Raw genomic sequence first — 63,923 nt, forward strand, 5'->3', positions numbered from 1 at the left:
GTTTTTAGATTGCAATCCCTTTTGGTTTATTGTGCAGTACCTGCTAGTCGATTTGTAGCGATATGAAGGCCTGACTGTATCGAAAAGAAAGGGTTTGCCTTCAAAGTTATAATTGATATATTTAAATTTGGGGGTTATGCTTGGATAACTGGGGTTTGGATCGGATAACTGTGCCCTACTGTATAATATTAATAATCAATTACGATGAACAAGTGCAGTGCTATCACATTCTATATAGATATAGCCTACATATATATAAGCTAAATGCGGGCCTCATCTATGTTGGATTCTTTTTACTACAGAAAAATTGCATAGACCAAATAGTTTTCAGTAAATAATGGCTCCACTAAGCTTCTACCAGCATATTTCTGTCATTCTTAATCCTCAAACAGTTGAAGAACTTAATAAGTTTTCAGCAGAAACTGCGGTTTAAAAAATTGCACAGGCGCACAGCCAGGACTTTCAAAGGAGGGGGTTTCAAAATCGGAAATTTCCATTGCCATCTCTAACAGTCATCGCGATTATGCCCTCTTTAAGAGCCCCCTTTTCAGCGTATAATGATTTTTCTGTCGCATAAAATATAACGAGGTTCTAAAATGTCCTTATTTATTAATTTAGTTGTGTCCAATGTAACTCACGGTTGCGTCTCCTTATATATGAATAAAAACATTACTTTCCTAAAATATCACGGCGATCACTGATTTCTGGACTGATATAAAATCCTGTAGAGTACAATTTTATTTCATACAATGAAAAAACACGTAAAGTATATCAGTAAATCAAAAGTACATATTCATCGCCTCGAAACCCACACGGAAAAGTCGCCGCCATTACGCTAATGCAGCGTTTCCCAACCTTTTTTGGTTGCGGACTATTTTCTCACCGACAAAAACCTTTGGGGACTCAACGTGCGTTTATTGCAATCGTATCCTGTGTGAAGAAGCAATAAAACCAAACACAACAGAATTTTAACGAATTTCAAAATCGGAAATTCGCCGCAATTACGCGTTTGTCAAAAGAGCTGACTTTTTTAGTGTATAAATGGCCTTTTGTGTCGCACAATATTCAATCCATGATAATGATGAGAATTTAAAATGTCTTTCTATTTTAATTTAATTGTGTTCATGGCTCGCGGTTGCGTCGACTTATGACAAGATGAAAGCATTATTTCTTTGAAATGCCACGAAAAGTAGCGAACATATTAATGTGAGAATATATGGCCCGATTTTGTGATCTGCTTTAAATTTCCAGAAAGTACAACTTGATTTAGTACTGATTAAAAACGTAATTAAAGTATATTAGTAAATCAAAAAAAAGTATTCATCGCCTTGCTTTATATTAATTTAATTGTGATCATTATAATATACGGTTGTGTTGACGAAATAAAAGCAATACTACTCAGAAAATACCATGACAATCCGTGGACACAAAAATGCGTGGTAAAGTGCCCGATTATATTTTGTTTTGATTTGTATTTTTGTGAATTCGACAAATCTGAGCTGTTCGTACAACACTTACGGCGCTCCAGTACTGTATGTACCAATGTGGAGGCAGTAAAGCAAAGTATCCTAAGGGCAAATGCCCTGATACGTATACTACGGTAGCACCCGAAATTCTGAGATTTGCAATGTCTAAAAAGCGATTTTAATCGGTAGCGGACCATCATAAAACAAAACCTATGGTGTTTTACGTTTTATTTTTTGTATTTCTGCTTTTCCATTTGAAAAATTTAGGTTGCCACCATTGACACCAGCAAAAAAATTATTCCTCGCTGCTCGAGCTCGCGAGAAACACCAATTAGCTATCCACGCGTGTGCCGACTCGTGTTTTCGTCGGGAATCCGCAAGTGAGTTGTGAAATCCAATCGTTTGATTAAGCGATGCGCAAGTGACCTGTCGCTTCACCTGTTACTAAATTTTCGAATAGTAAATTGCTATTCTAATAAGTGAATTTTCGAATATATATATGCCCAGTCCTACTCAGTATCCAGTAATTATTGACTCAATTAATGTTATGTGAATAAACTTGCTTTTTATGTTTTATGTAAATTTTAACGTAAATCGTAACTTGGCTGATGGATAAGTTCCACAAAAACGTTTGCGGCCCGCAGTGAATTTCTGGCTCGTTGCGGACTCATTCAAACGCTCTGCGGACTCTTTTGAGACCACGGACTCGGGTTGGGAAACACTGCGCTAATGGTTAAAAAGGCCGACTTTTTCAACGAATAATGATTTTCCTGTTGTGCAAAGTACCGTAATCAATCCCTGACTGATACGGACATATTTTAAATGTATTGCTTTATTAATTTAATGGTCTTCAATTTAACCTGCGGTTGCGTCGACAAAATAAAAGCATCACCATTCTGATATGCCATGGCAATCTGCAGACATAAAAATGTGGCGTAACCTGCCGATTATATATTGTTTTGATCCGTATTATTGCTATTTTGCGAATTCGACAAAATTGAGATATACTTGTTACACTGACTCCGCTTAATCGCAATGCTGCCACTCTAATTATTTTCAAGATAAAACTGTTCGAAAAATCCGTGAATCTGATGTAAGATCTCACGAAGTAAAATTTATTTCTGTACAATAAAAATTGATTGAATATACTCTAGAATAATTATCTCTTATATCATCACAACTTGGGAAAAAGTCAGGTCCCCAACCATGTATAATGTTAACAATAAAATTTTTGACAATTTGAAGTAATGGATAAAAAGGTAAATCTTGCTCACAATTGCATCTCACACATGTACACACAGGTAATTTCCATGAGTAATTTAGCTGCACCCTCATTACAATTTATTTTGGTCGAAACCTTTCAGACTGAACCATTGGATACAGGAAATGTAAAGTCATCTATCAGTTTATTCAGATTATTCTTATATCGTCAATGACTTTGGAAAAACGACCTCATTTTCAACCATAACTCGATCATTTATTATCCAAACTGCTCAGCAAAACATTCATGCGACACTTTTTGGCATGTTTTGGTTCTATCAGAATTATTTTAATATTGTAATAGTCCATTTTTCTGGTAATCTGGCTATTATCCTTAACTGCCCTTCAGACAATCATTTTCCTCACTCTGTCACTGCATTAAGTTATTTCAGTCACATGGTGAGGCTAATCGCAAAGTTTACAGTTTAATCACCAATTTAATCTTGTTTATTAAAATTGAGAAGGGTCTCTGAAAATTTGTTAAAAATTGTATAAATTTTTTTAATTTACTTCACAATGATGGTATTTAGACAAGGATAACTCTAGAAGGAACGACGTTGAATAGCTGCCAGTAATTTTTTGGCAAAAATCCAAGATTATGTCCCATTGACAAAGTTGGGGATAGATTTAAACATAACAGCGTATAAATGCTAAAATAATTAGCCTCAGCAATAATCGGTGCCTTTTAGCCAAGATATGCCAGATTTAGCCCAAAGCTATTGATAATTAAACATTCATATAGGGAAATGGGGTCTCATGTAGTTTTGTACCAAAAGTAGGCCCACTTCTAGTGGGGTCTCGTGTAGTTTCGTACCCAATGTACTTCTAGTGGGTGTAGCATAACATTTTTTTGATATGTCAATCCTAACCACCATCTGACTACGCCATCCAAAATTACAACGCTACGACATCACAATTACGTCATAGAGCTTGCCAAATATACGTACGATCTCCCAAAATGGCATTGGCGTCGACGATAAAGAACTGACTAACGTCATTGATCTCTCTCGCTCATATTGAAAATTGTTGCGACGAGAAAACGAGAGAAATAGCTGTTCGATTTTGGATGCTCGTCTGAACGTCTTGGATGACAGTTCGTATAGACAGTTCTGTGACGTCGCAGTGACATAATGTTTGGATGGGGTAGTCAGGTGGGGGTTAGGATTGACACATGAAAAAATTGTTATGCTATGTCCACTAGAAGCATGTTAGGTACGAAACATGAGACCCCTTCTAGTGGGCTCATCATAACCATTTTTGCATATGTCATTCCTAACCCCCACCTGACTACTGGACTACGGCAACCAATAAATACATTATTATGATGTTACAAGTTACAACCATGCCATATACCGGTACTGATATAGCTTGCCAAAGTACCGGTTTAGATACGATCGCCCAAAATGACATCTGCCCTGACGATAACGCACTCACTAACGCCAGCATTTTTCTTGTTGTACAGTTGTATCGATATGAGAGAGATCACTATGACGAGAAACAAGAGAAAATACTGAAATAGCTTGTTCGACTTTGGGTAATCATCTGCACGTTTTGGATGACTATCAGTATATTTTGGGGGCCTTATTTTGTCACTGGGACATCCTAGTGACATGATTTTTGGATGAGATAATTAGGTTGGGCAAGGTTACGATTGGAATATGGAAAAATCTCTACGCCACGCTCCCTAGAAGTTACCGGTATTGTGGTACGAAACTACACGGGACCCAGGGACTGTCTGACTGTGACTGTAGAGCCAATTACTTCCATCTTTTTCCTAATTATTAAAATCATAAATTTATAAAAAGTCACATACAGCAGTACAGACATTTAAGTAAAACAGAAATAACAATTACGGTACCATAGTAAATATTTCACATTGTTATTGATATATTATACGACATTCAGACATTACTAATTGCTTGTATCTGACACAGTGAATAAAACAAATTTACGAATCTGCCAGCCATGGCAAACGGATGGACATATGACCACAGCTTATACAGTAATATTGCTGATTTTTCTAATCTCGATATTCCCCATTTTCCTCCCATGCTTCTATTTCAGTCACACACGAGTGATTTTATCAATCAGCTGATTCAATATCATTGTGATGCCACAATGCGGAAGCAGTGTGCTCTTGTAAAACCACTTCACGCTAAAGTTCACCGAAGTCAAATTGTGTTCGCTGAAAATTTAGAGTCAACGTAGCTTGAAAGAGAAGACAAGAGGATGGCTCCTGGCGATACAAGAAAGAAACAAAAAACTGCCGAATCCTCGTCTAGAGGAACTAAGTGGAGAAAGCGAGAACAGCGTCATTACAAACGTAAATCACGCAAGAATCCTCACAATGCTCTTGTAAGCACATCTGAAAACGTTGAAAATAACATCAGTTACGCGACACACCACGGGAACCAAGCACCAACCAAAGGGAAGAATGATATTAAACCTGTTGAATCGAACAGTAAGTTATTATAGAATTCACTAGTAATAATTATTGTGGTGCTATTTTGTAATGTTTTTATTCAATTGTACCCCTTCTCGGCACACTGTTCTATTTGTTAGTAGAACTGTTAAAAAAGCTGGAGGAGAAAACATTCGACATTACATATACGATAACTGTAATTGTAATAATTCGTCTCCCGTTTTACAAATCAAAGTTTTGTATATGCCACACGTGAAACTGTTTGTAAAAATACTCGTAAGATGTATGGATGTCGTTCAAGCTGTCTGCGATGCAGTGAACAATCCCATAACATTTCAAACTAGCAATAGAACTGAGAGCTAGAAATAAAACACTGTTTTTCATGAAATCCATATACCATGGCGACAATAATATCAATGGAATGCAGATTGTGCTAACGTACAATATTCATCAGTATAAACCTGAAATTGAATATATTCACAGAAGAATCCAAACAGCTGGTATGTGGTCAGCGGTTAACTGTAAAACCTTTCACCCGAAGCAAGCTCGGAAAAGGATCGTGGCCTGAGATACGAATACCGCCCGAGATTGAGCGTCAGTCTGCAAAATGTGTGCAAAAGATTGTTGCGGCCAAAAACGAAAGTAACACTATTTTCGATGTTTTTAATTGAGCTTCGTTTATATTTCGCTAGAATCGACTACTAAGCCGAAAAATTTGAAGCTCTCATTTACTTTTCATAGTATTGCATGCATACGGGTAAATATATTCGCAGTTGATTATGAAAGTTGTTGTCGATTTGCCGATTAGTGAAGTACACAAAAATAACTCAAGCGTCGTAGATTGATTGACTTCAAAGTGATGTATAATTGTTAATCTATATCGATATTCACGTGGAAGAAAGTGGTTTAACGTAACCATTTACTGTATCATGGAATTAACACCACTATACCCTGTGCATTTTCACTCTATGTTTTTATTTTTTCGATCCAAACAGTTTGTCGAAATTGGGACCCGCCATCGTCCAATGAGATTATTTCGCTGCCACAAAATATATCTCTACTCAAAAACAAAAGCATGCAACAACAACAACACGAACTGGGGGACCAAATGGCTTCTGACCCAAGTTTACGTGATTGGCTTCAAAGCGCAAAACGGAAGAATAAGCCAGGCGAGTCTCCGCAATTTTGGTCGTCGTATTTGAAAGTATAGAATGGATTTTACCTAGAATTGTTATATTTTTGTTAGTAGGTCATCCAAGACTAGAAAATACAAAAGAAATTGCTGATGATTTCAAATCAGAAATGAAACAGAAACGAGAATCTGTAACGAAGAATATAAGAACAAAGTTTGAGGGTGAATTTCAAATTTGTTTGAAATTTAAGATTGTGATATGCTTGGTCAATTGGATGATAAATTTTAAAGAAAACGATGGCGGCATGGGTAACTTTTATGGCCATTTTGTGTTTTATATCGTTTTGGGCACACCTGAACTCTATCAGAAAATGTATTAGATTTTTTTACCAATCCTGAAAAAAGGTTTTTGTTAAAAAAATCATATTAATATTAAATAAAAGTCTTCATGACTGGCATACCGCATAACTGAGCAATTTAGGTCTACCGGCTTTTGTAGTGTTGTTGTAGTTCACTATACAGATCTTGAAATGGAAATATATTTTTCGGACATCTCTATATCGGTATCAAAATTTTGATCTTGTTTTAGAAATGGTTCAAAGACCCGGTTTTCCTGCAATATACTTTAAGAACTGTGACCAAATAAACTCAATAATCATATAAGTTATTGTTAAATGTACAACCTGAATAGATTCAAATGCATTTACAGAAAGTACTTTAAAGTCTAAATCAATTGAAAATGAAGAACAGAAGATAGACAATGAAAATAATGCAAATGAATTTGATGTAATGTCAACATTGGGGGATTTTGGTGCATCGAAGGATATTATAGTCCAAGATATGATTCACACCACTCTGCCAGGAGTCAGGTTAAAGTCAACTATGTTAAATTTAAGATTCGACTCTTAATGAAAACCACGTATTTTTACAAGTGCTGCGCAAACTGGAGCTTTTTTTTCGAAAATTTCGAACATCATTTCGAGCGAGTCTTTAGAATTTTAGTAGGACTTGGTCTACTACGGCGATTATTATTTCATTGGAAAAAAAAATTTCACTGGCTCGTATTGATACCAATGTAAATGTCTATACATGATTAAATAAGAAGGCTTTTATGTCTTAGAAGAGACAATGTAGCTGTCTCGCATTCTGACTTGGAAGAGCAGTGACTACTTGAATTGTGATTCGGGGGAGCGGAGTTAGTTCAACTCGACTTGGAACCCGGAATTTGAAATTAGCTGCGAATCCGATTTGACCCAAGACTCGCCGACGAATGCATACCGTTTTCAACCTAATAGCAGGATATCTGTAAAAAGTTCTTCCTTATCAATGAAGGCACATATGTCATACGTGTCCACAGAAGAACTTAATTGATAGAAATCATACGCATTTGAAATATTTGAGTCTGGCTATATTACAATATAAAAAAATAATGTTTTAAGTTTATAAAGTTATTAAAGTTTCGCTGCAGTGGATGAAAAGTCTAAAATAATTGGGCATTGTTTTTTCTCTTTTGATCGATATGGTATCCGGTATTGTTGGAATGATTGTCGTTGTTGGGAAAATCGCTTTATTCCGCAACTGACAGACCATTCAATGTGCAGTGATTAAACTTGGTGCGCTAAAAATCTATTACCGGTACATACTTTTATTTTTTCCTGGGATCCGGCTTTCGTAACCATATACTTGATTAGTGCTCTCTTGCTTTATGAAATATTATTTTAGGACTATGGACAAAATAAGAGAGGAGTTGTTGTCGATGATGAAGGCCGTTCGCTTGGATGACGATTCTTGTGAAGTAATAGTTTCAAAAATATATTTCTTTAATATTATCTATCCAATGTGCATGATGTGACGAGGTATCTTGTATAATGTGAACTGACGGACGACTTTGATTTTTATCTTCCTTATCAAAGATACTATATGTTATTTCATACTATTCACCTTTTTATTCAGAAGCTTTTCAGACGCAAGGCCTTCTGAACAAGGCTCTGAAAATAACCCACAAGGAGTATGAAGCTACTATGCACTGAGTAAAATTTTTAGCTTTGTGTTCAAACTCGTGATCCCTAGATCTCCGACCACAATATAATTAGGTTCATGGCGCCAAGTGCTATGTGTTCGTCCAGAATGAACTCCCTTAGTAATTTCAAATATGATATGTCAGAAATTTAAGTCAACACCGACCCTTTTTTACTGTGAAATATGAACCTAATCGAAATTACCTCAATACTGCTGATTTTATTGGCATCTTAAATTCTTAACTCAACTATCGTCCATTACTTTAAAAAAAAATATAAGGAAATTTGCTCCAGGCGAGGCCACGCGCACTCAAAAATGGAAGTTTGATATCTGCTCAAAGTTACGGACGATCACTGAATAACAACGATTGCTATTAATTCAGTTGTTATTGTATTTATTTTCCCAGTTTTGACCACTTTCTTTTGCATAAGGGTATTTCTTCAACTTCATCATGTTGTTCATCTCAAAAGTTTTGGACGGCGAACGACAGCTTTGACAATGGACAAACTGATACCACATCCGAAGATCGGCCAGCACAAGGCGAGATTACAAGATTTTGAAAGATAATTCTTTTATATTAAATTAACCTATGCAAAGCATTAATTATTTCGATTAAATGAAATAATCCAATACAAATGCAGATGTGCTAATTTTTCATTTAATCCACACTGATCTCGAAATAGGCCGATTTTAAGTTCGATTTTTTCTAATTATTCTAAGATGTAAAACGTGTTTTTATCATGGTGAGCGTTTTATGAAAAAAATCCTCGTATCTGTCTAACAAAGTTGATTCAACACATCGTCGAATCAATTTAAAACGCACAGATTAAATTGTTTCAAGCATCCCTTGGTTCAAATAGATAGATTCGTGTTACCGGATGTTTTGTATATTTATGCCTGTCGAAAAACAAACAGATAATTGTGAAAACGTTATTTCAGAAAACAATCCCATGCCATGGAAGAATGAAATGTTTTTCTCAAAAACATCGGTCAAAGACTTCGAGAATAAAGTACGTAACAACATGACGTCTAGAAGGTTAGTACCAGTTTATGATGCGCTGAAACATAATACTTTTATACAGCGGTATGTTTTGCGCACTCATTATAGAACGTGCAAAATTTTTTTTATTTTTTACAAATCTTGTGCGCATGGGACGAAGTGCAATTTGAATATTCTTTTTATTTTTTCAGAAAAGTGGGTCACCAATGTAGAAAAAACAATATTGCTTGTAATTGTTTGCTGCTGGCAATGTAGGGTTTTAAAAGAATGTTTCTCGTTGTTTGGTTCAGGGGCGCAGACAGCGGGGGTATAATTATTCGATTGGAAAAAATCCCTTTTGTCCATTTCATTTTGTTTCTAAATTGTCGAGATTCCACTTTGTTGTTGTTGTATTCCGTGTACATTTGATACGTTCATGCAAGGTATGGGGATGCAATATTTCTGCCTGACTTATAACATTTGCGACAGTGCGGTAACATTCTTTTCCTCTCCTGAAAATAACTAACTCATTTATAAAACAATGGCGAGCGACATGATTAACGTTGATTACGGATTAATCGTCGACGATTAGTAGATGTTTGAAATCGGACGAGCAAAATATTCACCAAACGACGTCTGGCAAAAGGAGTTGAGCTACACGTAACTGTGGAATTTCGCTGTGAACAACGCACAAATTTTAGTTCTAACGTTTACACGCCTTACGGCGTCGTAAATTGCGCTTTTGGCGCACTGTTTTAATTTCACCGTAATCCTGGCTGCGCCTCTGGCTTGGTTGCTAAATTGTGGTTGTTGTATTTTGGTGATATGCTGTCCTGTTCATTATCTGACAAAGGCATTGCATACACCGGTTGTATACAATACATGTAGTAATATTGTATACATTCTCAAATAAATACAATGCAAATGAATAGTGTAAAACATAGGGTTGTCCATGGGACATATTTGTTCTGTCTTATCCCATAGCTATTTATTCCTGTTCCATTCCATCCCATGGGATTCCCATTGGAATATAATTCGATAAAGTGTTTAATTTAGGTTTAGCTTCTGCTAAATAGGACTACATGTACAAAGAGACATACAAAACAACAAAAATTACTGAGTTTGTTCAATTTGAATTCATAACTATTATACATGTGTCCATTAGCCGCTTCACAAAGTATATTGCTAATACTGAATATATTCTGCTTTTGAGCTATGCTCAAATATATGTACACGAAATCCATAACGAAATGTTTCACCATTATTTCCCAGAAAATCATACGGTATTTTATGTCCCACGTGTCCCATGGGAAATACAAATGTATCCTGTCCCATTCCATCCCACTCAATGGGACGTTTCCCAGGAGAATCCCATTCCCATGGACAAGCCTGGTAAAACAGACTGACATACAGAATCCAAGTTACATTGCACGCATGCCGAATCGTAGTAAATTATTCCTCATTTTTGCTCGTTTTCTTGCTTATTCTCTTCACAAATCATCGATCATTTTATAGACCTATTTTGGTGTTCCGAGGGCATGGCATACTCGGAACGATAAGTTGTCTGGTTGTTTCGCTTCATGGCTTAAGTTTAGTTTTAATTTCAACGTTCGAATCAAATTAGAAATCATTTCAAGTTAAACATCAACTATCAACTAAAGTCAGTTAAATTAACCCAAATATGCTATAAAGTCTTGTATATATAGAATATATATATATGTGTATATATATATATATACTCGCAAATTGAATAAATCTGCAAACTGCACATTTTGTTTGTGAATAATATATATATTACCTTACATTCATTACTCCCGACCATCGTTACAGTCCTGTCAAAATGGACAAAGAAAAGTGTATTGGTGTTTCTGGTGTGTTACACAGATTTGATTTCGAACGAATGAAAACGAAAATCACCGATGAACAACAATTGGATGAGAGAAGAAAACAGCATTCTAGTAGAGGTAGAAAACTATTTAAGATAACATATTTTTATTCACCTATCATGAAACAATATAAATTAGCATTGTTCCATTCTCTAGCACAAATATATTTATATAGCGACATACGTATTTTATACTGTACCTCAAAGTCTAAACCAGTGATTCCCAAAGTGGGCGATATCGCCCCCCAGTGGGCGAAAACGATACAGAGTGGGGCGAAAAAGTCGAAGGGGGCCATTTCGCGAAACCTGTTTTATGTTCGGCGCATTTAATTCTGTAATCTGTGTGCATTCGCAGGCTTGAATCACGTGGGCGATCACACGCGAAAGGATTTCTGGACTCGTCTTCGCAGTAAGGGACGGTAGTTGCGTATCCCAGTGGTCGGCAAAATACGGCCGGAGTAAAATAATCTGGCCCGAGACGATTCGCTGAATGGACCTTTCCCCGACCTTTGACCGCGGAAAATTCTTCCCATACTTTACCATTTTAAAATTTTCGGGCATTGTTACGTTTTTGCATCTTGCTGATTGGCCAATGTTACGAAGTAAACAAGGAAGTCTATGTCCGGGTAAACATCCAAACGGCGGTTATGACGATGAAAATTTTTTATTTATAATCTACTCGAGGAGTAAATTACATTTTTTTACGTAACAGAATTTATCGTGAGACACGTTTGGACTAAATTTTATTATATCCTAAAAATTCTATTGAACAGCTACTCGTTTAACGAGCCCACAATTTAATTATAATTAGACAAATGGAAACACGAAGAAAAGTTGATGCTGAGGGCAGGGGTTCAATAGCGCAGTCAATATTCGAATATATTGCAATGCAATAAGAAAATAAAATTCATATTCTATTCGAGACATTCATCACTGCTTAATTTTTGTAAGAATGTATCTTCTTAAAGGAAATCTTTATCAAAATTTCACAAGTCATGCGAAAATATTCACTTCGATGTTTGGAAGTACATATTTGTGCGAACAATTTTTTTCAAAAATGAACATGACAAAGAACTGGGATTAGTGATGCCCATTTAGAAAATGTTCCAATTTTGGCGTCGTAAAGCTATTCAGCGTGATGCAGCAACAAGACAGTGTCACATTAAATGTCATTGTAATATTTTTTTAATAAGACGACTGAGTTGAGTTCACGAATTGTCGCAGTTTTCGCGCGCTGTTCCGTTTTTAACTTTCAAAAAATATATGCGACCCGCAAAAGACTGGCAACCCTGAATTTTGTCCCGCGAGCCGTAGCCGATAGTCGATCACGACTTCTTCCACATCCGACCCATGAATCCAAAAACAAATGGCTGATTAATTATGGACTGGTGACCGGACTGGAGGCCGTGGTAGGATGAGGAATCGGGGATGAATTTCACCAAAGTATTTTGGTGCATGTCATCATGCTGTACGAATGAAGGAGATGTACGAAAATCATTATTATAAGTTTGGGAAAATTAACTTTGTTTTCATTATTTTAATGTGAAATAGGATGAATTTAGGAAGTGAAATACTATAAGCCAAAAGTACACGGCGGTTTTTGAGGAGGTAGAACCCTTGATTCTTTCATTTCCGACCTAGTATATGGTGAAAAAGGGGTTGTCAGTCGTGCTACTATTGCTATCAAAACAACGAAATCGCCTTTCCACCAGTAAACGGGGTAATTTAAGATACAATAAAAAACTCGCTGAAGAACACCAAGCTCATCTATTTCATTAAAAAACACTATAAACTATGATTTGTCTTCTTATTTGGTCCGTAATATATTTGTTTCTGACTTTATATTTTTTGTATTGCCGGGGGGCGATGAAGTTGTATAAACTACTATAGGGGGGCGATTGTCAAAAAAGTTTGGGAACCAATGGTCTAAACCATATAGTGTGGAACAAATGAAAACCTGGATGGTTATCGAATCGGGGCTTCAGGTGAATGAACTGGGCACAGCGGTGCCAAGTACATGGGGTGATAAAGCTTTTTTCTTGATTTACTCCCAGTGTGAATGCGGTCGATGCACTTGTTGGTTGATTATTCGCAGTTTTTAAGATTTTCCTTCAACCCCAAAACCACTTTCTCCCGCTTCCGTAACGACCCCCCATGATAATTGAACGATGACTGCTCGTGCTCACTCATAAAGCCGAGGCATTCCGATCCGATCAGCAGTTTCAAGTTCATTGTGAAAATTCTGACCATATAAACGTTCAATATATATGCGAGTGATATCATACCCAGTAATGGATTAACTATTTAGTAAGATAAGCACGTGCTTAGTGGCACTACCGAAATTTCCATAGACGACTTGCAAAAGAATTCCAAGTAATGCGTTTACTTTAGTAGAATAAAAAACTGATAGCCTACTTCACATTGATTAGCTTATATTTTATCAGAATCCCGGGAAATATGGCGTAGTTTGAAAATGAATAAAAAGGCACATACATGGGCGTGTCTAGAGGGGACCATTGTGCCCGCCGCCCCGGGCAGCACGTTATCAGGGTCAGTTTGATGATTTGAATAACAAGGCTCAAATATGTGGACACGAAAGCCAAAACGAAGTAGTACGGCTACCTGATCATTTCCACTACAGTAAACGACCGGTACCATATGTCTTCGCCTGGCCACCAGACAGCAGCGAACGTGGAACCGCCACAAAGTGCGCAATTTTTTATTTTGACGGTGTCATCGCACACATAACACGAATTCAATAGAGCTCACACGATTATTTAAAATGGATAAAAGTAATAGCCTTCTGGCGACAACAATTGGTACAGTAGTGTACAGAAAAAAACTATTTTTTCACACGGTGATAACAAGAAGTAGAAACTAACTTCAACAGCAACATCATATTCTTAGGTCCACTTCGTATCCAATATTAATACAAATATTTACGTTTACTTGACCTTTGATTTATTTATGTAGACGCCTCTGGGTACATTGCACGCTCATCAAGATCAGCTTGCTGAACCGTTTTCCACTCTTAGTATTCTTCTTCTGACAGCCAGAAATTTGGTTTGCGGATTCTCTTTATCTTATGCGACTGGTCGTCTATGATTGCATAATATCACATTTTTCTTGTAAAAAGTAAACTAAAATGGACCACAATAAATTACGGGATATCATATTATTTTCACAAATATTCACACGTTTAACAGCGCACACGATAGTCCCAGATGAACGCCTTCCATTCATGAAATAAATAACCTGCTTGGAATCAATGCAGTTTATTTAATGTAGGCTTTCGGGGTAATTAGCCTCGACGTAGGCTGCCAAGCGTGACGTTGTTAATTAGGTAAGATTCTGATCTACTCGGTCCTCGTCAGTAGCGGTAGCTCATGGGAAGCGTATAGACATAGTCAAACATGAGGCTAAATATGAGAGTGGATTCGAACCCCTACATAGTAGACAAAGTTGTAGGAAAAGAACATCAGATGAGACACGTGGTCGTGTGAAGAAAGGGAGCAGAAGAGATAAATAGCGAGCGAGTGGCAGCAGCAAGCGGACAGGCAGGGGACAGAAAAGCGGCAAGCCGCACAGCATGGGGGAGGAAGCGACATAGAGAGAGAGGGGGCAGCAGCAGGCGAAAAGCCCCAGACAACCGCCAAAGAAAACTGCAGGCAAGACAGGAAATCAGCACAAGCCCCTGGAGCAAGCTAAAAGATTCCCAGGCGGCAGGCAGGGAACAAACAGAAAGACGGCAAGCGAGAACAGCAACCAGGCAACACGACAGCCGAATCCAAATCAGGCCCACCACATACTCAATAAAATAGAGTGATGGAAATCGGCAAAGTTAGAAAGCTGAATGGGAAAAAAGCAGGCAGGGAAAGCAAAAAGGGGGCAAGCGAGGAAGTTGAAAGAGAGAGAGCCGGGGGGGATAGAGCGAAAGTGGGGAGAGAATAAGTAAAAATAATATAATAAATCAGTGGAAATCAACGAGGCCCCGACAGGAAGGAATAAGCAATCAGCACAAGGCCTAGAGCTAAAAAATTAAATTCCAAGCAGCAGAAGAGGATGGAAAAAAAAAAACAAGAGAAAAAATGTAATAGGGGATTGAGTGAAAGGAGAAAAAAAGTGGAAAGCTGGAGGGGTATGATTAAGTCAACAGCTAGGTCAGGAAATCAGCGAGGCCCGGCAGAATTAGCCAGCCAGCCCCGATAAGTGGAGATGGGGAAAAGACAAAATACCTGTGTAGGAGGGGGATTGAGTGTGAAAGTAGAAAAAAAGTGCGAAAGCTGGAGGGAATAATTAAAAATCAAGTCCCGTCAGTCAGTGGAGGGAATCAGCGAGGCCCGGCAGAAATACCCAGCAGTTCATCATCCTGGTGTGAAAGTGGGAAAGCTGAAAGGAGTTGTTGTTTTGAAATGGGGGAATGTAAAGTCAAGTCCCGTCAATCATTGAAGGAAATCAGCGAGGCCCAGCAGAAATAGTCAGCAGCTCCCCCAGCCACATCCCCTGAGCAGCAAAAAACAATTGGAGGATGTGGGGAAATCAGCAAGCAGAAAAGAACCAGTTAAAATAATTAAATGGGAAATATGGAGTGAGAAAGTGTGGAAAAATGCTGGAGGGGGGAATAAGTAAAAATAATAAATCAGCAGCGATGCCCGTGAGAGAGCAGGCAGCCGCTAAGGAGAGTCAATTGCAGACGCTAAAGAAAATCTATCCAATCGCAGAGTAAAATGAAGCAGCCAAGGCCGATGCCAGCGCAGTCTTGAAAAAGAAAATAGGTGGAAAATCAGCAAGAAATGGAAAATGAGAAAAAAAAGTTAAATAAATAATGTGGGCAGCAGGCCCCGGCCCGTTTATGTCAGTCTGCAAAAAGAAAACTGGAGTTGGGGAAACAGTACCGTGTAGGTTTGTTTTTATAGGTCGGCAACCTCAGGCGTAAGAATTTATCGTGGCACGCAAAGTAATGGTGACGTTCACGTACTGGGCAAACCATACACATAAAATATTTAGAACTTGAATTTACTTATATATATTTTTTGAGGAAACTACCACTCTGCGTTAAAAATTTTCCCGAGCTTAATAAGGGTCCATTACGGAGAGTAATTACAGAATATATGTAGTGAGATTCAAGAGTTTCGCACAAATTGGAATATCGTGACAATCAGCGAACCCGTTCTTGTTTTTTTCTTGCAACGTAAAACGACTGCAGCGAATGGGCAGCGTGCACTACAGATAACGACTGACGTTATATTTAGCGCGTCCAAGATTATGTAGGTTATGTAAGGCGTGTCATGTTGATGTAGCTTACGTAGTGACAATACAAACTTTTGAAACGTCAAATATAACGCTAGTCGTCATTTGCGGTGCACGGTACCAATTTGCTGCGGTCGTTGGACGTCTAAAACAAGGACGCGTTTGCGCGAACCCTTGAATCGGACCAATGGACATAACCGACATCAAATTTTTTTCGGTGCGTTTGTCTACACATTGTTCACTGCATTCATTTTTAGGAAATAGTAATGGGAAGAAACAACGGCATTCACCACCATGGTGTAAAGATTGTGATTGGTTTGATGAAATGTTGACGGTAAATGACGCTACTGACTCGGAGAATGATTCTTACAAAAACCTACATTTGCATAAGCCAAGTTTCAAGAAATTGAAGGGATTTTCTCCTGCTTTAACACTCTCCAAATCCTGTGATTGGTTCGATGAAATGTACAAGAAAGATGATGTTTCTGATTACAATTTTTGTGACATCGAGCGAAATATCCCAAGTTTCATGAGAATAGAAAAACCTTCTCCTTTAGGCAAAATTTCTCCACTCGATTGCCTCTATAATAAACCATTTAACCTCTAGCATTCCACAGTATCGCAAATTGTTTAATGTCCAAACAATACACATATCACGACCAGAAAGGCCATTCACTTTTCGTTCCTAGAATGAAACATGTATACGTTATTGAAAATATTCTTTTCTGTAAACTTTGCATTGAATATCTTTTCTTTATAATGATGATTTCTTCTGGTGAAATTTGTTTAATCTAAATGAAATGTAAACTTTGTATTTCGTTATGCTTGTTATTTCAGCTTCTTTATATATACTATTTTTTGATTTTCACACACGTATATATTGCAATATTCATTTGATGTGTATTCCATATAAATGATTCTTTTCGTTATTCATACTGTTAAGTTCATCAGAAATTTGCGAAATCTAACTTTGATCGGGCGAGGGATTCATGTTTGTGTCAATGACTGTTCAGTATAATATAGCTTGAGGTAATGATACAAAAATGTGTCAGTTCGAGTTATTTTTTATCCAAAACGACCAGTATGGGTTTTGAGCCGGGATGTGAAGTCGGAGCTGGAATGTTTTCACAGGAGTCGAGTTTTCAAACTGTATTACTTTGGATTATGATATAGAAGTGGAAAATTTCTCAGAAATTCTTGAAGTTTTTTAATCGTCATTAGCAATGCATTGAAGGATAGGATAGGATTTACATATTTATCCCGGGGGAGGGGGAAATTCGATAAGACTGCGTGATCAATTGGCGAACCACGACCGGTTAGCGGTACCAGTCCATGTCGGGTATGGGATAAGGATAGGATTTACATATTTATCCCGATGGAAAGGAAAGCCGATAAGACGGCTTAAACATATGGCGAACCCCGGCCTCTCGTCCGGTTACCAGGTCGGGTATAGGATTAGTCAGCTAGGTATCTGTTTTCGGAAGCATGGACTTGATGGTGGAGGAAGCCGTAACCGACCAGCGGTTACGTGAACCACCCTACGGCGGCGAGGAGTCCAGCAATCCTCTCGCACATGATCATCCCAGCATGGGATTTGAACCTGCGATCCCACGAAGGATAATCAGAGATGCGGTGGCGAGCGTATTCCTAGCGCTTAGCACGATGCGCCACACCGCCGGGATTAGTTCGCCAGTTATCTGTTTTCGGAAGCATGGACTTGATTGCAAATTCGGCTTAGGAATTATTTAAAGAGATGAATTTCCAGCACAATCTGTATTCCTAGCTATTAGACCTAGTAGTATATATTTACGATTAGACAGCCCCTATTTTCCCCTTTATATTGTTTTTCATTGTTTGTGGAAATAAAATAACTCTCTCCTCTCGGGCCGCTAGATGTCAACGAAAACCAATAGAAGACATACAAACGCATGCGTTTATTAATGAGGCATACGACCCGTCGCTCCTGCCTTCTGTCTGTCTTTGGAGTTCCTCTTTTGTTACTCCAGTACTCCGAGATCTTCGTTTGATTTCGGAATAAAACACTTTGATATCGTACTTAGATCTACGGGCATGGGTAGAAAAGTTACATTGGCTGTCTGTGGTATGGGTCAGTGGGCGTTAGATTTTGAAGGAAATTATAACAGAATCGTAAAAAGCATTCAAGAATCTCATCGAAGAGGTGCCGCCTATAGATCAGGATCTGAACTTGAAATATGTGGCTATGGATGTGCAGATCACTTTTATGAAAGTGACACAATTCTGCATTGCTTTGAGGTGAGAATTTTGGATTCTGTGCAATGCTACCTGTAGCCTACTTGATTCTGTGATTTAAATTTAACATGAATCCTGTGCCTCCAAGTCCAGAAGTCTGCTGTAAGTGCTACTGCTGTAAGTCTAGTCACAGTGACAGTTGTAGTGATGATTTACGACTAAAACATTGGCGATGCATTTTTGTTTATTCATTATGTTAAATTTCAGGTTCTTGCAAAGTTACTTGAACGAGAAGAATCCAAGACAATGATTTGTGATGTTGGGATGCCAATTCTTCATAAAAACGTCAGATACAACTGCAGAGTTATATTCATGTACAGGAACATTCTTCTCATCAGACCAAAAATGGAATTGGCAAATCAAGTGAGATTGAAATTAATTGTAAAAATTTAAGAACCTTATTCACTCATTTTTGTGTAAAATTTTATTGACAAACAAAATATATTTTTGTAAATGTATTTTTACGGGGCTTTTTCATTCTGAACATTGGTACCTACCTACTTGGGCAATTGATTCAAGTGAAAATTTGCCCATTTATTTTTATTGACCTTGCTGTTTTTATGAGATTTATGGACTGAATTATATTTCAGCATAACTACAGAGAATACAGATGGTTTTGTCCATGGGTTAAGCACAAAGTTGTGGAAGATTTTTATTTACCCAGGATAATAAGCAGTATTACAGGTAAAATACTACTGCTGATAATAATTATTATTAGTTATGTTGCGCGAGACTAACTCCCTATCCTTCCCTTGTGCCTTTATGCTAATGGATCCATATGTGTATAATGCATGGATGCTGTAGCAGGAATAAACATGACTGTATGCAATTCAAAGAGTCCTGCACACTAACACCAATGTATTTATGTAACATTTCGTCAGACTTATTCAGACAAACCGTTTACAACAATGACAAGAAATGACAAATCATGCAGTTTAAATATAGTGATAAATAAATTTGCCTTAATATAAAATATCAAATCAATTGTGACGAAATTGATAATAATGTTTGGAAGTCGTGGTGTTTTATTAATAAAGGTAGCCCACAATACAAGGGTGCTCAAAAAATTAAATATGGCATGCTACTACTCTACTTGCGAGAAGAATATTATTGAAATTTTAACAACTTCTGGCGGATATGGTTTCCTCCATCATCCAGCTTTCTCCATTGTCCAAGTCCATCTGTAGAAATTAACTGGTTTGCCATTACCACATCAGAATTGGGCTGGTAATCATACGGAAGGTGGTTGTTCACCATAATATAACTACTAATTAGCTGATTAAGACTTACCTCTTCCGAATGAAAATAAAACCTGTCATGTGGGAAAATCACATCATCTTTCAGGATAGAAAAAAGGCTTACAAGGTTTAAAAACAATTCTATGTTTCCTATGAAAAAAGGGTATAAAGGAACTGATTTTGTCTCAGGTCAGACGTCAGTTCCATTCGGAGATGGCCTTCTGTCGACAATCGACACTTGTATTGGGAATGAAATATGTGAAGAACTTTGGTCTCCAAACTCATCTCACATCAGTCAGTCATTGGATGGTTGTGAAATAATTGTAAATGCAAGTGGAAGTCATCATCAATTAAGAAAGTTGAACAAGCGGTATGTGATGTACATTTGGGAAGTAAATGCCAGATAATAAGATATTACGGCAGTAATGAACTCGAATCAACAATGGTTTATTTTCATGTCTAATTTACTCAAATAAAACTGCCATTGACAAATCAAGCTTTATAACAATCTAGCTAGATTTTCCACCTATGATAGGATGAATTTATCAAAATATTCCAGAAATACTATTATCATATTGTGGCCTTTCCATAGCTTATTAACGCATGATTACCAGTCCACGTGTCTGTAAATAGCCAACAGGTTTATTAATCTATAATATGCATAGGTATAGTAGGTCGAGGAACTATCCGCCCCTTGCACATAATCAGTTCAACTGAATTCAAATTTGCAAACCTATGTAGTGTAATTTAGGTTTGTGATGTTTATTAGAACTCTACTATCTACATATTATATTGCAATTGTGGGATTAATTTTTATTGTGTTATACAACTCAGAATGGAGCTCATCATATCAGCCTCTGCAAAATGTGGTGGAGTATACATGTTCTCAAACCAGATCGGTTGTGATGGAGATCGTTTATATTATGATGGTTCATCAGTAATTGTTGTTAACGGTGAAATTGTAGCACTAGGACCTCAATTTTCACTCAATGAAATTGAAGTTGTCACAGCAACTGTGGACCTAGAGGACATCAGAGCTTATAAGTATGTATTGGTTGATTATTAGTTATTTTATCTTTTCAAAAAAACTTTCATTGGCATATCCTGATAATTTTATATTCATGGTTCTTAGAGCTGGACATTTTTGAATATCTGATGATTTCAGAATCAAATCAAATATTTTTTTCGAAGTGAATCTAATATTTTTGTTGAATTGAACCGAATATTGGATACCTGGAAGATATGGGATTGTATTTGATTATTCACTATAATATACAATATAACTATATTTACCAGACACATAGACTACTGTAAACACATATTCCATCACTCGGACAGTTAGCTGAGTGTTCACACACAATAAGAACATGTTTCATCAACAACTCACTCGGAAAAATATGGCTTAAATGAAAACAAATGAGGGATTCACGTTCACCTCAACCTTTGGGTGGGTAGTAAATAAAGCAAGATGGCAGCAAAACCGGCGATTCAAAAACTGATTCAATAATTTTCTATTTTATTTAAAATGGTTGATGGCCCAGTGGTTATATGATAGTTTATCATATATACCTTGAGGGAAAGGGAAATAGCTACACCAGTCAAGTGTGAAATATGGACTCACCTTTCGAGATCGGGAATGGCTTTTTAGAAGGTAGTTATAGGATGGAGAATTAGAAGATGCAGTTAGAATTAAAATAAATGAAAAGGTGATCCATTACTTCCAATGTTGGGGAACCCTGATACCCCACAATACCCAGCTTCATAAACACATTAGTGCGAAGCAGGGGTGGGAATAGCTACCCATTTTATTGTTTCGAATATCCCTCATATGCGATATTTACAAGTCAAAGATATCTAGTTATGTGACAGTGGTTAGTAATTATCTTGCTTATTCGACCATTGAGCTAAACCAATGATTGATTCTATTTTCTGTCTCATTTATCATTGACAATTAGATGATATAAATACACAAAACGGTTGTTTTTTGTGATTGATGGGTGTACGATGAATTGTATGGTTGAGTATATTTTCAATTTGTAGCTATCATGAACATTAGTATCTATTATACCATAATTAAGGTTACAATGCAATGATAGTGTAAAGAAATTTTTCATTTTTTAATTTTTGTCAATGTTAATAGAACAATTGGCTTACTTGATTTATAAAATCACAATAACTAGTTTCTTCAAGATGGTATTATGTACGTTTCTACTGTTCTGTATGTTTGAAGTTCCATACCAATATACTCATATCACTATATAATAAATGCAGTTTCCACAGTGTTCATAAAGTGGTTACGATTTTGAAACTCAGTTCTCAGTATAGCCTATCTTAATAAGCGGTTTTTTAATTTTCCTCTGTGTAATAAATTTTTTTTACCTCATTTATTACAACTTTGTATGCCTGCCATTATTTGCAAAAAGCACAAAGTTATTTTACCTAATTTAATACCTTCCTATATGGGCTCTATTAGCAAATATTAGTCTATTTGCTCATGAGTGAATTTGTTCTTACATATTATTACTTTCTAATAAATCTATGAAAAGGCTATAAATTCTAACAATTATTCCTTTCCATTTTTTGAATATATTTTTACCCTATATATACTTACCGGTATATAAAAGAGTATCATCATTTTCAAATGGTCTTTCGATGTATTTTTACTGTGTACAGGGCTGAAATATCGAGTCGAAATATTCAAGCAACAAAATCTAGTCCTTATCCAAGAGTTAGAGTTGATTTTTCTTTGTCAGCAGATGACCAACATTCTGCAATTGCTATTCCTTCTGTTGCCCCAATTCGAGTAAGGTAATAATAACTGTCTTTGTTTAATGTTGATTAATGTTTATATCTTGATAATAATTTGCTCTTTAGGATTTTATCATTTATTTGATTTTTTACTCAGAGAAAATTTTTATGAATTGGTAAAATGACAAATTTGATGAAAAAAAATTGTTTTGGCATCTGAATTGTTAAGACCAAACGTCCATATTTAATTAATAGATTGATGTTTTGAACAATTTTATGTTTCTTCGATTCTGAACAAGGAAGGACCAGAATCTTTCCAGTCAGACATTGCTCACTTGATTTATTACACTCTGGATCATAGTGGGCACGGGATTTACACTTGTGATTTTAAACCTCCGAAGCCAATGCTTTAACCATTATGTTATCGCTTCCACTTATATAAATTTCTAAATATTAGATATCACTCTCCGGAAGAAGAAATCGCACTCGGACCAGCTTGTTGGTTGTGGGATTACTTGCGTCGTAGTTCCATGTCTGGATTCTTTCTCCCTCTCAGTGGAGGAGTTGATAGTTCATCTGTTGCTTGTATTGTTTTTTCTATGTGTGTTCAGGTAAATGATACGATAGGTTTTTCATATTTATCCCGGGAGAGAGAAAAGTCGATAAGACGGCTTATTCATATAGTCTTTCGTCCTGTTAAAAGTCCTTGTTGGGTATGGAAATAGTTAACCAATTATTAGGAGAAACAAAGCAAATAACTATAATAGAAAATGAATAAATTGTCAATATTGTTAATAAATATTTGTTGTTCGACTATATTTTCTGGCTTACTGAAATCTACTTCTGCGGAATTTTCTTTTTACTCAGAGTTGAAAAATTTGAGAGTGAAATTTTATAAATGAAAACTAACATCGCTTTATTCAAAATTTTAATTTCAACTGATATATGTTTGTAGTTGCGAATAATTTATTATGAATGCTTTTACTTGACTTTGTTTTGTCAAAATTTTAAAATATAAATCTTACTTGTATCATTTCAGGTGCACAAAGCCATTGAAAATTGTAATAAACATGTTTTAAACGAGTTGAGAAGAATAACAAACCAACCAGAATTTTTACCAAAGAATCCCCAAGAAATTTGTCAACAACTTTTTACAACTTGTTATATGGCTACTGAAAATTCTTCAGGTGAGTTGAGTATAATGGAGAATAGTTTTGTGCAGAAAAATCTCTGTGCTTCTTACTATTACCGGATGGCTCTGGCATTCTGCCCATAATTTAGTCTCTCATAATACATTGGTTAAATATTTCCATACCCGACTAGTCCGCCATATGATAGGCTGTCTATTAGGTTTCCTTCTTTTCATGATTGAAAATATCTTATTCTGATCTTGTTTAATTGATGAATCGAAACTCATTGAGCATGGTGAAGTGCACACAAATCATGAATAAATTAGATTTTGTTGTTGTAATTTTTTTATATTATGGCAATGAGTGTTGCCCCATGATTATTAAATGGTTAAATTTGATATGATAATGAAACAATCAGAATTGAGCTATTTCAATATTACTGTGAACGTGGACTCGTGGAGTATTATCGTTGCCTTCTCCTGCTTGTCACCTAGGAAACCTGTGCGTTTTTTTGCCCTATCAAACTCTAATACAATATTACTCCGATAGTTTTAGTTAGTGAGAATCTGAGTATTTTTCCAGATGTGTTTTCATTGTTCCAGCTGTATGGTCCTGCAAAATGTCACTTTGCTCTTTTCTGTGATAACGAGACCATTTGTATTATTTCAGTGGAAACTCGTTCTCGTGCGTCTGGTCTTGCAAAATGCATTGGTTCGTATCATTACAATATTAACGTTGATGCCGTAGTAAATGCATGCATCATGGTCTTCACATCCGTAACTGGTTTTATACCAAAATTCAGAGTGAATGGTGGAACAGACAGAGAAAACATTGCTTTGCAGAATGTTCAAGCAAGAACCAGGTATATAATACAAAATACAAAATTAACTAAACAGCCTTTCGATGATAGAAACAAAGATTGGCATGTTTGAATGCCATTCATTTAATCTAGGATAGGATGGCATGGCTGTGGAGGCATATTGATTATTGACACCAAACTTCTAAACTTGAGCCAGTTTCAAAATGATTCTCAACTCTGGGCTAACTAATAGTTTGACTCTTGTCTCTGGTTCCAGTTTTATCTTGAAAAATGTTGGCTTCAATTTCAAACTTGAGAAAACCAAATTTTTGATAACAAATAACTTTGGTGGATTCAAGCTTTCTCCAATTGTCAGTTAGGAATGCCTAGTGTACTTAATGCTTTGTGTTTATGTCTGAAATTGGACACGATTGTCACCACTAAAAGTCCAAATAGCTGTCCTCGACACCTGACTTATGACTATTTCCGAGCTCCATTATCTATTAAAACATGCCAAACTGCTATTCTCTAGACTCTGACTCCTCATCCAGTGTGTAGAGACTAGAGCAGTAGTTCTCAAGCTTTTTTCTTTTGTGGCACACTTTCGTTGCACAAAAAATTTTCTGTGCTCCAGAAACTTTCTCATGCAAGGGTAAAAACTATAAATAAAATTATTTTCCAACAGATAGACACTTCCACTTTAATAATTAAAATGAGAATTACAACTCCGTAGCAAAAAAAAAACAGCATCATCATTCAATCAAATTTAACGAATTTATCAGTAACTCAAGCAATTTTTAATAGGTTTGTGGCTCACCTGAAAATTATTTCTGTGGCCCAGAAGTGGGCCATGGACCACTGGTTGAGAACCTGTGGACTAGAGAGTTTTAAATTTTGGTGAATTGTTTCATTTTTTTTCATTTTCTAGTTTTATACAAATCCGTCATTATGATCTTGATGTTTTCAGGATGGTGATGGCTTACCTTTTTGCACATCTATCAATGTGGGTGAGAAATAAACCAGGTGGTCTGTTGGTGCTTGGTTCAGCAAATGTCGATGAAGCATTGAGAGGATACTTTACAAAGTATGCTGTTTTTTTGTGTTATACAATCTTATACGTCATAAAGATAAACAACTCAAAAGCTGGTGCTCAATGCTATGTTCTGGCCTACCAATAACGATTTTAATCGCTACTTTGGTGAACCTTGTTTTTAGTTATTTTGATTTGAAGCAGTGGTTTTCATATCGCGGACCGCCGGCCAATTACGGCCTGTTTAGCGATCTTGAGTGAAATAGTTGAGCACATTATTTTTCTACCTTTTTGCGTTCTAGATACCGCTAATTGTCACGCCATTATCACAGTTTGAAAGCATGTGTATATTCGTAACAATTTAATTATACCTGTATCTAAATTGTACGTACCGGTACTGGCCCCTTGAGGCGCTTCCCTTTCTCAGCCCGTTAATATCCTTCCACTTCTAATTTTGGTCTCCGGTCATCAACTTTGGGAACCACTGATACTGGTTTATAGGCTTTGATTGATTTCTGTATAGGTTATATAGACTACTAGTACTGCGGTTAGTCAATGTGGTACTCCCGTAGTGTGTGTACCAGGTTAGGCCATAATTTTATACAGATTTTTCTTATTTTAGTTCTATAGCCATTTTGTGGACTGTCTGTGTTAGCCACATGAATATACCCCCTGCCCATAGGTTTCAATCCCTTTACACAACTTGATGTAAAGTAGGCGAGCAAAATTAATTACCTCCATATTGGTACACACCCTCCTGGAGCGCCGTCAGTAGATTTTTATGTCCATATATTTAAGCATTGCTCTCTTGTTATAATTGAACAAGGAATCCTAGTCACATAGTCTTCTTTTCAATTCAAAGGTATGACTGTTCAAGTGCTGATCTCAATCCTATTGGAGGAATCAGTAAAACAGATTTGAGATCGTTTATAAGATATGCAATTGACAATTTTAACATTCCACCATTGAAGGAAGTGATAGAAGCACCACCAACTGCAGAACTCGAACCACTTTTAGAAGGTAAAATAATATCTTCATCAAAATGTATTCAATGATAAGTGAAACAAATATATATAAAATTATTTGATAATTGTTGGCGAGCCATTATGCATTAATTTTGCATCTTAGGTTGAAAATATCTGGTTGAATTACCATGACAACCACCACTTCACGCAGGGTAAAATAAATTGTGTAGGCAATGTGGAAACGATCAGATTCCAGATTTTTTATTAGCTTTTCAATTATTATACCAGTAGCTGCATGTGCAAGCCTAGTCGAGAGTGACAACCATGTAAAGATGTCATATAAAATATGCTGTATTAAAGCAATTTGAATACGATTGAATTGACAGTGATTAATTACCCTTTGCTGAAATCATTGTTTGTAGAAAATTAAATGTAGCTTTGAATGGTTCTTGTAAGTTGTATTCTTTTAAACTTCTCTCAACCTTTCCGTTACATAAACTTTGACCTTGTTACCTATCCTTGGACCTGAACCAATAACTGGTTTGGTTTGACATATTCAGGGTGACTCCAAAAACAGAACTCATAAATTTTTTATTCACCGGTACTTATGCGAAAAAGAAGAAAATCTATTTGTAACCAAAATCTTCAGTAATCTAGAACTCTCTGCACAAAAGTTATTGTTCTCTCTAGAATATGTGACTAAGTGACCTGTATTAGATTTTGAGGGTCACCCCTTTGTTGATAAGTGATTTAAACATTTCCATCAAATGTTCTCTCTTCGAGATAAATATAAACTTAGTGCCATGTCAGTTCAATGGAAAGAATGTAAATATTTCTTCTCATTTCAAGGGGAGCTAGTACAAACTGATGAACAGGATATGGGGATGACATATGATGAATTATCAATCTATGGTAAATTGAGAAAAATAGCTGCTTGTGGTCCATATAGTATGTTCTGCAAGCTATTACACATGTGGGAAGGCCTTCATTCTCCATCTCAAGTAAGTTAATGTTATCATTTAAACAGTTGAACTTATTTAACTATTTATTCTGTTATCACCAGATTGATTCATATAGATTTCACTTTGTTGCAAAAATAGTACAACAAAGTATAAACTTACATATTGAGTATACCCAGCATATAGACTTAATTGAGAATGAGTCGTATCGAAAATTACCTTATCTCTAAATATGCGCATACCCCATGGAATGGACATGAATAGAATGTACACTATAAAAAATTTAATACCTATGGGCACGGGTGGGCACACTGCGACTCGCGAGCCGCATGCGGCTCGCCAGACTTTTTGTGCGGCTCTTCTCGCTAACATAAATTATTATCCAAATTTCAACTAAGAGAAAAACTTTAATGTAAACTCTTTTGATTTAATAAAAGTCGTAAAGAAGTCTTCGTCAATGATTAGGACAAATTATGTTTTAGTATGAAAATCGCTGTAGCGATGAATTTTGAATTTAAGCCAGTCAAGTCAGCAAATCTTTCGTCACAATCGTCAATGTTTATTGATGAGTCAGCGGTATTGCAGCTTGATTGCGGTTAGTTAGTCTAAAAAGTTACTGTGCGATATGTCCTCAATTAAATAACGAAAGTACGAAGATGAAAACAGAGTTGTCAAGTCAGAATGGGAAGAAGAATACGCATTTACCAGTCTTGAGAATAAACCTTTGTGTTTAATCTGTCATAAGCTACTAAGTCAGAATAAAGTCATCAATGTTAAACAGCACCATGGAACGAATCATGAAAACCTCTTACGAGACTACCCTCGTAAATCAGCTATAAGGAAACACAAATTAAATGTGCTCAAATTGTGCATATATTTGAGTATAGCTGCCTTGTTTATCTATTTATTGTTATTAGACTCTTGTGTGAATTTCTTTTCTGTTCATGGTATTTCGATAATATTAATAAATTCACAAATTCTGCGGCTCTTTCAAAGTTCTGACTTGCATCATGCGGCTCTTATACTAAAAAATTGTGCCCACCCCTGACCTATGGTATGGATGTATTTTCAAATAATTCAAGTTTTTAACTCCAAAATTGCCTAAATGACCCCAAAAAGAACAAGTCGCCAAGTTTTGGCAATTTATCATTAGGTTTGTATTACTATTGAAGAACAGTGGCATTTCACCTGTTTCGTCAATATAGTTTTCATTTTCAATAATGCATCAACAGGTTGCAGCGAAAGTCAAACACTTCTTTCATTCATACGGCATAAATCGACATAAGATGACTACTTTAACTCCGTCGTATCATGCCGAAAATTATAGTCCGGATGATAACAGATTTGATCTACGACAGTTCTTATATCCAAGATTAACATGGCAATATAGGTGAGGCTTTTCATTTCATGTAAAAAACTAGCTGTGACTATACTGTTGGTCTCTTAACATATCGGTTTAGTTTTATTTTTTCGTGATCAAGGTTTAAAATTCAGACTTGGTGATAATCAAAGTCAAATATGCTGCAGAAAAAGCTTTTTTCTAGGAACAAAATTAAGTTAGGGTAGGTTAATTAAGTAGGGCTCTTAAAAGTCTGAAGTTTTGTTATCAAAATTAGTTTTTTTTCGGAGGTTTGGAGTTGGAGTCAGACTTGAAATTTCCTTCGGGGGCATCGGCCTGGATTCAAGAGTCACTGTATAGGTTTTGTGGGTTCACTTGAATGCTGAGTTCACTTATTCAAATTTTCCAACTTATAAAAACATTTCAAGGATTTCCTACTTGTACTCAATTTTATTCTTTGTGTTTGACATTATAACGCCTTTCTTCTGTTACAGGAAAATTGACGAGTCAGTTAAAATTCTAGAGAGAAGCGAAAGAAAATGAATGCCAACTGTTCAGATCAACTTAAGATGACTTTAAAAATACTATTGGTGCTAACTGGTTTTCCGAATCCACAAACTAATGATGGCATCTCTAGTTCATTAAACTTTGAATTTATGATTTGTGTCTGGAAATGTATTGTTTCATGAACATTTACGATTTAACTCGTTTGGGGTCAATTTTGTGATCCATTGAGTTTTCTAAATTCTGACAGTTTCAAATGAATTGTACAATTTTCTATTTATGCTTGTTAAGTAGGTTTATTGCTCGCGAATTCGCGAATGTTATAATCTAATATTTATCCATACCGCATAGCCTTAGATTTTATGATTTTTTGAATCAATGTTTATTTTTTTACTAACAATTATCAAATCTATTCTTCAATATTTTTTTTATTATTTCGAGCACATTTCAGCATTGTGCCGCTATTAAATAAATATTTCATACTAATGAGAAATGTATCTTTTGTTGTGGAGGAACATTTTTTGTGATCAAGTTTACACTGGAATTCTTGGGAAAATCTGAGTCTAATTGCTATTTTGTCACCTTAAGCTAGGCTTACATTGTAACTTCTCCTTTGTGAACCATATCCATTTTAGTGGCCTATCAATCTTAATGATGTAGTTACTGTATATCATTGTGAAATCTCACAACAGTGGAATTTTAAAGTTTATCAAAGTGATGTATGCCAATCCACTAACAGTTTGTATCTCCAATATAAGCGTTATTTCTTTTATTTACTTAGCACTAATTTCATATTAGTTTTAAATACTTGACAAAATTTTAAGATTTATGGAATTGTACACTACTTAGCTATTTTCTTGGTAGCATGATAAACTGAAAGTGTACACTCCTTTACGGTATTCTGCCAGCTCAGATCATTTGCCTGTAGCCCACTGACCAACTGTCTCACTTCGGATGTTACTGATGAAATACTATATACAAATATTATAAGACATTTGCTCGCTCTATGATTGTTGCAAAAATATTCTATTATCTATTCTCTCATATGATACAATGAAATTCTCAATTTATTTAATTCCATCTCAAATACACGTTACATAGAACTGAGTTAAAAATTTTGGAATCGATAAATATTGCGAAAACTTCATTGAGAGGTCAAAGTTATGTACAAATTGAAACAAGATTTTCCTGAAAACTTTGCTAACGTTACATTTAGAATCAAATATTTGAAATTTTATCTTTTTTCATTGCCTAATGATTGAAATTATACAATTGCATTTTAAACTTGGAATACATGTAATTCTCAAGTTTGATATAGTTGATGGAATACTTTTAAACTTGATTTGTCTAAATCCTATTATTTCCAGTTGAATACCTTATAATTACAATCATGAGTTGTAGACAAGATACTGATGTAGGAATTACGAGTTATTTGAATCCACATGAAGGATTTGGTGGAATTATTAAAATGAGATTTCAAGATTTTTTGGTGAATGAAATAGATGAAAATGATCAAGTTGTTCATCTCACGGATGTCACCTGCAATTTACCAAAAAATGAAGTTAAAGTAGAACCAGAAAATACAAACAAAGAAGAAATTGTTGATATATTATCAGATGAAGGCAAAGAGAAGCTTCTTTCTCTGGTAGATAACAAAGAAATTGAACATGTGTTTCTTAAAGGCGGTGCCTCGAAAGATGAACGAGCTAAAATTCATCAAGCTATTCGTTATCTCCATCCTCAACTTGAAAGCCGTACTGTTGATGATTCTGACAAAGAAGAAAAAGTAATCAAAGTGACAAGAGCGACCGAAAATAGCAGAGGTCAAAATAAAAAGAGACTTTATCCTCGAAAGCAACTGTGTAAGTTCGTATTATTCAAACGAAACATTGGAACTATGTCTGCTATAAGTCAAATGGCTAAATGTCTTCATTTGCACAAGGCAAATGGTTTTCAATATGCTGGCACTAAGGATAAAAGAGCTGTCACAGCACAACTTGTCACTGCCCCAGTTGCACCTGAAAGGCTACGTGGATTGAATAAACTAAAAACAAACATAAAAGTTGGAAATTTTTCATACTGTTCAAAGCCTTTGCAATTAGGATCATTAAGAGGAAACCACTTTACTATTGTTATAAGAAACATCACTGGATCTGAAAAAGATATTGCGACCGCATTTGAGTCATTCACAACAAATGGTTTTATAAATTATTTTGGGTTGCAGAGGTTTGGCACGACATCCGTCCCAACTCATGTGGTCGGAATTGCAATACTTAAAAGCAAATGGCAAGAAGTTGTCAATTTATTACTGCAGCCGAGAGATGATGAAACTGATATAAATCTTAATAAAGCACTCAAGGAATATTTAGAGTCTGGTGATGTAGATGCTGCTTTGAAATGCCTGAAGTATAAAAGCTCAATTGAAGGTATTTTACTCCAAGGGCTTAAAAGATTCGGGAAAACGCAACTTCTACAAGCGATTACTACGATACCCCGAAACATGAGAAAAATGTATGTTCATGCTTATCAAAGTTATATATGGAATCAAGTCGCCAGTAAACGTTTTAAGGAGCTTGGATTTAAACCATTAGCAGGAGATATTGTTCTTGCTGATGTGTATGAAAACAGAATTTCTTCTAATGGCGATAAAGATGAGCCTCCAGTAAAGAAACTTCGTTCTGAAATAATCTCTGTAGAGGATGACGTAAATTCAATAAAATGCTCATCGGAAGATATAAAATTTCTCACAGAAAAAGACTTGGAACATTTCAAAATTGAAGATGTTTTATTGCCCCTCCCAGGACATGATGTTAAGTACCCTGAAAATGTTGTCAAAAATTGGTATCAAGAAATCATGCTCAAGGATGATATCAATATAGATATACACATGGTGCATAAAGTGAAAGATTATTCTTTACCTGGTGCATACAGAAATATAGTTACCTTGCCATCGCGTGTAGAATATGACACCATTCGTTATGATGACTACACCGTGCCCCTGCTGCAAACTGACCTTGAAAAATTGAATGATATTGAAGAGACTGCAAATGTGCCAGATGGGAAATTCCTAGCAATGAGATTACAATTCAGCCTTCCTTCATCATGCTATGCTACTGTTGCGTTACGAGAACTCATGAAAACGGATCTCTCTTTATCTGCCCAAAAAAAACTTAACGATGATCATGGAAGTGTTGAAGTGGAAACTAAGAACGACTGATTGTCACATGGTGGCCTGTAATTGAGTTCTGTCATTTTTCTAAGTTGCGAATAATGGTTTTGAGCTACCAATGTTTCTGTTTGTGTGAGGTTAGGTTGGAATTTTCATATTTGTCCTTGACGAGATGAAAGGGAATGAGATGGCTCAGTCATGTGGCGAACCATGTTCTGTCATCGACCAGGCGGGAATGGAAATAGTTATCAATTGACTGGTCCATATTCAATGCTTTAGGTTGGGTTTAATCTTAACCAAAATTTATCACTCCATATAATTTTAGCCCTGCAGGTAATTATGTCGTTCTTCCGTAGGGTGCTCTTATCGTGTACCTCCGTTATTGTAGATTGTGGTGCATCGTGCTAAGCGTTAGGAACAGGCTTGGCTACCTTTCGTAGGTTTGCAGGTTCGAGTTTGCGAGACGGTTGCTGAACTCCTCATAGCCGCAGGGCGGTCCACGTACCGCTGGTCGGTTACGGCTTCATCTACCATCTGGTCCATGCATATGAAACAAATAACTGGCTAAGCCAGGGGTTCTCAACCTTTTTTCTGTCAAATCCCCCCCCCCCCCCCCCGGGGGTCACGAAAAAATCAACGCGAACCCCCGTAATCAGACACCGAACAAAGCTGTGATATAGTGACTAACAATTTGTTGCAACACCAATTTATTGACCAGATGTAACTGAATTAAATCTTTGCGTTGATATTATTGCCCTTCGCCACACTAATAAGTTCTTAAAATTTGTTACGTCACAACTACAACAACGCAAGATCAGGAAAAATCTACACTTCAATGGGCACGCATTTTATTTTAGTAGTAATAAAGGATATTAAAAAACAGCAACACACCAAAACTCGACTGCCACCCAAGTACCCCTGGAAATCTTCTCGTGAACCCCTGGGGGTTCGCGAACCCCAGGTTGAGAACCCCTGGGCTAAGCGATCCCATACCCGACATGGACTAGTAGTCGGTTGGGAGGCCGTGCGTGGTTCGCCATATGATCAAGCCGTCAGATCATATTCTCTCTCCGCGGGATGAATATGTAAATCCTTTCCTAAATGGGTTGATTAACTGGGTTAAACTCTTTCGTCTAACTGTTAGAGTTAGCCTAACATCAAGTTCAGGAGTTAGTTATTAAACCGTTTTACCCCCATGGTTTCATATCTTCGATTTTATAGTCGCTTAATTTGTTTTAACTGTACATTATAATATATAGACAGAACAAGGATTTTACCAACACACACACCAGTCGGCGCACACACCCAAACAGTTAATCAAAAAATTCAAACCTAGATAAATTAAGCTTGGGCCAGAACTTCACTAACAAAAATAACGACCTTCCATACCCAGAAAAACAATTATGTGGGAAAACACGCATCAAACCATGACGGCCCGTAATTGATCAGGCTAACCCATTTTAAGATAGTAAACTCCATTGCGTATTGGAGCGGATTTCCCACAGACAAGCGGAGCTTACGCGGAAATGCCTCGTCTGCAAGTCTCATGTCATGTTTATTCGCGGCAAAAGTATTCTACAGGACGCATTCTATACAATCACTATTTATGCTTTGACGTTGATTGCAAAACTGGCTAGCAGCATTTTGTGACGACGCATACATGGTCTGCTTGGTAAGCTCAGATAAACCTAAGTCTAAGGTCAAGTGTTCTTTATTTAGCGATAGAAATTTGAGGATTGAGGAATTGGTATAAGACGGCAATATTTCTCGAAAATGAAACTTTATGGGTTCTGAAATTTTGAGCACGAGCCTGAGTTAGCATCGCGTAGTACGAGTATTATTGACCTATACCATTTGCACATAGTATTTGTGAAGTTAAGATTGTTTGAAATGAACTTACCTACGGTACCTACTAACCTTATTATTTTGATGGACAAATTTTGATTTATTGGTGATGATATTTTTGCAAAGCCGTAATCACAGATGAGTTGTGGATGTCGATATATACGGATACGGTCCGTATTGAGAAAATATGGAACTTATCTTTTTTGTCCACGCTGTTCTCTTGTAAATGAACGTTTACTATTTCATAGCCACATTACATAATTTTATAACAAATGCTTAGCCACTAAAATGGTGAGAAAAATTACGTTGTCTTCCTGTTGCCTTAATCAATGGAGTTTGGACTTTGAAGGAAACTATACAAGAATTGTGAAGAGCTTTGAAAAAGCCCATGAAAAGGGTTCTTCTTATCGACTTGGACCAGAACTAGAAATTCCCGGGTATGGATGCGGTGATCATTTTTATGAAGGTGACACAATGCAGCATTGTTTTGAGGTACCATAAGTTAACTATTGAATTTTTGCGTAATTTCTATGGGCCGTAAACCTCGTTTTGAATCTTGTCTTAGCAAGATCTATGACTACAATTATAAGGAGTTTATATTTGTCAATAGAAAGACGGTCTCTTTCTTATGCTGTTGTCAGTCTACGTCTGGTATAAGAAGAGTTAACCAGTTTGTTATTAAAGATGCATGGACTTCATACCAGTTAAGATAGATTCATGTCAGTGAGGTTACACAGAATTGCTGTGTTCATTTTGTTTGCTATGCAGAAGTTTTGGTTTTATATTTCTGCCTTTAAAGGTCTCTTTCACAAAAACTGTGTAGCCTACATATCGGTGTATTCGTTTTTGCAGGTTCTTGCTAAGTTACTTGAGCGAGAAGAATCCAAGACAATGATTTGTGATGTTGGAATGCCAATTCTTCATAAAAACGTCAGATACAACTGCAGAATTATATTTATGTACGAGAATATTCTTCTCATCAGACCAAAAATGGCAATGGCAAATACAGTGAGATAATGTTTAGTGCAATTCTGTTATTGGTCCGCACTATTTTTCTGATCTGCTTTCGTTGATTCTGTTTATATTGGGCAAGATGAAGACAAGTCAGGGTAAGAAAGGTAGGGCATTAACCTAACCAAGCATAAAATACTCGAAGAAAAGGGCTATGAAGTCAGAAATTGACATGTTTTATTGACATTTGGTCGGAGTTGTATTTTCAAACTCCCCGGAGTCGGAGTTGAAATACCGAAGTCCCGGAGTCAAAATATCAGGCGATGTATGGTAATATTGGGGTCATAGTTTCTAAAAATAAAACATCAAGTTGTCTTACCATTCTCAACAGATAAATACCGGTTCCAGTTAAATGTCGATCAACCTGAGTCAAAATTTGAATGAATGATGAAATGAACTAATCAGTTTCCCACAGGGCAATATATATCTGAATAAATATTGCCATACTATATTTCTTAAAATAACATTGTTACTGCTTTTAGTTTAAACATTGAGGAACTTGGCGTTGAGCGTGCATATGTAACTGATTGGATTGAATCTTGATACTTTTTATAATCAACAGACTGTATTCAGAGAACACAGGTGGTTTTGTCCCTGGACTAAACATCAGACAGTAGAAGAGTTCACATTGCCGAAGATACTTAGGGATGTTACAGGTATTTGAATTTAATTTTCGCCTAATTTTTTCATTTTGAGTAGATTGTGCTTGAGGACTGTGTTCCATGTTATTATCCAACTTTTTGTTTAAACAACCCTAATTTGACCATATAAAAATTATAGTGTATACAAAAGTAGCGCACTACCAAACATGAGAGGAATGCTCAAAGATATGGACACGAAAGCCAAAAGTAGTACCAAATAGTTTACAGTACCGGAACCTGTAGTCAAACTTATCAAGTCAAACTTATCAAACCTCCCGACTTCGCTTATCCCGAAATAGCTGAAATGCGATCGCGGGAGCATCACACGATGCGCGATTTTTAATTTTGATAACGCCATCGTATAAAACTTCAAAGTGAATAATCCCATAAGGCACATACAATTTTTTTTTAACTAAACGTAAGTATTTCAATATTTCAGGTCAGACAAGAGTACCAATTGGCGATGGCCTATTACAAACCCTAGATACCTGCATTGGTAGTGAGATATGTGCTGATATGTGGGCACCAAATGCATCACATATATTTCAGTCCCTTGATGGCTGTGAAATAATCACTAATGGAAGTGGCTGCCATTTGGAAATTGGAGGCTTGGAAAATAGGTTAATAGATAAGATACTAATTGATGATAAAATTTGCAAATAAGTAATTGGTTGAAATTAACCAGTTTATGCCTAGTTTTTGTTGTATAATTGTACAATTTTACTCGAGGTTGAGCATAATAAAAGCAGCAAGCGATCGCTGTGGAGTGGTTTACATGTTTTCAACTTTGATTGGGTGTGATGGAGACCGTACTTATTGCGATGGAACACCGATAATTGCAACAAATGGTGAAATAGTGGCCCAGGGAGCCCAGTTTTCTCTCAATGAAACTGAAGTCATTACAGCAACAGTTGACTTGGATGATTTACGAACTCATAGGTAAAGATTATTGTTTTGGAAAATGTCATTATTACCTATTTTAACTAGCTTGAATAAATTTATATTTGAAGGTTTGATGACTACTGATCGTACTGATACAGTTGCGTACCCTGATAGAAAATATTTATACTATATTTATACCACTTATTTTACTTACAGAGCAAAAATAACTGCTGTTGCTTATCAAGGAAGCTTTTCAATACCTTATCCTCGAGTATATCTAGATTTTTCGGTGTCATTGGACGACGAAAAATTGTTACTTACTCCAAAGTGCTCTCAGCCAATCCAAACAAGGTGAGAATGCTTGCAGTTGCCTTTTTATTGAAGTCAAAAATATATAACAACCAATTTAATGATTGGTATGTTGATAATAATCAGTAATAAATTGGTCGAGATTTGAGCTTAAATTCCAATTGGCTATGTTCTAAATCAGAAGTGGACAATTGTTTTAGCTTGCGGGACACATCGTGGCCACATAATTTAGCTGGGGATCACTCATTTTAATAAACGCAATTTGCGTTATAAATTCGCCATAAAATCAAAAACCGACAGTCAAAATCTGGAAAACACCACATTTAATTTTAAAAATTATAGCAATCAATGAGACAAATAAAATTTATCATTTTTACAATTTTTAAAGTCAGGTGTCATATTGTTGAGATTCTCAAAGCCGGCTAACTTCTGCTTAGAGCATCTATATTTTTTATTTTGATGCTCGTTCACAAATATACGTTATAGATATACGTTATACGCACAAATATAGAAAACATTTTCCCTTTAAATTTCTTCATACATGGGAATTTTCAACACCTATAGTCAAGCAATGTCATCTCGTGAAGCATTTTTTTATTACTTTCGCCTTAAAATTGTTAGGGGTATCACAAGGAATATTTATGGGTATCAAAATCTTTTTATTCTATTTCTGGTTGATAGAACTATCGATTGACTACCGTTAGCGTCAGCCATTGTAATTTAGCGATGTGAATCCAACTTTGAACCGCTGTTTGCCCTCCATTCTTCAAAATTATAGTTATTAAAATTATAGCAAGTCTTTCATACACAGATTTCATTCACATATTTTAGGAACAATATAACAACAATAGTCGCCTAACATTTCCGTTTTTATATTATGGAAAAATTTTTCAGATTTCTCACACCCGAGGAAGAAATATCACTTGGACCTGCTGTTTGGTTGTGGGATAATCTGCGACGTAGTTCCATGTCGGGCTTCTTTCTTGCTCTAGATGGCCAAGTTGACAGTTCGTCTGTTGCTTGTGTTGTTTATTCCATGTGTGTTCAGGTAATTGAAACGATGCATAGACATAACATGTCAAAGATTTAATTCTTTCTGTAATTCTGAAACTTTGACTCAAAAGTGATCTAACAGGATTGGAGTCGTGGCTAGGTTGTACATTTATCCAGTCGATTACTTTAAATATATTTAACGAATACCGAATATTCGAATCGTGGATAGTTCTAATCTACAACCGGAGTCGAGTACTAAACATTGAAAGTACTAAAATACCAAGAAAATCGACAACAACCGCACGAATTTTCTTGATTACTTTTGTTATAATCGCTAATTATTTTTTGTCTGCGTGATTGTTTCGGTGGCCGACAACTTAATAATGTTAGTATTCTATTTTCCCGCCAGTTTTCCTTTTCGTATTAATTTTTGAGCCACGATGGCTGTGATCGTCCTTATCGCAGATTGTAAATTAACTCTCCCAACTTTAAATTAACCCTCCCTCTCCCAACTTTACTTTACCATTGCAGACTCCGTGAATTTCGTGAAAACTATTCACAGCTGACGATAATTTTTCAAATAATATTGTACCAAATTTTAATGTAGGTTCAAAAAGCTGTTGAGAGTGACAACCAACATGTTCTCGATGAATTACGAAGGATAGTCAAAAAACCCGAATTTACACCCAAAAATGCCAAAGAAATTTGCCAGGAATTGTTGACTACTTGTTTTTTGGCTGATGAGAATTCGTCAGGTAAATGACGAACTACACTTTAATATTTTAGTAATATCCAATAGTTCTTTACAGTTTGAGTATAGTTTTATAGCTTGTCTGCGGTTTTAAAGGTATACACTTTCCAATTTAATGTACTGTATAATTAGAAGATATATATATATACATATATAATCTGGAGATTAGTCAAAGTATTGGTAAAATTAGTCATTCAGGTTACTGATAGCGGTACCAGGTTTGCAATGAATACAAGTAGCACTGAGTACCTTGCTTATCTCATATATCCCTGGGATAAAATAGTCGATAAGATGAAGTAATCATATTGCAAACCACGACCTCTCGTCCGATCACCAATCCATGTCGGGTATGGGAATAGGTTGAAATTTAAAAAATTCTTTTTTCGTTAACCGATATTTCGGTCATGCAAAAATTCTTACTTTCCTCCAGATGATACACGATCTTTTGTATCAAAACTGTCCAAATCTATTGGCTCTCACCATCACGACATCATCAATATAAATTCAATTGTTGAAGCATGCTTGACAGTTGGCTCTATTATCTTTCCAAATCATGGAAAAAGTCCAGAAGACACTGCAGTACGAAATTTGCGAGATCGTGTCAGGTATGGGAGCGGCCATTATTTCCATGCAGAAAAATTAAACGAAAAATTTCCTGAGTATATATGAAAAAAGAATTATCTTGTATGATAATTAGTTAGTGATAAATAAAAATGATAACTCCGAGAGTGTTTTTCATGGGTTGGCATATTCGTGACGATTGTTTTAACAATAAATTAAATATTTTTTTATTTTTCAAAAACTATCAAAAAAATTATGAAATGCTAAATCCTTGAATTCAGTAATTGTTCACAATTTCACAATCTTCATATTATACCTTATCTTAGTTTGAACCAATCTACTATTTCTCTCTCCGGTATCTGCAAGATGCCGGGATAGTGAATTGCAATAGATTATTAGGTTCATCTCGATATTCATCTTTAGTTTATATAGAATTAGTGAAATTTTCAGGATGCTGATGACGTATTTATTAGCTCATTTATCGATGTGGGCAAGGAATAAACAAGGATCCGGATTATTGGTGTTGGGATCGTCGAATACAGATGATGCATTGATTGGAAACATAGTCAGGTAATTCATTTGTATTTGATTGTGATCTAGAACATAGCCACTGCGACCACCATAATATCTATGTGAAAAGTTGTTTTTGAAAATAGGAAATTTCATTGATGAAACGGTTACAAAGAATTTCCAAATCAGAATTGAATTTATTTTGAATATCGTCTAAAGTTAGTTGTTAAAACATAGCCGATGCCACCACCGTATTATATATGAATATAATATCTATAAAAGTACTACTGATATTTCAAGTTTGTTTTTGTGTACCTAACCTCCGAGTGAACATAAACTAAAATTTTTATAATACCTATGCAGTCTAGAAAACAACCGTTTCATATAAGTGTTAGTTCAATATTTCTTCGATTGCAGTAAAAGTCCTTAAATATATATATATAATATATTGGTGAATTAACACTTATCAGGTATGGCAATTCGAGTGGTGATCTGAACCCAATCGGGGGAATAAGTAGAGAACATTTACATTCATTTATAAAATATGCAACTGATGAATTCAATCTTCCTGTCTTGAAAAATATTCCGGATACGACTAATTGTTGTACTATTGAAGGTAATACTCAAATAATACCTAATAGGAGTAGCGACTCGCGATAATTGTATCCAAATATTTATTTATTTTTTATTGTTTTGCTCTTCAATTTATTACAATTTCCAATATTCTCAATACAATTTTTTTGGCGAAAATAAAGAAGATAAGTTGGCTCCCGTCTTGGTTGGAAAAGGGGATTGATAATAATTTACTGTTTAATTTTACGACATGCATGGATTTGGAAGGCAGAAAAATCCATATAAATCAATCGCTATCTGGATCACTCTACCTATCGGCCTACCAATCTTCTCGTGGAATAATGTAATCAGAGATTTTTTTTTTGCAACTATAGTTATATTTCACTCCAATCACTAATTCAACATATCCTTTTTTTTAACTTTGAAAAAATGTTGACGAAACAGGTATACCTTACAGTGAAATCTCTTTACTCGGCAAACTTCGTAAAGTAGCGATGTGTGGACCTTACAGTATGTTCTATAAACTAATGGACATTTGGAATGGAATATATTCAATATCCCAGGTAATTATCACAATCTTATGCAAGGTATCGCCTATCATTGAGGCTGAAATTTTTCACAAATTTGAATGAATTTAGGAATCTTGAATCCCACTTGATATGCCCAATAGTTTTCGTCAGAAAGGCTGAACGCCCTCTGCTCCTCAGTCCAACAACACCGAGTATAAGCGCACGTTCGTTTTCAATTAACTTGTCCACAAAACACAACAAGTAGGCTATTAAGTGACAAGACAGATAAGTAAGTACTTGTAACTTCATGAAAGCAAGAATTTGTTGACGAAAATAAAAGCTAGTCACCAGCATAAATCAGCAATTGCTATAAGCAGCTGATGTGTGCTGAACTGAGTCGCACCAGGAACAATGAATACGCTCTCAGTTTGAATTTATTAGTTCTAATTGACAATATCAGGTTTCAATTCTGCTATTTTACAGATTGCTGACAAGGTCAAGACTTTTTTTCATACGTATGGGGAAAATCGTCATAAGATGACAACACTGCCTCCATCATGTAATGCTGAAAGCTATAATCCCGATGATAGCGGGTTGGACATTCGACCATTTTCTTTACCAAGCCTAACATGGCAATACAGGTATAATCACAAAACACACACACATATATATACGAGTATATCATAACATATAATATAACCTATTACGCCCAATTGAACGAGGAAAGAGCGGTCGGTTGCACAAGCTCATGCTCCAATTTGATGTTAACTTACACGGGAATCGATTTCTTTGGACAAAATCTTCTTTTTTTTAGATCTTCTATATTACTCTCCTATGGAAATGTACCTTAACACTGCCAGTCATATTTGGGTTTAGATTCGATGTGAGATTGGTAGTCTTATTTTATTAACAGCGTATTCATGTGAAAGAAAGATATTATTATTGCACGAATTCACTAATTATCTTCTATTCAGAAAAATTGACGAGGCTCTCAAAATTTTGGAAGATGAGCAAAATAAAGATGAATAATTGAGGATTTTATTGTTGTATAATACACTTTAATCAATTTCAAAATATTCCGAATGCATTTTTTTGTGCAATTTAATTCAAAGGACAGTCAAATTGTATTATCATTTGTTCGTCACGAAATTGGATGCCCAATTAATGCATGGCAAAAAAGGGTGTACTATTTTCAAGATCGAGAATATATTACCTCGGATAATAAAATAATTCAAAGATTGTAATTTCGAGTAGTGTAAAATCTCTTCTGTTATAGAGCTAGATTTTTGAAATATAGCGGATAAATTGGCATACAAACCTCGACCTTCTACTCTGTTTACGGTATCGATCCTCAGAAGTTCGGCATTCCTCTCACAAATAAAAACATGTTGAATTCTCCCTGAAAACTACGCAGTAATTGGCTGGTTTGATGATGAGCTAGACCTTCTTGATTAGTCAGTAGCCTACCTAACTGATATATTAGTGACTGTTCAGGAAGCTCGAGGGCGCTAACCCAACGTAGATTCCAAGACATGCCGTCGCGCGGTTATAACGAAAACAATTTGAGAACATGCCTACCGATTGAATGTAGAATTTTGTGGATGGAGCCAGCTTCCCAAAAGTGTGAGGAGAAAAGTTTAGGTTTTGAATTCAGAAAGGTACCGGTAACATTGCATTTATTACTGAACGTTCAAACCATGGCTTCAAACGATGTAAAACCATGGCTTACGGACATCTAACATGACTTCCATTGTAGGACAGTTCCCCACCGGTTCTGGTTAATTCCAAATTTTCTCGCGATGTCCGACGGCAAATTTCCGACGCTTTGCATGCTGCTTAGTTCACACATGATCACACCATTCACACAAACAGATAGTCACTCTAGCCAACTTTCGTTATCAGAATATAATAAAGAAGTATTTATATTCAAAACTTAAATAGCAATGGAATGTGTGAAATGATAGCACTTTCTAATAAACAGAAATATTTTTTAATTCATTGCCGACGTGACGACATGTCGAAAATACAATGGCCTCCCATTTCCGTACTCATGTGAATATGATTGGCCTGCAGGTATTCTTGCACACACCTAATAAGCATAAACTTGGAAACTTTCTGACTTACCCCGAACTGTCTTTTAATATTTTCTGCATTTCTGGATGTTTTCCGTCTTGTGCTGTATGTCCCAGATATTCCTACTTCAGAAAACTCCAGTTGGCGATTTGCTTTTCTACCGATAGCTAAAACAATAGATGGTATGTATGACTAATTAGGTCAATTTAAACTTCCAATCTAGAACATTTGTCTTATCAGCAGCCAAATACATTCAAGTAAATGACTACGGATTTAACAATTATTCCAACTCCAACTACTTAATCGATTGTACTTCAATTCAAAGTTTCAAATAAATTTTGACTCCAGCGCCAGCAAAAATGCCGGTCAGTCTCCATGCAAAAAGGGCGCGACGACAGCTGGCTCTGGGTATGTGTAGTACAAATAATACTCAAGTCTTTCAAGCTTATTTCTTTCTAATACCAATATAGTATAAATTCATTAATAAAATACCTTCAGGAACAAACGACTGAATAGCTGCTTTCAAAGCTCCAACAAGTTGGGCCAAATCAGTAAACCTTTTAACGATAAAAACTCTTTTATTGCCTTCCCTCTTTCCGTTCGCAATAATCTAAAAATAGTCGAAATATATAGGCTACATAATATAAAAAGCATTACTGCAGTTTTGAACATATGGATTATTTCATATCTATTGAAATAAAGAACTCTCAGTCGCAAATATTTTGCCATATTACTGTATTGTTATCTAATCTATTAAACACAAAAGAGGTTTTATCAGACTTTGTAAATTATTCTGCACTATGGGTTGTACTCGAGTCTCAAGTAATTAAAAATATTGCCATATCATAGAAACACTAGTTTATACTTGAATGTAGGTTTGAATTCTATCAATGTAATGGGAATATTTACAGAAATAACATTACTATCTTGATTAACGCACTTGAAGTTCTGGTACATGAAGATCGTTGCCCACACCAACGGCATACGTAGCAACATCCATTTTGTTTCGTAGGAAAGCTGCAGCCCTAGGGATGGTACCTCTATCTTCTTTAGTTGCTCTGCAGAAGAATTGTATTGTTACAGTGAAAATGTATATATATAGCGTAATTACAATACATGTCTTTACCCAAAGGTATATAAAGATGTTCCTTTAAAACATTTTAAATTTTCGAAAAAATAGAGATGAAACAATTGTGTGTACGATATCTAGCAACGGTGTCAGAAATATTTTGCAACATATTATATAGATATGTATAAATATGAAACCGATATTTATTTATTTATAAATTGGGTACTCCCGAAGTATGTGAACCAAGATGGCGCACACCGGAACGTAGTATGTGTACCAGGTTAGGGTTAGGCCATAATTTCAGGTACAAATACTACGGGAGTCATTTGGCTAGTCCCCGAACTCGTAATAGAACTAAAATAAGAAAAATCAGAATAAAACTAATCCTAACCTGGTACACATACTACGTTCCGGTGTCCGCCATTCTGATTCACATATTTCGGGAATGCCATAAATAGCACGTTTTAATTGAAAAAAACTGCTAAACGTAGATTTTATAAAAATGACCAGTTTAGGAGAGATTTCTTGCTTTATATTAAAATCATAATTTCAAAATTCAGGGTAGGTCTCAGTAAGTCTTATTTTCGGTTAAACGCGATATATGTAACATCTTCACGGATAGGACGAATCACTCTATACTAAATACTAGAAAATAAATGGTAATACCTTCCGTCCGTCAGTAGAATCATAATTTGTTTGTTGTTTTTTTTCCCATAATTTTTGGTATTCTTAAAATCGTTAACAACTTTTCTCAATGCTTGTCCGGTGTAAGTTGTATAGGACTGAAGTCGAATCCTGTTCACACCGGCCTAATGAACAAAGAATATTATTATACGTAGATGTAGACAGGAAGAAAATTAACATGTTTACTAAGCAGCAAATAGTCAATAATCCTGAGGATCTAACGAAATTTCAAATATTTGAATTTTTCTTCCGAATTCTGTAAATTAAATGTTAATATAAACATCAGCCTAATTATAAAGACAAACCGCTTATTCAAAATAATCCACCGCGAATTTTAGTAATACCTCTCTAGAAATATTGTATTGCTATTTGGTACATCTTTAATATGCACCCTATATTGCCTTTACTGTAACAACAAACACATATACGGTAAATATGCAACGCAGCAAGGGATTGATAAAGAGTAATGCAACTGGAATGGGAAAACTATATATATGCACTTACCGCAAACAAATTATACTTTTCATATTTCCCGATTTTTATTTCAGTTTTGATATATCGTTGACGATTTAACGATAACCTGAAAGAATTTAATTAATGATTATCATCAATATTTACAATGTATTCCTTGTCATATATATATCAGAAACACTTTTTATCGGAACACTTTTTATGAACTAAGAGAAACCTCCATTTTCTAGCACTGTTGTCCGTTGGTGGTTTCAACAGACTTAGTGCTCAGATAATATTGTACTGTCACCGATGCTCGACTTTCGTGTTCATAGATTTAACCACAGCTTGATGGTCGTCTATCGCAGTGTTCTCCAGAATTTTACATCACGGTCAAATTGTTTTTGCAATCCTCGGGAACTTTATTGTGACCGATGTGCTTGCATAGTAACGCATAAAAGAGTACGGCTAGTTCTGACAGTATTGGGTAATGCGACCCCCATTGAGCCGCTGCGTGACCCGCCGGAGGTCGGGATCCCAAGTTTGGAAAGCCTTGGTTTATTGAATATATACATATGCATTGAGGAATATTTTACCTTGGGTTGTAATGTGAGTACTGTACCACACCAGCACTGATTTGACCTTCCTCGATGTCCAACTCTCTAACTATTTTCTTGATCCAATTCTTTACGATTTCAAAATTCTTTTCTCCAACTGAAGTAGAACCATCGATGACAAAAAGTACCTCGACTGTATTCAGTGGTGGACAGCCTGCAACAGAAAAGATAATTTTTAAATTAAGTTATATACTAATGAGTCAAGGTGACAATCAATACATTCGTCAATAACTTCCTAGTTACTAGACTGGTAATAAGCAAGCGTAAGCGTAGCCCACGCAGAATGTGCCGTATCCACGATTATTAAACTATTCTGCAAGAATTTTGTTTGGGTAGGGTAGTTGAAAATTGATGGGATTTATGATATATATATAGTCGAAATTGCCGAACACTACTAGTTTAAGTAACAAAAAATGCTAAAGTCAGATAAAGTGTCCTATAGATATGATTTGCAATATATGTAGACGTTTACTATATAGTTCGCATCAACTTAGCAAATTAGAGACAATTTACATAAAATGTCTAGCCTAACGGTGACATTGCCAACCATTAGAAACAGCTCATGGTGATTTTTTCATCAACTTGATTCTCCAGCATGACTTTGATTATAACAGTTTGATAATTAAAAAAACAACCTACTCAACATTTGTGTACGTTTATCCTCAGTCCACGTTTGTCCGAAATCTGATGATTCATAGCAATATCCCGGAACGTACCAAATTGTGCTGCATTTCTGCGTCCTAACCGTAGAGCATGCCTTGAAGTAAAAGAGTGGAGAGTGAGAACAGTGGATTCCAGCGGATATCAAAACTACCCTACATAAGACCGCTAATATGGGAGTCGGTGACCAAGCGACATGACACGAAGGCATTCCTTGTGATGTCATCAAAGTGGAGAAATGGAGTGGGTCGAAATGGGGAAAAACTTCCACTTCTGGTTTGTGACTTTTCTCTATCTGATAATACCCGTAATATATATATTATATGATCAAAGTATTTAAATGGAAATTTCAAAAACATAGATTCCAAAGTTTATAAGTTCTCACCCTCATGGAACCGTCTTCTCGTACAGGGGCAGCAATCGCAAACCCATCGCCGGGCACAGTGTAATTTGGATGATGTGTGCTGCAATTTGTGATATTTTTAGAAAATACTTCCGCACCAAGTGGACAGTGTTGAATACTACCTCGAGAATCTGAAATATTATCACATTATGGGCTAGAATTCAGTACTCAATGCATACAGGAAATACATATAATTGTTCTATCTATATGTGACTTTATTTTTGATAATCAACGACATACAAACAATTCCTTATTCTACAAAACATTGTTTTATATTCGATGGCATTTTGATTATGCATGATTGACATGATTCTGTTCTGAAAACTTTTTCAAAAGCGGATGTAAATATACCAACAATCGTATACCTCCATTATTCTCGAAAAGAGGCAACAAAGTTATTAAATACGTGTACGTTATAAAACACCAATACTAGCGCTTAGTTGATTGGAAATAGTGTGAAATATCTGTAAATGCTAATTTATCGCATTCACAAATACACAAGAAGTTAGGTACACTGTACACAAGTACACAGTTATTATAAAACTTAAGAATGCGTTTCATAAAAGACAAAAATAATAAAATATGAGTTTTTTTAATTTTCATCTAAAAAATAATAATTATCCGACCACAATACCAACATCGAATTTTATCAATTTGGTCAACTGGTGGTGGTAAACAAACAAATTTTCATGCCTATATTGCGACAGAAGATATTTTTATATCTTCAATTCTTTAAAACGTACGGAGTTTCCTCCTAACCAATGTTTCTTCAAAATTTTTGGTAGTTTATGATTATATATAACCTATTCAATACATATTCTAATATCCTATTGTTGGACATAATATTTGCGGGACAATTGGAACTTGGATGAAACTCATGAATAAATCTCACCTGGGATGGTTGACGTCATATTCTGGGGATTCGTAGATCGCGGTGAAGTTAATATCAAGCTGTAAAATAGCAGAGAACGAATTACTAACGTTAATGTCAGATTTCTCATAGAACCTATATCGACTATACTGCCCTTTCAATGGATTCAAACTTACTACAGACTTACATCTGCCCATACATATAAACAGCTATCAATTAGTGATACATTATACTTTTACACTACATTTTCCTACATCGATAATTCACATTAATCAAATAAGAACATACAATATATATTTTCAGCTTCAGTCGAAGTCGTATATTATTCGCTAACCTGTATTTATCATTTTCCTGCGACACTATTTTCATTGTATTTGCAAAATTCTTCGGGATGAATTCATTGGGACCAGTTTCCTTTAGTTTTGAAGGATTTTGATGTATAAATTGAGGTCTTATATATCCTTTCTCCGTAATTTCAACGTTGAATGACCATGTTATATGCACCGCCGAAACTATCAGTACAAACAGTGGATGAATAATTTCCATTTTTCACGTTTTATTTTAATTAAATATTTTTAAACTAATATCTGAAAAAATGAAAATATAGAAAAACGAATTATAGTGACGATAACAATTGTAGTACAGAAAGTTACCGCAACCAATACTTGTCTCAGGGAATCACAAATCTAGACATGAATGAAATGCGTATTTAGCTAGATAAATATTTTTTTAGTAAAATTTAATGATGTTTATATTATAATACAATTGACGATATGAAACAAGACGATTAATAGGCGATCACAAAATATCGTGTGAAGTATAATTAATCACAGAGAATGATATATATTTCTACCAAGAAACTATAATTTTGCTACTACTAAACTTATTTCGTAGTTCAAGTTCCTATGAAATTATACAAAATCCTAATATTATCTCGCTCGCCCTATCTGTTGTGTAAGACTGCTGTCTTTACTACTATAATATTATTGAAATTAACATTCCCAGATTGCGAATTTCTCACTCTTCTGTTGGTCATTCATTATATCTTATAATAGCTTCATTTTATTTTAGTATTTCCACGTATATCTTCTCCAAATGGCAAGACTCGGAAAAGATTTTCGTGTTTGGAAAGTTGAAACAAGTTTTCTTGTACATTAATATCACTATTGTTGGTTTATCTTGACTCAAATATTTATAAAATTAGTTCAGACAGTTTCAGGATAAAAGAAATATTTTCATTTGATTACTGACACGATTTTACTTTTTGTCAATTTGATAAAACATTACACAAATTTGAGAAACAATTCGATGCAACCATAAGGTCAAAAACTGCTAATATCGACGACTAAATAAATAAAGATTTTGACAACATTTATAGCAACTGATATAAAAATTTAAGAGACCGTCTACTGGTAATTACTTCGAAATTCTGTTCTATTTTAGATGCATTTTTATTTAGATATGAACACATATGATTAGTCATGAAACCTTATGTTAGCGGCTCTAAACCATGGTAAAGTTTTTAGTTTTACAATTTATGATGTATGCCGTTAACAAATGGTTCTCTTAGTGATAGCCTAATAATAAAGTATATTTTACCCAAACTCCGATTAATTGTATTCTGCGGGATTCCTAATACATCATTTTGATTTTACGATAATGCGACTGCATTTACTTACGTTTAGTTTTGGAGTTGAATAGTTTTTAGAAGAGAATTCGTCTAAATACCCGGATAACTGTAGGATTTATCTTTACGTTGCAACCTAGTTTGTTCCTCACTTGTTTGGCCAAAATATCCTCAATGCGTCTATTTGCATAATACATTTCCACTACGTATGAAGGTATTATCGTGGAATTTTAGAACGTGAGATTGTCATTACACTTTCTTATCGGCTCTTGCCTGTATTGAATATTTGGGGAGCGTGCATGTACATTCTATTATAGGTATTTCGTGGAAAGAATTGATCGTGGCTTGTACATGGTTGACGTGTTACGTAGACTGCGTCATATTTAGTACAACCGACTTAATAACGCTTCTATCGGCGTGGTAAGATAAACACAATTCATATTGGAAACATACAAATGATATTGAAAATCTGCCTCAAATTCACGTTAAATTACCATCTTTGCAATTAATGGCTACGTAATAAAACGAAATGTAGATACACCGTGCTGTGACCTTATTACGTCATACATAACAGGAGAAATTGTCCTGAGAACCTTAAGCGTGCAAAATTTGTGCTGATGATTGGTTCATTGACGATGATCAGTTTCGATTTAATTTCCCGAAGACGAATTCTTCTCTTTATAACTACCTAATGTTTGCGGCAGATAGATACACGTTTAACTCATATATATCTTGATACTGTACATCAATGTACCCAGCGATGCAAGTATGTGTTCTAACATAAATGACACATTAAGCATATTTATGATTTTTATTACTGAATTTTTAATAAGATATCTCTCCTTGCAATTCTTATGGGGTAGTCAAGGAAAGATGGGTTCTGCTATAGATCCACTCTGTCTCTGTGGGCACTGATATTACAACAACAACAAAACTGTGCAAAACAAAAAAAATTAACAAATAGTTGGGCACCATAATGAAATTTCGTATGAGCTTCTGGAGTCACGTTGTTTGTGTTTGCGTTGTTACGTTACCTTCCATAAAATGCTTATTTGAATACTAACCATTATTCTTAATTTTTTTGGCAAGGCGCGATTTTATGAGACGACGGCAATTTTAGGGATGTATTTCATTATGCAAAATATAGAGGAAGGTACTTGTGTGAATCTCTGGCAGTAGTATGTTATTTCTTACATTAGTATAAAAATTTGACAAAAATATTGTATATATACTATTTGACAGTATTTCGCACGTAAAAGTTGTTATGTCTCTGTATAATACAATGATACCATACTGGTGAATTTTTGGCAGAATTTAACGAACAACATCAGTAAATCAATAACAGTTGTCGCTGGATTGTAGTTCAACTGTAACCGTTCCACATTACTGACATTGGTGTATTAGCGAAATTCCTATTAGACGTATTGCATGGCATTCCGAAATTCTGTGACTACTTTTCTATTTCATGCAAGGTAAATAGCAAATAAATGCAAAAAGACAAAACTTATTTAGACACAACCAGTAGCAAGTTAGTGGGAATCTGGTTTATGCAATTATTTACTATGCAAAGCACCATATTTTACGATGGACAGTAACTCATAATAGCGAAAAAGGTCTGGATTTTTTTGTGGAAAAAGAAACCGAATTTACGAATAATCTCTGTTTCTTGAGGGGAATGCAGAAAAAAATCAACGATACTTTCTATAAACACCTCCTGTTTCAGCTCTTTAGATGTAAATTTTGGCGGCAATCGAAATTTTTGTTAAATACTCAGACGTCGCAATTATACCATTTGTCAGCTAACAATTTTGGCTGAACTCCCAATATTGTCAGGAACAATTGCAATACAATAATTTGCTAAATCAATGCGTATGCAACCTATTTTTATGGTTCAAGTCTAATTTTAAACTAAAGTTAGTGGTTCAAATTTCATTACGTCTCAACAGATCTGTAAATATTATATCTGATTGATTGATTACAATATATGTATGTATTGTCAGGATGACAAAATTCAAGTTACCTAATGGATATTTCATCCCTCTCATTCAATACAACGCGAGGTTCAAATTAGACTTAACCTTTTTGCAGCAGAGTATTGAATTCTGTTTTCCCTCGCCTTATGATAAAGCCGCTTTTTATATATTATTTATATAAATCATGCCAGATAAACAAAGCTTACCGTTATAGAAGTTAGATCTAAAATAAACGGATTGAAAGTTCTGTCGAGTCGTTTTTCTGGGAAAAATACGTTGTATTAAAATGGCGTCATAACTATGAATGAACAATGCAAATTGATCACGGCTGCAAATGCTATATTATTGATATTTATATGCCGTAAATGCTAAATATAATACAATGTCAGGTATACGTTTCTCGAAATCTTTGTGGTTCTTTTGTGCCTTGTGCATGATGGTCAATTAACCTTTTTGAGAGGTGTCGACCTTTCGTTGTTGAACACTTGTAAATACAGTAATTGTAATAAAAAAATACAGCATATTTACTACTATTCCTTAGTTTTACTGTATACGGCTGATGTACTACTATACTGTCACGCGGACGTTGCCATTATCGTTTGTTCATTGAGGTATAATTTATCTATAAATGCTCTGTACACTTTATATATTTTAATAAAAAAAAATATATAAAACAGCACAATTTTATAAATGTAGTAAACTATACAACAGTTAAATATAAAATTAATAATGAGGTGAATATTATTGAATTAATATTCAACAAATTTCTAACAACATTAACGCGAACATGTTGTCAGGTTTAAAAATTATAAACTTCAGTTGACATTTAATTACTGCAGATGATGCTACCATTTATTCATTAATCCTTCATCTTATTAGGACAGTTAACCCTGAAATAGTGTAATTTATTAGAACTTTACTAATTAGCCACTAAAAACTATACTATTTAAATGGCAGTAAAAGCTTACTGAAAAATAGTACCATAAGAACATAAAGTGGTAATATTCTATATTTTTATGTAATGTACTTTCCCAGCTCCGGTTATCCACCAATGACTAAGCCTACAGTGTTAAATTACTACATTCTACCAGTTAAGAATGTCTAACCCAGTTCAATACCAAACGTATAGACATGAATAGATTATCAACTGTCAAAAGATTAGATAAACACAAAATGAAGACTCTTCAAGTTACTCTTCGAACCTCAACCTTTCTGAAACCAAATTTTCACCTTTTTTTAAACAGTTCGCCAGAAACTAACAATTTTTTTATCTATCTTTTCGAAATGAATAGGTATACCAAATCGGCTCATACTCAATATAGTCAGAACCCTCATTTCTATACATAGAATATAGGACTTGCAGCTAAGCCATTCCCTATTCTACACACTTCAAGTAAAACACTTTCATTCAAATGGTTATCGGTGACATATCCCGTGTCTAAAACTAATCAAAATTACTTTATTTCGTCATCATCACTTACCAACCAAAGCAATCACGAAATTATAAGATTTCCACGTACTATGGGGAATGTTATTATGTCGTCACGAATTTCGATGCGATTGGAAATTCTCGATTAGTTAAGAAAATATCAAATATCTTCATTTAACAGTTGATAATGAAAACACATATCAATCACCATACAATTTAGTAATTAAACACTAAACTTGTTCAAAATTATGGATAGTGTATGTGAGACGGAGAAAGGATCACAAATTCACACTAGAAAAAAAAATCGAAAAGAGGCATCGCCGGACGAAAAGAGGATTAAACAAACGATATCATAAATTGATAATTCGAAACATGGTTACCAGAAGATTTTTTTTTTGTTCAAACCTAATCCATAAAACATACTTTGGCTTATAGTTTATAGTTATCCACGTCCCCTTCACTAGCCAAGACTATTTTTGGTTTGAAATTGAGCTGAAGCTAATCAAAATACCCTTTAGCCATCTACCTGAAACATCCAAAATACTAATTTACTGCAATCTTATTTCAGTTATGTGGTAGCCAAGTTGTTGTTCCCTATTCTTATTCCCAAGTTTGAATTCATAATACCTCGCCTTTTCGTCTCGACAATACATTTCTTGGCAATCTGATAACTTTGGCTGCATATTTGTATAACAGCAACTTCAAATTGCGTTTCCATTCCTATAATCAGTTTAAAAATAACTTTTTTCATCATGGAAAATACTATTCGGATGTAATATAATTCGTTTGCCAACTGTCTCATTAATGTTTTTAAATGCTAAAAAGATTCGTTTCATCATCTTGTCATGTCTTGTTGTTATTGGCATATGATGACGTCACTAGTTGTGTAATGTTATAATTTACCTACATATGAAATGCATAATCCTTGTCAGCATATTGGTTTAAAGGGGTTTACTTATAAAGCAAATATAACGTTTTTATTAAATGTTTTATATCCAACGTGATATAACGAATATTTAAATTGATTGATTATCAAACATATAATCACCTGTTTGACAGTTGTAGTTTTACTTTTTTTTTAAAGTTGATTGAAGTTGTATTAAGAGAATGTCGGAACAATAAATTTATTCTTTACCAGCATAAAAATATAAAACACCCACTATAGTTATAGTCTCCGAGTTCGACAAGTCCTTCCAAAATTATTTTTAAAAATTGGTATAGAGTATAGACAAACGAATATTGTCTTCCACATGCTTCGAAAGAAACAAATACCAGCGTTTAACGGCATTGGCAGACTGATAAATCTTTATAGTATCAACAACACCATGTTGTTTTTCCAATTCCAGATGATAAATTTTACTTTTATGTAATATTGAGAATTCAAACATGATATTGTACACACATTAAAGCGTAGCAATCTGTGATATATTTGAAAGTCTATTTTTTCTTAAAACGTATTAACTATTTTATACTTTAATTACACACTATTTTTTGGAATTCAAGGTTCTTAAAAATTGGCGAAGAAATTTTTTTATTTTTCAGAAAGTATGCACAAGAAAAAATAATCCAATGCATAGATGCATGTAGTTTTTCGTATGCTGTGACAAACAAAATAATAGGATGTTGTTACCCAAATGCCATGTCATGATCTCGAGCAACTCCAAAAGAGGGGGTCACGGGGAAATTACATCAACAACACTTTGTCACTGCACCCCTGCCTCTACTCAAACCTAACTAAAATAATGGTCCAAATCGCACTATAAACGATCTTAGCAACATCGATTACCTATATTAATGGTGTATGAAACACATGGATGTCCCTATATCAGTCACATAACATCATATGCTACGCTTCGTTATTCCTCACTTGTATCAAGACAAGCAGGTTCAACGAGTTCGTCTTTTGATTTTATTGTGCTCACGTTATCACATTTACGCAATAATTAGACATAACTTGTCTTCTCGTGTCCGAAGTTTCACCTTCCTTTGTTATTGAACGTGATAATACCGGCGAAGTGATGTACCGGTAATGATGTCGGTAATGTCGAAATATATAGGAGGTAAATGACGTCTGATATCAGTGTCAATTTTACGTCATACAATTAGACATAAATTAGATTTGATTGATTTTGCTAAGGCAATACTCATATTGGATAGTACGCTATGTTACAAGACGTGACCAAGTAGTCGCTATACCGTTGAGTTGTCATATTTACATCATCCCTTTTTACCGAATGGACATCCGCTCTTCTCCGATCGTTGAAGAACTTAAAATATTTTAACCGATACTAAGTAAATATATTGTATTCTAACGGATATGGGTGATACCGCAATGGCGAACCCATCAAAGTCACGATGAATTTTGCTGTCATCTATTCACTCAAGATTTTGGAGTGGATGAGATTATTATACAGTATATTAATTTTTCGATCGACTGTGCTAGACATTCGAAAATCCGATTCAAATATATCTTTTTATCCCGCAGTTAATTCATCAACAATAAAAAAAAGTATGAAACAAAAAACACTCAATCATTTGCAGATGCTGATGAGGTTCGCGATTTGGAAAGTCAGCGAAACCTCTCTGCAAAATTACAAGGCAGATGCATCTATCAAAGCGACTTCGCATGACCACTAGAGAGCAATCACGCAAACGCGGAACCACCACAATGTGCGCAATTTTCAATTTTGATGACGTTTTCGAGCACAAGAATACAAATCAAATAGAGCCCACAGGATTTTTATAACAGCCTTCTAGCGATACATTTTTAATCACTGAAACTTTCAAAGCAAAATGGTCCAGTAGGTAATGCGAAAAGGGAATTTTAACAACAACAACAACAACAGAAGAAAAGAATGATTAACAACTACAACAGCATAATAACAAAACGATCCAAAGTACATTTTGTGTCCAAAAAAGAAAAACATCCAAAAATATAAGGGTACGAAGATATGATGATTAACGTTGTACAGTGCCACATGCACCGAAATCTGTTTTCTGATCATACCCAACACACCGGCTACGCATATGTTAATGCTGCCTTTTATCCCGAACTCCGTTTAAGCTTTCGACTCTTTACTCGGATTGACAGAAAATTGATTAGTTCGGGTTCGAATCCAACTTTGAGAAATGTAAAATTTTAAATCCTAACTTCGAAAAATTTAAAATTTTTTGGCCTTTTGAATTTCAGGAATTTGACACTTTTTCTAAAGTTTCAATACCACGATAAACACCTGATTCCGACTAAATTACATTCCTTTGTGCATTTATCGTTTGTAAATTTTTGTGACCTTTTCGTATTTTCATAATCGTGATTCTCTGTACAAAAACAATATTTGTTTATCATTTATATACCCATTAGCGCCTTTGTGTTTGCTATTCTTCCTGTTGCAGGTCCACGGGCAACATGATTGCCCACGCATTGGCGCTGTGGAGTAGTAAAATACCCATGCAACTAAACGAAGTCAAATAGAGGATTTTTGAGTTGCACCTAAGTGGAATAATTCTTGTCTTGTCGTTGTCTTCATAGAACTAATAATCGAGGGTTAGTGGATGTAATTTCTAACGTTAAATATCTTGCACTTCGAAAATCAAGTTGTATTAATGGAGTTGTAAGTTGTGGAGAATATGACAATAATAAACGTTTCAGGCATTATAAGGACTCACTTCTTATTATTATATTTCTACAGCCTGAGCTAAGTGTCGTCATACTCATACTTAATTATTTAATGAATAGACAAGTGGAAAAATATATCTTTCAGAACGAATCTTTATTCATCGATCATTTTTGAGATTCGTGCCCACAATAGTGCGCATTGTTCTGTATTTAGAAATTTCGTGTGACATCACATTACTTCCGGTATAAGTGCCGGAAGTACAAGGGTACACCGTAGAAAATATTGTGAATGTGATTCTCGTTCTATTGAATGATGAATAAAAAGTTACGACTATACCAAATTTGACCAAATTTGTCATTCTGATCTTGTTAGAGCGGGAGACAGTTTCTTGCAAGTGCTGCCTCCATTAGAATTTAAATTGAAAGTCCTGTTTAATTGTAATATATTTGCAAATTTTATTTCTGAAGAATATTAGTGTGAATAATATTTTTCTTTTTTTTGAAACGCTATATTTCCGATTCGACACGACTCTTCAATGGTGTCCAAAGATATCTTATATTTCTAATTTCGTTCTGACCTGGTCCCGACGCACATGCATGAACTGAATTGCTACAGTTGCCCATTGTGTTCAGTCATTATCAAATACCAAAATAATTTTGTACTTTGTAGCCAATAGTTACAGCGTAAAAACTACACATTACTTCGATTGATAAACGTTAGGTACTCCCGAAGTATGTGTACCAGGTTGGGGTGGAGGACAACACTAAAAGGCTGAAGGAAGAAACGGATGAAGTGTCGGAAAAACGGAAGTTGAAGTGTTCCCAAAGGTAAAAATTGAAAAACACTAAAAGGCTGAACACTAAAACGAAGAAGTGGAAGAAATTTCTTCCGAGGTGGCTTAAGTCACTAAAAAGCTGAACACTAAAAGGAAGAATTGGATGAAATTTCTTCCGACGAATAATGAGGTGGTTGTAGTCACTAAAAAGCTGAACACTAAAAGAAAGAAGTGGATGAAATTTCTTCCGACGAATAATGAGGTGGTTGAAGCGGTTGGAGTCACTAAAAAGATGAACACTAAAAGGAAGAAGTGGATGAAATTTCTTCCGACGGGTGTTGAGGTCACTAAAAAGCTAAACACTCAAGGGAAGAAGTGGATGAAATTTTTCTGCTACAGGTGGTGAGGTGGCTGAGGTCACTAAAAAGCTGAACACTAAAAGGAAGAAGTGGATGAAGATTCTTCCGACGAATAATGAGGTAGTTGAAGTCACTAAAAAGCTGAACACTAGAAGGAAGAAGTAGATGAAGTTTCTTCCGACGAATAATGAGGTGGTTGAAGTCACTAACAAGATGAACACTAAAAAGAAGAAGTGGATGAAATTTCTTCCGACGAATAATGAGATGGTTGAAGTCACTAACAAGATGAACACTAAAAAGAAGAAGTGGATGAAATTTCTTCCGACGAATAATGAGATGTTTGAAGTCACTAAAAAGATGAACACTAATAGGAAGAAGTGGATGAAATTTCTTTCGACGAATAATGAGGTGGCGGAGGTCACTGAAAAGCTGAACACTAACAGGAAGAAGTGGATGGAATTTCTTTCGACAGGTGGTGAGGTGGCTGAGGTCACTAAAAAGCTAAACGCTATACGGAAAAAGTACGGTAGATATTATTTTGTCCTATCGATTTTGAGGCGATTGAAGTCACTAAAATACCGAATATTAGGTGAGTTAAATAGCCAAAACATATCCCGACGGAAGTGAGATTGGATGAAGACCCTGAAAGCGGACTGATGAGTAGGCATGCCACTTTTAGATTTATGAATTGAATCGATTCAAATCGCAATTCATTTCGAATCCGATTTACGCGATTCGAAAGAAAGAGAGCCGTTTAGCGAGGAAGAACAAACACTCCAAATAACACCAATTGCCAGACGGGAATGTAAATGAATTTTTCGTTATTTACTTCTATTGATCTGCCTTCGTTCATTTTCAAGTTCAGCGCAACATACCCTGATCATCCCTCGAGATGCTGACGTGCTGTGTGGGTAATTAATTTCTTTCAATCTGTCAGTTGAGTTTTCCACTGAATGACCTAAGTTTCTATCACACGCAAATTTAAATGGATCGTATACCCGAAATTTCGCTGCAATTTCGTTAATAATTTGCAACTGCACACCTTCTCTGCGACTAAGTTATGGTACGCCTTGACATGAATTGATAAACGATCAGATACCGACTTCTAGAAAACATTTAATTTTGATTGAAATTAAATTTAAACTCCGCTGAGAGTGAAATATTTCGCGTATATATTTGAAGAGAACTATTACTGAACAAGTTCATTCGCCGGGCATGTTAATTGACGATCATGTTTTTTATCCTGACATTTATATTTATGCTTATATTTTATTTCCATTTGTTGTACCTCCATTTGAGTGGCGGTAAACGAAATGAGGGAACACGTGGTAGAACACTTCTTGCAGCAGTAATCATAAAAGAAATGTAGTATTTTCTCCTAATCGTTTTCGGTTGGAGGTTTATTTTAAATGGGTTAATTACTTTTATGTGTTCAAGCAAATTCCTGAAAGCATTTCTTATTTATTGTTATCCAGATGCAATTAAAATGTCTTTGTCTTATTACACTATGCTGCTAGCATGGATATATACTCGGTATCTCCTTGTTTAGCAAGCTTTATCGCAATAATGAGCCCATATATCACAGAGATGACAAAGATCTGTGTGTACAAAGTTTTCCTTTATGTATAACCCAGAGTCACAAATTATTGTACTAATATTTTAGAGATAAAAAATCTGTAATGAGTCCAGCCTTAATTTAATATAACAATAAATGAAATACCACAGTCACATATTCTGGGGTGGGACTGCGGGAACCAATGCTGTTACTGTTGCAGCATTGTTTAAGATGGTACAATAGAATTGTTTCCTGCGCTTATTTTCACAATTGAGTTGCATCAAATTACTTCAGTCCTAAGGGGATGGTTGGTCAATACCGAATAGTTCACTATTTCGAATACATTCGAAAATATTATTTTCAAATATGAAATTTCGAATACATTCGAAAATAAAACAAGTGAGCTATGATCAAATATATGGACACGTAGCGCCACCCAATGGCAATAATTTTGATGACGTCATAGCGAAAAAAAAGTAATAGCCTTCTGGAGAAAAATTTTGTCTTTAACCACTGAAAATTTCAAAGCAATTGGTCCAGTATTCGAAAAGAAAAGCGATTTTTTTAAAAATGGAGACAAATAATAACAATAACAACATAATATTGAAACGATCGTTATGTCCACTAAACGTGTCCAATAAAGTAATTGAGGCTTATCCATAGTAGCCTATATAAAGGAATTTGCATACAATAAACAATGGAATAACTGTTATCAACAACATGTTGTCTACCATGCATTTCATGTTTGCAGATTACTACTATATATTTTCATATATATACCATGAGTTACGTTATCAGAATTAAATCAATACGGCAAGCATTTAAAATAGTGCTATCGGTCATGGATTTGAACATTTTGCGCAACACAAAATCATCCTAGTAAAAGTTTGAATACCAACCATTATACAAATTATTTGCCAAAAAGCGGGATAAAGTATAAATTATATTTCTGATTTGCGACAATTTTTTCGTGAGTACGTAAACACGAATGAAAAATTAATTATATTCGGGCACTTCAATGTCCGCATATATATCTTTTATTATTTTATAAATGCGAAAATATGAATCAAGAATTAATTATAAGCGGGCAGTTTACCACACATTTTAAGTCCATGGATTGCCGTTGTATTTTGTAAATACGAAAATAGGAATCAAAAAATAAATAACAATCGCGCAGTTGACCACACATCTATGTACATAGATTGCCGTGGTATTGTGCCCGAATATAATTAATTTTTGATTCCGTATTTCATTCCTTAAACTTAATATCTGTTTTCAAAATTTTGCAAGAAGTTCGCGCACGAAGAATTGAAATAATGATGTATTAGTCAAATTGAAGTCCTGTTAGACCACTGGTTCTTAACCAATGTGCTATGGCCCACTGGTAAGCCTCAGAGCCATTTTGAGGTGGGTCACAAACATATTATAAATTACAAGGTTTGTTGATTGGAAAAATTGATTTGATAACAAAATCAGCTTCACGCGTCTTGAAAAACAAGATATCTATTTGCAAAACATGCCTCGCCGTAACCCACCCATTGTGGCGCAACAAATCCATTATACGGCAGTAACAGCTAGAAATGAGTATATATATATATAGCAATTTGCTTGCACATTACATCAAAGTTAAAAACAATATAACGAGAATGTCATGGCCTTCAATATTCGCCAGGCTCGAACTGAGAACACCATATAAAAAATTAACATAAAACGAAACCACCAGGACATTGTCTCATAAATATTAAACTCATATATATTCAATTTTCTTCACTATCCGTCGGAAGAAATTTCATCCACTTTGTCCTTTTAGTTTTCAGCTTCTTAGTGACTTCAACCACATCAACACCAGTCGGAAAAAATTTCATCCACTTCTTCCTTTTAGTGTTCAGCATTTTAGTGACTTCAACCACAATAACACTCGTCGGACGAAATTTCATCCACTTCTTCCTTTTAGTGTTCAGCTTTTTAGTGACCTCAGCCACCTCACCACCCGTCGAAAGAAATATCATCCCATTCTTCCTTTTAGTGTTCAGCTTTTTAAGTGATTTCAACCACATCAACACCCGTCGGAAGAAATTTCATCTACTTCTTCCTTTTAGTGTTCAGCTTTTTAGTGACTTCAACCACATCAACACCCGTCGGAAGAAATTTCATCCACTTCTTCCTTTTAGTGTTCAGCTTTTTAGTGACTTCAACCACATCAACACCCGTCGGAAGAAATTTCATCCTCTTCTCCCTTTTAGTGTTCAGCTATTTAGTGACTTCAACCACCTCACTATTTGTCGGAGGAAATTCTATCCACTTCTTCCTTTCAGTGTTCAGCTTTTTAGTGACTTCAACCATCTCATTATTCGTCGGAGGAAATTTCATCCACTTCTTCCTTTTAGTGTTCAGCTTTTTAGTGACTTCAACCACATCAACACCCGTCGGAAGAAATTTCATCCACTTCTTCCTTTTAGTGTTCAGCTATTTAGTGACTTCAACCACCTCACTATTTGTCGGAGGAAATTCTATCCACTTCTTCCTTTCAGTGTTCAGCTTTTTAGTGACTTCAACCATCTCATTATTCGTCGGAGGAAATTTCATCCACTTCTTCCTTTTAGTGTATAGCTTTTTAGTGACTTCAACCATCTCATTATTCGTCGGAAGAAATTTCATCCACTTCTTCGTTTTAGTGTTCAGCCTTTTAGTGTTTTTCAATTTTTCACCTTTGGGAACACTTCAACTTCCGTTTTTCCGACACCTCATCCGTTTCTTCCTTCAGCCTTTTAGTGTTGTCCGGCCCAAATTTTATTCCGCATTTTAGTTCTATTACGAGTTCGGGAACTGTCTGTGTTAGCCAAGTGAATATCTGCCCATAGGTTTCAGTCCCTTTACACAACTTGTAAAATAGGCGAACCTCCATATTGATACACCTACTTCAAGAGCGCCAAATGTTATTACTGCAATTTTTATTTTTAAATTTATATACATTGATGTGTTGTTCCACTTGCTTATGTGCTTTTTCGTGATAAGGACAATACTTTATAGTATTTATGGAGTAAAATATTGTTTTATTCAGCTCACAGAACTATTAGGAACATATTTAATTTTTCTTTTACTCTACAGTATACCTTGTAACATACTTGATGATTTGTTTTAAAACTTCATATTAAAGACCTCAGAACGGTCAAGGCGTAGTGACCATTGTCAATATTATTGTAGAATTGTAACGAAACGTATAGCCTATATGTAGTAATTGGAACTTCGGAACTGGACCTGAAATGAATAGAGAGTATGAGTACAGACTTTTAGTTGACTGGAAGTTTGATGATTATAATGACAAATAGACGGCATTCTCTCCAAAACTCTGCTTTAAAAATAGATCCAGAGAACAAATGACTTTGCTGCTGACTTCAGCAAATTTACAACGCTTTTATTAGATATATATATTAAACATAGTCGCTACAGGAAAAAAATTTCTAAAAAAATTTGGATGAGAAATTCGATGAATATGCGTATAACGTATATCGCAATTATTGTGTGTCATATTTGTTCAACCCAATTAGAACAATGAGGTAGGTATACGTATTTTCAGTCCAATGGAACACTCAATTTTAGAGACGGCGGGCAGAAGGTCTTCTTTCGCCTATACCGTTCATCTGTATTTGTTTTTAATGTTTATAGAAACTGTTTTTTCGCACTAGTGGATAGTTCTAAAAGGCACAAAAAACACCCAATGCAGTGACCGATAATTGCTGATATACGTTTGTAATTAAAATTCAAAGCTCAGCTAAGAATGGTGGCTCAAAAGTGTCGTTTTCCACTTGTCCCACTTCTCTACACTTGCTCGACTCGTCCCAAACTTGTTCCGCTGTTCTGAGTTTTGAGTCGATATATATACTGTGGTTGGCAACTTGGCATACGAAGTGGAATTCGTGTTATGTTCTGGGTTAGGATTGATACGATACTATGGTAAAAGGTTAGAATTGTGGTTCTCAAACTTTTTTGCTCGCCGCGCACTTGTAAAAAATAAAGTTAGCCTTAAACAATTTTAGTCTGCAAATCTTGATGCGCTGTGTATGCCTGTTTTGAGAAACAATTGAAACGAGATTCCGTCGTTCCCTTTTTACTTTTAATTTCAGTCAGAGCAGAAAATCCGTGTTCACAGAGCCATGAAGATGCAAATGGTTAGATTATTTTGATGGCTTTTGCACCGATGATTGAATAGAATTTGTAAGCACATAGCTAAATCTCGTACAAACTTGCTTTTCTGTTAGCCTAACTAAGCGCGCAAATCAACATGGTGGAAGATGGACGCCTTGTTTATATATATACATTGTAACATATTATGTATTGTTATGTTATAACAATACAAATGTAACGTGAAAATTGTCACGGTACGAAAGATGTTTCTACCGTGGTTGTAGATGAATCAGACGACTCAAGGATTCCGGATTGGTTGTTTATTGTACGGCAACTTCACAATATAAAACTTAAAACATCACTAAAGTACTAAAAACACGACTGAAGTCCAGCCCGACGGCCGGAGAAAAAAGAGCGAAAGACACAGTTTTTGCCTCACATGTAGTTAGTGGTCGGAGTCAAAATCCGACAAAACAGCATTAAATA

General features: G+C 35.3%; 5 protein-coding genes across 6 annotated transcripts; 4 read left to right on the forward strand and 1 right to left on the reverse strand.

Annotated features, from left to right (window-relative positions):
* The first annotated feature begins 4,117 nt into the window (after positions 1-4,117).
* LOC120344800 (uncharacterized) lies at positions 4,118-18,288 on the forward strand. 2 transcript variants are annotated; one of them, XM_078112470.1, is made up of 10 exons: positions 4,118-5,187; positions 5,632-5,790; positions 6,144-6,317; positions 6,398-6,502; positions 6,990-7,149; positions 8,003-8,075; positions 8,731-8,839; positions 9,239-9,335; positions 11,109-11,242; positions 16,671-18,288. In XM_078112470.1, the coding sequence occupies exons 1-10, from the start codon at positions 4,956-4,958 to the stop codon at positions 17,018-17,020; spliced, it is 1,593 nt and encodes a 530-aa protein (XP_077968596.1). In that variant the 5' UTR covers positions 4,118-4,955; the 3' UTR covers positions 17,021-18,288. The 2 variants fall into 2 exon arrangements, with proteins under 2 accessions (XP_077968596.1, XP_077968597.1); XM_078112471.1 differs by having other exon boundaries at positions 11,163-11,242.
* A 63-nt stretch (positions 18,289-18,351) lies between these two features.
* LOC120344255 (glutamine-dependent NAD(+) synthetase-like) lies at positions 18,352-30,763 on the forward strand. The gene is made up of 14 exons (XM_078112469.1): positions 18,352-18,687; positions 18,892-19,047; positions 19,275-19,368; positions 20,112-20,292; positions 20,757-20,966; positions 22,596-22,730; positions 23,128-23,281; positions 23,710-23,857; positions 24,470-24,662; positions 25,567-25,683; positions 26,492-26,649; positions 27,444-27,595; positions 28,786-28,943; positions 29,387-30,763. The coding sequence occupies exons 1-14, from the start codon at positions 18,484-18,486 to the stop codon at positions 29,433-29,435; spliced, it is 2,109 nt and encodes a 702-aa protein (XP_077968595.1). The 5' UTR covers positions 18,352-18,483; the 3' UTR covers positions 29,436-30,763.
* Positions 30,764-30,786: 23 nt separating this feature from the next.
* LOC120344256 (pseudouridylate synthase 7 homolog) lies at positions 30,787-32,684 on the forward strand. The gene has a single exon (XM_039413377.2). The coding sequence runs from the start codon at positions 30,787-30,789 to the stop codon at positions 32,611-32,613; it is 1,827 nt and encodes a 608-aa protein (XP_039269311.2). The 3' UTR covers positions 32,614-32,684.
* Positions 32,685-34,639: 1,955 nt separating this feature from the next.
* Positions 34,640-42,280, forward strand: LOC120344725 (glutamine-dependent NAD(+) synthetase-like). The gene is made up of 14 exons (XM_039414037.2): positions 34,640-34,902; positions 35,263-35,418; positions 35,984-36,077; positions 36,502-36,682; positions 36,792-37,001; positions 37,161-37,295; positions 38,148-38,301; positions 38,854-39,001; positions 39,428-39,602; positions 40,009-40,128; positions 40,539-40,684; positions 41,086-41,204; positions 41,634-41,791; positions 42,125-42,280. Exons 1-14 carry the CDS (start codon positions 34,699-34,701, stop codon positions 42,177-42,179), a joined length of 2,055 nt encoding a protein of 684 aa, XP_039269971.2. The 5' UTR covers positions 34,640-34,698; the 3' UTR covers positions 42,180-42,280.
* An 865-nt stretch (positions 42,281-43,145) lies between these two features.
* On the reverse strand, positions 43,146-48,523 carry LOC120344799 (collagen alpha-1(XXI) chain-like). Its single transcript, XM_039414107.2, has 10 exons — positions 48,312-48,523; positions 47,999-48,057; positions 47,089-47,237; positions 46,683-46,800; positions 46,023-46,197; positions 45,481-45,556; positions 44,959-45,101; positions 44,164-44,281; positions 43,716-43,833; positions 43,146-43,390 (listed from the first exon to the last, which is right to left on the reverse strand). The coding sequence occupies exons 1-10, from the start codon at positions 48,521-48,523 to the stop codon at positions 43,146-43,148; spliced, it is 1,413 nt and encodes a 470-aa protein (XP_039270041.2).
* Positions 48,524-63,923: the final 15,400 nt, after the last annotated feature.

Source organism: Styela clava, chromosome 5 (genome assembly GCF_964204865.1).
Source record: "Styela clava chromosome 5, kaStyClav1.hap1.2, whole genome shotgun sequence".
Lineage (NCBI taxonomy): Eukaryota > Metazoa > Chordata > Ascidiacea > Stolidobranchia > Styelidae > Styela > Styela clava.

Coding starts and splice junctions, on each gene's coding strand:
- LOC120344800 (XM_078112470.1), top strand. CDS start 4,956: ATGGCTCCTGGCGATACAAGAAAGAAACAAAAAACTGCCGAATCCTCG. Junction 8,840..9,238: donor CGAAGATCGGCCAGCACAAG/GCGAGATTACAA, acceptor ACGTTATTTCAG/AAAACAATCCCATGCCATGG. Junction 11,243..16,670: donor AAAACAGCATTCTAGTAGAG/GTAGAAAACTAT, acceptor ATTCATTTTTAG/GAAATAGTAATGGGAAGAAA.
- LOC120344255 (XM_078112469.1), top strand. CDS start 18,484: ATGGGTAGAAAAGTTACATTGGCTGTCTGTGGTATGGGTCAGTGGGCG. Junction 19,369..20,111: donor GATAATAAGCAGTATTACAG/GTAAAATACTAC, acceptor ATTTTGTCTCAG/GTCAGACGTCAGTTCCATTC. Junction 20,293..20,756: donor TTAAGAAAGTTGAACAAGCG/GTATGTGATGTA, acceptor TATACAACTCAG/AATGGAGCTCATCATATCAG.
- LOC120344256 (XM_039413377.2), top strand. CDS start 30,787: ATGAGTTGTAGACAAGATACTGATGTAGGAATTACGAGTTATTTGAAT.
- LOC120344725 (XM_039414037.2), top strand. CDS start 34,699: ATGGTGAGAAAAATTACGTTGTCTTCCTGTTGCCTTAATCAATGGAGT. Junction 37,002..37,160: donor GATGATTTACGAACTCATAG/GTAAAGATTATT, acceptor TTTTACTTACAG/AGCAAAAATAACTGCTGTTG. Junction 40,129..40,538: donor TTGATTGGAAACATAGTCAG/GTAATTCATTTG, acceptor AACACTTATCAG/GTATGGCAATTCGAGTGGTG.
- LOC120344799 (XM_039414107.2), bottom strand. CDS start 48,523: ATGGAAATTATTCATCCACTGTTTGTACTGATAGTTTCGGCGGTGCAT. Junction 46,198..46,682: donor TAAACGTACACAAATGTTGA/GTAGGTTGTTTT, acceptor TTTCTGTTGCAG/GCTGTCCACCACTGAATACA. Junction 43,391..43,715: donor TCAGTCGTTTGTTCCTGAAG/GTATTTTATTAA, acceptor CTATTGTTTTAG/CTATCGGTAGAAAAGCAAAT.